Source organism: Ranitomeya variabilis, chromosome 4, assembly GCF_051348905.1.
Source record: "Ranitomeya variabilis isolate aRanVar5 chromosome 4, aRanVar5.hap1, whole genome shotgun sequence".
Classification (NCBI taxonomy): Eukaryota; Metazoa; Chordata; class Amphibia; order Anura; family Dendrobatidae; genus Ranitomeya; species Ranitomeya variabilis.
The window spans coordinates 169632155-169704243 of record NC_135235.1 but is presented as its reverse complement, the minus strand read 5'-3'; positions in this window follow the sequence as shown (position 1 = coordinate 169704243).

The window sequence follows — 72089 nt, the reverse complement described above, 5'->3', positions numbered from 1 at the left end:
TGATTATGGCTGGCAGCCAGTGAAAACCCAAAAGTCATTATCCCATTAAATTAGGATACTTTATAACACCAGCTTGAAAAAATGATTTTAAAATCTAAAATCCGAAATGTTGGCCTACTGAAATGTATGTTCAGTAAATGCACGCAGTTCTTGGTCGGGGCTCCTTTTGCATCAATTCCTGCATCAATGTGGCGTGGCATGGAGGCGATCAGCCTGTGGCACTGCTGAGGTGTTATGGAAGCCCAGGTTGCTTTGATAGCAGTCTTCAGCTCATCCACATTGTTGAGTCTGGTGTCTCTCATCTTCCTTTTGACAATAACCTAAAGGTTCTCAATGAAAATAATGCTACAATTATATATCCATTTCAATTATAGTCATACAGGTAAGTAAGTCTTTGGAAAGCATTTTACATTACATTTATGCTTAATGAACTTTATGGAGGAGAAGCTCAGAATTCAGATTTGCAATAAATAGGTTCTAATGGTTCTTTACTCATAAGAGCAATATTTTATAACTGGGTTATTTTATGGCCCATGTTTTGCACAAATACTATTACCAATGGCTACAGTTCATTTGGAAGCTGTTATAGATAATCATGTATAAGTAAATGCTGCTTCTAAAGAGCAAGCTGTAAGCACACATTTTATGTTTTCAGCCTCTAGTACCATAATTGAGGTTGCATCCTGAGCAAGATAATTATAATCACTCCAATATACAAGTTCCTTGGGTTTGTTTCAAATACTGTAGATAAAACTCTACCTCAGATATACAAGTATGTGAAAAGATTTATGCTTATCGGTCTGCAGTAAGGTGTATAAATTAAAGATTATAAGAGTAAACATCTTAATAACCTGGTAACAATGAATGTTTAAAGAGTTGTCCCACGCACAAAGTTCATTTTAATTAATATATCTTGGAATATTAATAAGTTCCACAGCTAGATGTGTTCAAAAAATGTTCCTGTGCTGAGTTAATCTTATTAATGTGCCTCTGCTGTAATGGCTGTGTCTGACCGTGCTAGGCTGTTCTAGTTCATGGTTGGCACATGTCACAGCTCCTTATGATAAATGAGTATACAGATGAACTACAGTGGCATGTAAACGTTTTGGCACATCTGGTCAAAATTACTGTTATTGTGAACAGTTAAAGAGGTGGTCCACTACAATGTACAATACGCACATCGATGTAAACCTTTTAAAGTATTTTTGGAAATACTTTATGTTGCCACATTTGCCTGTAAGTGGCGCTATCGCTGCTCACTCAGTCCTGATCATGTGACCCCAGTCTACAGCTGCCGCTGACATATGCTGATATCACGTTAACTTACGGACTCTCTTGCATCGGTGAGGCATGATCCAATCTCATGCACTCCCTCTGATTGACTGGGCCGTGGGAGGTTTCAATGCACACCACAGCCCAGTCTCCAGCGCATTGCATGCACCCAATGAAAGTAGAAGAGAGAAAGAAAGTGCTATGGTTGCTGAGCTATTTCTCTCACTGGTGTCAGCGCATGGGACTACAGCTCCCATCATCCGACACCTGCTGCTGCTAATAACAGCGAGAGCAGAAGCGGCTAATGGTTGAATTCATTAGCCAGCTGCTACGCTGTAAATAAATAATTTTAAAAATCTTGGCGTGGGTTTTCCTCTATTTTTGATAACCAGCCAGGCAAAATTCACAGCTGGGGGCTGCAACCCTCAGCTATCAGGTTCAACAAGGCTGGTTGTCAAGAATAGACAGGTCACCACAAAGTATTTTTAAATTATTTAAATTAAAAATAAAAAAAATGGCGTGGGGTTCCCCCCATTTTTGACAACCAGTCTTGCAAGAGCAGACAGCGGGGGGCTGGTATTTTCAGGCTGGTAAGGGGCCATGGATATTGCCCCCCTGCCTAATAATAGCAGCCCGCAGCTGCCCAGAAATTAGATGTGCCAATTCTGGCATTTTTCCCAGCTCTTCCCACTTGCCCTGTAGCAGTGCCAAGTGGGGTTCATATTTGTGGGGTTGATGTCACCTTAGTATTGTCAGGGGACATCAAACCCACAGCTTAGTAATGGAGAGACGTCTATAAGACACCTATCCATTACTAATCCTATAGTTATATGGTAAATAAGGACACAGCCAGAATAAAGTGTTTTATTAGAAACTAGCTGTTTCCAGCCAGCTAACGCTCGGCATGCTCATTGCTATCTAATTAACGCTGCTAGTGATTAAACTAAAGTAAATAATGACAACATTCAATAGCGCTTACGCAGCTGGTAAATTAACTTAAAATGAAGTTAATAACAATAATAATAATTAAAAATCTGAATAATACTAATACATTTTATTCACAGTGTAAAATCAAAAGCAAACTGGATTCGTGTGGTAATGTGTGGGGACTGAGCCTCGTGTGGTAATGTGAGGGGACGCAGCCTCATGTGGTAATGTGTGAGGACGGAGCCTCGTGTGGTAATGTGTTGGGACGGAGCCTCGTGTGGTAATGTGTGAGGACGGAGCCTCGTGTGGTAATGTGTGGGGATGGAGCCTCGTGGGGTAATGTGGAGGGACAGAGCCTCGTATGGCAATGTGTGGGGACTGAGCCTCGTGTTGTAATGTGTGAGGATGGAGCCTCGTGTGGTAATGTGTAGGTATGGAGCCTCGTGTGGTAATGTGAGGGGACAGAGCCTTGTGTGGCAATGTGGGGGGGGGGGGGCGGGATTATGTGTGGTAATATGGTGGGGGGTGGGATTATATGTGGTAATGTGGTGGGGGGCGGGATTGTGTGTGGTAATGTGGTGGGCGGGATTATGTGTGGTAATGTGATGGGGGCGGTATTATGTGTGGCAATGTGGCGGGGGTGGGATTCTGTGTGGTAATGTGGTGGGGGGGCGGTATTATGTGTGGTAATGTGGTAAAGGGGCGGGATTATGTGTGGTAATGTGGTGGGGGGCAGGATTATGTGTGGTAATGTGGTGGGGGGGTGGGATTATGTGTGGTAATGTGGTGGGGGGGTGTTATTATGTGTGGTTATGTGGTGGGGGCGGGATTATATGTGGTAATGTGGTGGGGGGGTGGAATTATGTGTGGTAATGTGGTGGGGGGTGGGATTATGTGTGGTAATGTGGTGGGGGGTGGGATTATGTGTGGTAATGTGGTGGGGGGCGGGATTGTGTGTGGTAATGTGGTGGGGGGGTGGGATTGTGTGTGGTGATGTGGTGTGGATTGTGTGTGATGATGTGGTGGGGGCGGGATTGTGTGTGGTAATGTGGTGGGGGCGGGATTGTGTTTAATAATGGGGTGGGGGGCAGGATTGTGTGGTGATGTGTGGGGGCGGAGCTACTGTGCAGGGGGCAGGATTAGCGAGTAATCACGATTAGGGTTCAGCGACCTTTACTTTTATAGGATCGGGTCGGGTTTCACGAAACCCGACTTTTTCAAAAGTCGGGTCGAGTGAAATCGGCCGATCCTATAAAAAAGTCGGGGTCGGGGTCAGCCGAAACTCGAAACCCAATGCAGTGCATTGGGTTTCCAATGGTTCCCAGGGTCTGAAGGAGCGGAAACTCTCCTTCAGGCCCTGAGATCCATATTTAAGTGTAAAATAAAGAATTAAAATAAAAAATATCACCATACTTACCATCTGACAGGCCCTGGTACTAACCGGGAACCTTCCTTCCTTAGAATCAGCCTTCCAGGACCTCGCGGTGACGTCGCGGTGACGTCGCGGCTTGTGATTGGTCGCGCGGCCGCCCATGTGACCGCTCGCGCGACCAATCAGAAGCCGCGACGTCACCGTGACGTCACCGAAGGTCCTGGAAGGGCTGATTCTTAGGAAGGAAGGCTGCCGGAAAGAAGCAGGGCGTGTCCGAGGGTGAGTATATACCTAATAGGAATATACTCACCCTCGGCTTCGTTCCGGCAGCCTTTCTTCCTAAGAATCAGCCCTTCCAGGACCTTCGGTGACGTCACGGTGACGTCGCGGCTTGTGATTGGTCGCGCGAGCGGTCACATGGGCGGCCGCGCGACCAATCACAAGCCGCGACGTCACCGCGACGTCACCGCGAGGTCCTGGAAGGCTGATTCTAAGGAAGGAAGGTTCCCGGTTAGTACCAGGGCCCGTCAGATGGTATGTATGGCGATATTTTTTATTTTAATTCTTTATTTTACACTTAAATCTGAATTCTGATACCAATTCCCGATATCTTAAACATATCGGGAATCGGTATCGGAATTCTGATTCCAGATTCAGAAGATCGCCGACTTCATGGCCGACCCCACACAGGGGTCGGGTCGGGTTTCATGAAACCCGACTTTGCCAAAAGTCGGCGACTTCTGAAAATTGCCGACCCGTTTCGCTCAACCCTAATCACGATGCCTCTTATATATATAGATAAAACAAAACACACGTTTTCATTTTTATTTAAAAATAACAAACACAGTTATACTCACCTAACGCCTATTCCACCGAAGCCCTTATTCTCCTGTAATAAACCAAAAATAAGAAACAACAATAGCCCTCAACTATTTATCACTCTGTCCCATGCCATAATCCATATCTGTGGGAAAAAACGTTTTCAACCTGGACGGTGCCAAGATGCGACCGTCCAGGCTGAGAACCACTGGTGAATGAGCTGCTGCGAGTGCAGACTCAGTGACCGGGGGTAAAAAAATCGAGGTTACCTCCGGTCACTGAGGCTGCGTTCCCAGCCGGGCTGAACTGCAGCGACCTCGATGAGATCCCCGCTAGCTCCATGAGAAAAACTCTCACTAGTGGGCGGTCCTACTAGTGACTGATATACAAACATCAGGGATGTCCATAAATAAAATGTTTTATTCAAATTTTATCCCACAAGAATGTATACGAGCCTCGTCAGCTCCACCTGCTCTATAACATCCTGCCTGCAGATCACATACCATTTTCAACATGAAAGGATGCTTGCCACAGCCTCTAATAATATGAAGTGAAAACCAATAATTAGTGTTGAGCATTCCGATACTGCAAATATCGGGTATCGGCCGATATTTGCTGTATCGGAATTCCGATACCGAGTTCCGATATTTTTGTGATATCTGAAATTGGAATCGGAAGTTCCCAGTGTATGGTTCCCAGGGTCTGGAGGAGAGGAAACTCTCCTTCAGGCCCTGGGATCCATATTCATGTAAAAAATAAAGAATAAAAATAAAAAATATGGATATACTCACCCCTCCGGCGGACCCTGGACCTTAGCGGTGTAACCGGCAGCCTCCGTTCCTAAGAATGCAGTGAGTGTACAGGACCTGCGATGACGTCGCGGTCTTGTGATTGGTCCCGTGACCGCTCATGTGACCGCTCACGTGACCGCGACGTCATCGCAGGTCCTACACTCACTGCTTTCTTAGGAACGGAGGCTGCCGGTTACATCGCTAAGGTCCAGGGTCCGCCAGAGGGGTGAGTATATCCATATTTTTTATTTTTATTCTTTATTTTTTACATGAATATGGATCCCAGGGCCTGAAGGAGAGTTTCCTCTCCTTCAGACCCTGGGAACCATCCAGGATAGCTTCCGATATTTGTGTCCCATTGACTTGTATTGGTATCGGGTATCGGTATCGGCGATATCCGATATTTTTTGGATATCGGCCGATCCAATCCGATACCGATACTTTTGAATATCGGAAGTTATCGCTCAACACTACCAATAATGCCTAAATAAAAGTACCTATTTTCTTAAAATGACCTGTCAGCTGCCCTAGCTCCCCAATAACCGCCATCATGTCTCTACTGCACACCATTTCCACTTTCTAAAAAACTCCTTTTCATACCTTAGTAATTGCATTATAATTATAAAATCAAGTTTTAATCCACACTGTTGCTGTGGATATCTGTGAGGAACGCTGATTCCCCAGTGGTAATTCTCCATACCATCTTGTATGCATTTGTGAATAATATGATTTGCAAGAGTGACATAACCACTGCCTCTTTGAAAATGTCTCACATCATGTGACACTCTGCCACCCTGGCAAATCATCTCTGGGAGTGTGCTTCCAAAATGGGAGGTAGGTTTACTCCGAGGGAATCCATGGCCCACCAGACTTGTGCTCACAGATTTCCATAACACAATTGTGCATTAAAACTTGATTTTACAATTATAGCGCAATCGCTCAGGGGTTGGGGCAGCTGATGGGTACAATTTACTACTCTCAGATCAGTAAATCCACCCACCTCTGCTATTTATTTAATTACCATTTTATATCAATACATTGCTACATGGGTCTAGGGCTTTAATTTTTTTTTAGGGTGTCTGATTAATGATCTGTAATATTTAGGGAGTCTCATCTTGGATCTGTAAACAAGCATGAATATTCTGGTATCACTACATACAGTATCAGAAGGTAAATACAAGGTGCTCTTTAGAGTATGTATACAGGGCGGTGGTCAGGTTTAGACTTTGTGTATATTTTGCTCTGGTATGGTGTCTTTTTACAGGGCTGCAGTGACCTGAGACCTGTTTTTGTGTGTGTCTGACTTAAAGTGAACCTGTCACCCCCCCAGGCGTTTTTAACTAATAGAGCCACCTTGTGCAGCAGTAATGCTGCATTCTGACAAGGTGGCTCTTTTAGTTCTGGGTGCTGTAACTGCCGAAATAATCAGTTTTATAATTTGTCCTAAATACTTTGTCTTCAGTCAAGGAGGCAGGCGTTTCCCCCCTGCTTCAGATGCCACACAGACGTCACTCAAATCTTCTTGATGGCGCCGGGCGCCGCCTCCTCCTCACCACTGTTTTGAAAATAGCCGTGAATCCTTGTGAATCCCTGCCCCGCAATGTGAATAAATCATAAGTCACTGCGGGGCGGGGATTCACAGGCAGGGCGGCCGCACAGGCGCAGTCACCGAGACTGCATATGAGGAAAGACGGGCAGCGCTCACTGCACCTGCCCAAGGCAGGAGAAAAGAGCGCAGGTGCCGGCTATTTTCAAAACAGCGCTGAGGAGGCGGCGCTCGGCGCAGCCAAGAACATGTGAGTGACGGCTGTGTGGCGTCTAAAGCAGGTGGGAAAGGCCTTCCTCCTTGACTGAAGACAACGTACTTAGGACAAATGATAATACTGATTATTTCGGCAGTTACAGCACCCAGAACTAAAAGAGCCACCTGGTCAGAATGCAGCATTACTGCTGCACAAGGTGGCTCTTTTAGTTAAAAATTCCTGGGGGGGTGACAGGCTCCCTTTAAATGATTTTGGTTAGTGAGATGTCCAATATAAATAGGGAAGACATTTGTAAAAAGTTTCTCACAGCATGCTGTGCTTGCTGTATCTTGATATCCACTTCTGAACACAGAGAATGACGCATTGCTGAAGCCATCAAAAAATTGACATCAACGGTGCCCATCAAACTCTATTTCAGGAATTCTTGCAAATTTGACTACAATTAAGGAATCCGAAAATAGTGAAATAATCACCACTGGTGATTTGCTGGTTCACATCTTTCTTGCATGTGATATCCTACCCATCAGTCGCCTCACTACTGTAACCAATTGCTGGCCTCAAAGGTAACACTCAAATGTTATCACTTAGGTTGGTGGCAGTGGTCAGGTGACAGCCATCATTACTTTTTGTAACTAGAAGGACCAAAGAAGCAGCAGTGCTGCATCTATGGAAAACTGAAGGGGTAAGTTTATTTAAGAACATTCTGTACTAATGTGGTTATTTTCAAGATCCTTTAGGAGTGTCTGTACTTTTGAATGAAAGAATAGGATTACATATTGTGTAATCTAATAAAGTAAATATTTATACATTTTTGTAACAGATCGCTCGCTTTTCAGCACTTGGTTGAAATGTCTTGTCCCTGTCAGTACTTAAAAAAGAATGTTAAACACTGATCTTTAGGACACTGTTAATGTTGATTCCCTTTTATTGCAGGTTTGTATCAGGTTGCTGATGTATAACATCACCCTGTAAAGGTATTTTTCCACAACTTTATGCCCTGAATAAATACAGTGGGAAAAAAAAGTATTTAGTCAGCCACCAATTGTGCAAGTTCTCCCACTTAAAAAGATGAGAGATGCCTGGAATTGACATCATAGGTAGAACACAACTATGAGAGGCAAAATTGAGAAAACAAATCCAGAAAATAACCCCTGTCTGATTTGGCAAGATTTATTTTGCATATTATGGTGGATAAATAAGTATTTGGTCACCTAAAAACATGCACGATTTCTGGCTCTCACATGCCTGTAACTTCTTCTTTAAGAGGCTCCCCTGTCCTCCACTCCTTACCTGTAGTAATGGCACCTGTTTGAACTTGTTATAAACATAAAAGACATCTGTCCACAATGTCAAAGAGTCACACTCCAAACTCCACTATGGTGAAGATCAAAGAGCTGTCAAAGGACACCAGAAACAAAATTGTAGCCCTGCACTAGGCTGGGAAAACTGAATCTGCAATAGGCAAGCATCTTCGTGTGATGAAATCAAAAGTGGGAGCAATAATAAGAAAATGGAAGACATACAAGACCACTGATAATATCCCTCGATCTGGGGCTCCACGTAAGATCTCACCCCGTGGGGTCAAAATGATCACAAGAACGGTGAGCAAAAATCCCAGAACCACACAGGGGGATGGGGGAGACCTAGTGAGAGACCTGCATAGAACTGGGTCCACCACAACAAAGGCTCCCATCACTAAAACACTATACCCTTAGGGACTCAGATCCTGCAGTGCAAGACATGTCCCTCTGCTTAAGCCAGTACATGTTTGCTAGAGAGCCAGTTTACTAGAGAGCATTTGGATTTTCCAGAAAAGTATTGTGAATGTCATATGGTCTGATGAAAAAAAATGTAGAACTTTTTGGTAGAAACAAAATTCATCATGTTTGGAGGAGACAGAATGCTGAGTTGCATCCAAAGAACACCATACCTACTGTGAAGCATGGGGGGTGACAACATTTTGTTTTGGGGCTGTTTCTCTGCAAAGGAAACAGGATGACTGATCCGTTTACATGAAAGAATGAATAGGGCCATGTAGTGTGAGATTTTGCGTGCAAACCTAGTTTCATCAACAAGGGCATTGAAGATGAAACGTGAATGGGTCTTTCAGCATGATAATAATACCAAGCAACAGAGGAGTGGCTTTGTAAGAAGCATATGAAGATCCTGGAGTGGCCTAGCCACAGAAAACCTTTGGACGGAGTTTAAAGTCCGTGTTGCCCAGCAACAGGCCCAAAACATCACTGCTCTAGAGTAGATCTGCATGGAAGAATGGGCCAACATACCACCAACAGTGTGTGCCAAACTTGTGAAGAGTTACAGAAAATGTCTGTCTTCTATCATTGCCAAAAAAGGATATATAGCAAAATATTGAGATAAACTTTTGTTAATGACCAAATACTTATTTTACACTATAATTTGCAAAACAAATCTTGCCAAATCATTTTTCTGGATTTGTATTCTCAATTTTGACTCTCATAGTTGTGGTCTACCTATGATGTCAATTACAGGCCTCTCTCATCTTTTTAAGTGGGAGAACTTGCACAACTGGTGCTGTGAATAACAAAAGTAGCAATAATAAACTATGGAAGAGACAGTGGAGCGCCCCCAGACGCAGGGCCGCGGGGTACTCGGTACCGGGCCTCTCTGTCTCAGTCCTGGGGTTGTCACGGTGGCTAGACCCGGTCCGTGACCCTGCTAAGGGGTGTCCAATGAAAGGTGATGGTGCATGGTGCAAGGCGCAATGAATAACGAGGACATAGGGTTGCAGTCTCTTTACCTCTTTACTGAAGGCTTCGGGATCCGCAATCCAGAGCACTGCTAGCAGGGCTGGCTGAGGCCGGCCGGTCCGAAGGCACATCCAGAGTTCCCTTTGCAGGTGGAAATCAGTGCCTACCTGCTAGCGCCTGTGTGTTGTAGTACTTCCCTGTTGAGCACCACAGGATAGTCCTCACAACTGTCGTGTCTGTTTATGATGTTCTTGCTCTCTCCGTCCCCCAGATGATATGGCTAGGACGCACCCGTATGACAGGGTATGCCTGGATTTATTTTATAGGGACCCTAGAGACGCCCCTCTCCCACAATTGCCTCCTTTGTCTTCGTTAGGTGTAAAAGGTGAGACAGCCAACCTAAAGTTAACTGTCCTGCCGTAGTTCAAAGTAATGCGTAGAGTCTGTTACTTCCTTGGTGCTCTGGCCACCGGCTACGCGCCTCAGAAGGATGTTGCCACGATCTTAGGGGCAAGACTCGTTCTGGTTCTATCTCCTTTGTGCTGTGATCTCGCTTCTCACTTCTCCACAATAAACTTCGCTTCGTGTCCTTTCTAAGGAGGCCTACAGGCATAGCTCCGTACCGATCTGTCCTTTTCGCTAGGCCGCTGTCAGGATCCCACCCCTGACAGGTCCTCTCCCGAACTCTCCCGGGCTGCTTTCTCCCTAACTTCCTGTCCAACCCCCAGTTTTACCAGAGCGTGAGGAATGGCCTACTAGATAGAACCACTCCCCCTGGTGGCCGGAGTGTGAAGTGTAGTGTGTGACTGTGATACCTGGTCAGGTGAACTCCTTTAGTGCAATCAGACGTAACATCACTCCCCGTAGTGGCAGAGCGACATTACTGCAACGAACAGAAATCTGGGGTGCTGCACTCCCCCCCCCCCGGTTAAATCCAGTACTCCCGGACTGGGAAAAGAAGAACAACAATACATGTTAGCAGAAGACACACAAAATTTTTGAAATGCTATGAACAATTAAACACTATGAACAAGTAAATATAACAGTGCTTACCTTTATGGGAGGTCAGGACACTTGAACGTTGTGAAAGTTTTGGTCATGCACAGTTCATGACTCCCAGTTCAGTGGGTGCAAACTTGAAACAGCAGGGATCCCGGGTAAACAAAGGGATCCCTTTTGAGGGTTTTGGAGCAATTCACCGTCCATTACTCCATTGTCCATTGTTTTAAACCTGTAACAAAGATATTTACGCAAACATTTTCAACCAAATAACAGCTATCGTTAATATTTCCAAGTTTTGTAGCGAAGTGGAGTTTGATTCTGGGTGCTACGTGTAGACCTCTGCAGTGCGGGAGTTGCTACCGGCCTAACAGGGCCCGCTGCGCTTGCTATCGCTGGTGTAGTCTTCTAGCTACACTTCTAGTAAGTCTAGGTAGCACTGGCATGCTGGGGCTCTCAGGGCTGCTGCTGCTAATGGTGGGCATGGCAGATTCACCGATAGCAGAGGGAGGACTTGCCGGTTCAACTGTTGGCATGGCATCTTCCGGTGGGGTCAGCTGTGCTTGCGGGCTCGAATGACCTGACACCACATTTAGTTCTGGCAGTTTCAGTTGACGAAACATTAAGACAGGTACCACACTGGCCTGATTTATTTGAGTCCAAGACTGGGGAAAATCACCAAGAACAGTGTGTATCATCTTCGGCTCCTCCACGGGCGGAGACGTCCCGGGGTCTGTTTCCCCATCTCTCAGCTTATCAGGGCATATTTTTAGGTGGTCTCTGGATGTAGCCGTTGAGGTTTCCCCTCCATCTTTGCTGATGAGACAGACCTTTGTATTGTCGAAATCGGAGGGCAGAATGGTTTATGGTTCCGCCTCCCATTGGTCATCAAGCTTGTGTAGTCTCCTCTTCGCGGGAGCATGCTGGTTGTAGTCCCTTTCTTGTTTTTGTCTGGCTTGGGCGAGACTTCTTTCCACACATTCCTGTACTTTGCGGTACCTTTGCTGCCTCTCTGTATCCCAATCTGCATCTGGCGAGATATCTTCGGGGGTCAGGACCCCCTTGTCCAGATCTACAGGTAACTTTCTAGACCTTCCTCGCATCAGGTACGCTGGAGTACAGTTGGTGGAATTCACCGGGATGTGGTCTACCAAGTCTGGTAACTTTGTGGGCCACAAGTTCCGTTCCTCCACAGGTAAGGTCTTCAGTAAGTCGATCACCACCTGGTTCATCTTCTCACACATCCCGTTGGTCTGTGGATGGTACGGTGTGGTTCTGATCTTCTTACACCCGTACAAATTGCAGAACTCCTGGAACACCTCCACTTCAAATGCTGGTCCCTGATCGGTCAGTACCTTCTCCGGGTACCCATGGGGTCTACAGAAGTACTGCTGGAAGGTTTTGGCGGCCGTCCTAGCCATTAGATCTTTGACTGGCACAACTACCAGGAATCTGGAGTAGTGGTCCACGATGGTGAGAGCGTAGATATAGCCTGACCGGCTAGGTGTTAGCTTCACGTGATCTAGCACGACCAGCTCGAGCGGCCGTTTGGTGATGATGGGCTGCAAGGGAGCCCGTTGGCTGTCACGATCCTTCCTGTGTAGGCTACATGGGCCACACTCTCGACTGCACTTCTCGATGGCTTTCTTCATGCCAATCCAGTAGAACCTCCCACGAAGTAGCCTCTCCAGCTTCCTCCATCCGAAGTGTCCTGCCCCAGGACCATTGGCACATCTTGTCTTGGGACCACAATCTGCCATACCAATTCATGAGTGCGTGGGTCGATGCTTCTCCGGCACAGCTTACCATCGTGAATAAACAGTTTGCCCCTCTCCTTCCACAACTGTAATGCCTCTGGTGGATCATCCGGGCCGGGATGCAAACCTGCCTGCGTCAGGAGCTCTTTCACCCGATGGACCGCAGGGTCACCATCCTGGTTCTCGGCCCACCCGTGATGGGGCAGGGGATTCAACGGGGTGCCCTGATTATTCTTGCGCCTGTTCTCCACCTGATGGGAACACTGGGTGGCCTTGGGGCAGTGGAAAGCAGGCAGCTCTACCTCTTCAAATGCTTCTGGATCTTCCCCCATTTTGGGCAAGTGGGGCATTCGGGACAATGCATTGGCATTCGTATTCTTGTGCCCTGCCCGGTACTTGATGGTGAAGTTGTAATTGGACAACCGGGCTATCCACCGCTGCTCCAAGGCACCGAGTTTTGCTGTGTCCAAGTGCATTAGTGGATTATTATCCGTGAAGACGGTGAATTTTGCTGAGGCCAGGTAGTGCTTGAACCTCTCCGTCACGGCCCAAACGACAGCGAGGAACTCCAGCTTAAAGGAACTGTAGTTGTCAGGGTTCCTTTCGGTGGGGCGCAGTTTCCTGCTGGCGTAAGCGATTACTCTTTCCTTGCCTTTCTGGACCTGGGACAGCACGGCCCCCAGTCCCACGTTGCTAGCATCCATATACAATACAAATGGTTGGTCGTACTCAGGGTAGGCCAGTACCTCTTCTCCCGTCAGCGCCAACTTTAAGCAGGTGAACGATCCTTACAGTCCATCGTTCCAATCAAATGGGGTATTCTTACCCTTGGGTTTCTTGGATTGGCCCACCAACAGGTCTTGCAATGGCGTGGCCTTCTTGGTGAAGTCCTTGATAAACCTCCGGTAGTAGCCCACCAATCCGAGGAACTGCCGGACTTCATGGAGGTTACCGGGCTTCAGCCAGTCCTTGATCACCGTGACCTTGTCGGGGTCTGGGGCCACTCCTTCAGCACTCACCACATGGCCCAGGTACTGCACTTTGGGTTTTAGCAGATGGCATTTGGATGGTTTCACCTTTAAGCCAAAGTTGGACAGAGCTTCAAACACCTTGGCCAGGTGCTTCAAATGGTCTTCATAGGTCTTAGAGAAGACAATTACATTGTCCAGATATAGCAGCACAGTTTCAAAGTCCTTGTGTCCAAGACAGCACTCCATCATCCTCTGGAACGTTCCCGGGGCGTTACACAATCCGAAGGGCATGTAGTTGAATTCGCAGAGACCCATCGGCGTCATGAAGGCCATCTTTTCCTTGTCCACCTCTGCCACAGGAACCTTCCAGTACCCACTGGTGAGATCCAAGGTAGAGAAGTAGTTAGCAGATTTTAAAGCAGCCAGGGACTCCTCTATCCTGGGCAGGGGGTATGCGTCCTTATGTGTAATGCGGTTTAGTTGCCTATAATCTACACACATCCTCATGGCGCCATCTTTCTTCCTAACGAGGACTAATGGAGCTGCCCAGGGGCTACAACTGTCTCTCACTACCCCAGCCTCCTTCTTCTCTCGCAACATGTCCTTGGCACACTGATAATGAGCTGGGGGTACAGGACGGTATCTCTCTTTTATCGGTGGGTGATCTGTCATGGTTCCCAATGGCAGGGACATAGGCAAAAACAGGACTAGCTCTAGGAAGATGGAATCTAAGCTGACCGCGATGCTGAACCTCACGCGCAACTACCAATAGCCGGGGAACGTGCCTGCGTTTTATCCCTAGTAGTGTTGAGCGATACCGTCCGATACTTGAAAGTATCGGTATCGGAAAGTATCGGCCGATACCGTCACAGTATCGGAATCCAATCCGATACCGATACCCGATACCAATACAAGTCAATGGGACTCATGTATCGGACGGTATCCCTGATGGTTCCCAGGGTCTGAAGGAGAGGAAACTCTCCTTCAGGCCCTGGGAACCATATAAATGTGTAAAAGAAAGAATTAAAATAAAAAATATCGCTATACTCACCTGTCCGACGCAGCCGGGACTTCAGCGAGGGAACCGGCAGCGTTGTTTGTTTAAAAATCGCGCTATTACTTGGTTACGTGAATTCCCGGCTTGTGATTGGTCAGGTCGGCCATGTTGCCGGGACGCGGACCAATCACAGCAAGCCGTGACGAAATTACGTCACGGCTTGCTGTGATTGGTCCGCGTCCCGGCAATATGGCCGCCCTGACCAATCACAAGCCGGGACGTCACGGGAGGCTGGACACGCGCTCATTTTAAAATGGGCGCGTGTCCAGCCTCCCGTGACGTCACGGCTTGTGATTGGTTGCGCCGCGATCAACCAATCACAAGCCGGGAGGCTGGACGCGCTCATTTTGAAATGGGCGCGTGTCCAGCCTCCCGTGACGTCACGGCTTGTGATTGGTTGCGCCGCGATCAACCAATCACAAGCCGGGAGGCTGGACGCGCTCATTTTGAAATGGGCGCGTGTCCAGCCTCCCGGCTTGTGATTGGTTGACCGCGACGCAACCAATCACAAGCCGTGACGTCACGGGAGGCTGGACACGCGCCCTTTTTAAAATGAGCGCGTTTCCAGCCTCCCGTGACGTCACGGCTTGTGATTGGTTAATGGCGGCCATGTTGCCGGGACGCGGACCAATCACAGCAAGCCGTGACGTATTTTCGTCACGGCTTGCTGTGATTGGTCCGCGGCCCGGCAACATGGCCGCCCTGACCAATCACAAGCCGGGACTTCGCGTAACCATGTAAAAGCGGGAATTTTAAACAAACAACGCTGCCGGTTCCTGCGCTGAGGTCCCGGCTGCGTCGGACAGGTGAGTATAGCGATATTTTTTATTTTAATTCTCTATTTTACACATTTTAACATTAATGTTGTTCCGATACCCGATACCCGATACCCGATACCACAAGAGTATCGGAATCCCGGTATCGGAATTCCGATACAGCAAGTATCGGCCGATACCCGATACTTGCAGCATCGGAATGCTCAACACTAATCCCTAGACGTCTCGCACCAGCCGGAGATCTAGCTACCCCTAATAGAGGAAACACAGACCTGGCTTGCCTCCAGAGAAAACCCCAAAGTGATAGTAGCCCCCAACATATAATGACGGTTAGTTAAGAAGAAAACACATACGTAGTATGAATACAGGTTCAGCAAAGAGAGGCCCACTAACTAGAAAGCAGAAAATACAAAAGTGGACTTCGCGGTCAACTCAAAACCCTACAAAATACCATCCTGAAATAACTTTAAACTCCGGTATCAACTCATGACACCGGAGTGGTCATTTCAGTTCACTAGAGCTTCCAGCAGCAAGATTCAAAATAAAAGCACGCTGGACAAAAATTCACAAAAGGTACAGATGATCCAACTTATCTGAATCAGCAGACTTTGGAGCAGGTAGCAAGTAACAGAGGAGCTCTGGTAACATTGATAGCCGGCAAGTAAATGACTGAGAAGCCAGACTATATAGAAAACTCCCATTTCCTGATGGGAACAGGTGCACTGGAAATAAAAGACAGAAGTCAGCCAGTACCACCAGTAGCCACCAGAGGGAGCCCACAAACAGAATTCACAACAGTACCCCCCCCTTGAGGAGGGGGCACCGAACCCTCATGAGAACCACCAGGGCGATCTGGATGAGCCCTATGAAAGGCGTGAACCAAATCAGAGGCATGAACATCAGAGGCAGTCACCCAAGAATTATCTTCCTGACCGTATCCCTTCCATTTAACCAAATATTGAAGTCTCCGTCTGGAAACGCGAAAGTCCAAAATCTTCTCCACAACATACTCCAATTCACCCTGCACCAGCACAGGAGCAGGATGCTCAACAGAAGGAACAACCGGCACCTCGTACCTCCGCAACAACGACCGATGGAAGACATTATGAATAGTGAAAGATGCTGGTAGGTCCAAATGAAACGATACAGGATTAAGAATCTCCAAAATCTTATAAGGACCTATGAACCGAGGTTTAAACTTAGGAGAAGAGACCTTCATAGGGACAAAACGAGAAGATAACCATACCAAGTCCCCAACACGAAGACGATGACCAACACGACGACGACGATTAGCAAACTGCTGAGTCTTCTCCTGGGACAACTTCAAGTTGTCCACCACATGACTCCAAATCCGGTGCAGTCTATCCACCATCGTGTCCACTCCAGGGCAATCTGAAGATTCCACCTGGCCAGATGAAAAACGAGGGTGAAACCCCGAATTGCAAAAGAAAGGAGAAACCAGAGTGGCAGAACTAGCCCGATTATTAAGGGCAAACTCTGCCAACGGCAAAAAGGCGACCCAGTCATCCTGATCAGCAGACACAAAACACCTCAAATAAGTCTCCAAGGTCTGATTAGTTTGCTCTGTCTGGCCATTCATCTGAGGGTGGAATGCAGACGAAAAAGACAAATCAATGCCCATCCTGGCACAGAACGCCCGCTAAAATCTAGACACAAATTGGGATCCCCTGTCAGAAACGATGTTTTCCAGAATACCATGTAAACGAACCACGTTCTGAAAAAATAGAGGGACCAACTCAGATGAAGAAGGCAACTTGGGCAAGGGTACCAAATGAACCATTTTAGAAAAACGGTCACACACCACCCAGATGACGGACATTTTCTGAGAAACCGGGAGATCCGAAATAAAGTCCATAGAGATGTGCGTCCAAGGCCTCTTCGGAATAGGCAAGGGCAACAACAATCCACTAGCCCGAGAACAGCAAGGCTTGGCCCGAGCACAAACATCACAAGACTGTACAAAAGTACGCACATCCCGAGACAGGGAAGGCCACCAAAAGGACCTGGCCACCAAATCTCTGGTACCAAAGATTCCAGGGTGGCCCGCCAACGCAGAAGAATGAACCTCCAAGATAACTCTACTGGTCCACTCATCTGGAACAAACAGTCTCCCAGGCGGACAACGATCAGGCCTATCCGCCTGAAACTCCTGCAAAGCACGTCGCAAGTCTGGAGAGACAGCAGACAATATCACCCCATCCTTAAGGATACCCGTAGGCTCAGAATCACCAGGGGAGTCAGGCTCAAAACTCCTAGAAAGGGCATCTGCCTTTACATTTTTTGAACCTGGTAGATATGAGACCACAAAATTAAACCGAGAGAAAAACAACGACCAGCGCGCCTGTCTAGGATTCAGACGCCTGGCAGACTCAAGGTAAATCAGATTCTTGTGATCAGTCAAGACCACCACCTGATGCCTAGCACCCTCAAGCCAATGACGCCACTCCTCAAAGGCCCACTTCATAGCCAAGAGCTCCCGATTACCAACATCATAATTTTGCTCGGCGGGCGAAAATTTTCGAGAAAAGAACGCACATGGTCTCATCACCGAGCAATCGGAACTTCTCTGCGACAAAACCGCCCCCGCTCCGATCTCGGAAGCATCAACTTCGACCTGAAAAGGAAGTGAAACATCAGGCTGGCGCAACACAGGGGCAGAAGAAAAGCGGCGCTTAAGCTCCCGAAAGGCCTCCACAGCAGCCGAGGACCAATTGGCAACATCAGCACCCTTCTTAGTCAAATCCGTTAGAGGTTTAACAACACTTGAAAAACCCGTTATAAATCGACGATAGAAATTAGCAAAGCCCAAGAACTTCTGAAGACTCTTAAGAGAAGTAGGTTGCGTCCAATCACAAATAGCCCAAACCTTGACAGGATCCATCTCAATAGAAGAAGGGGAAAAAATGTACCCCAAAAAAGAGATCTTCTGAACCCCAAAAATACACTTTGAACCCTTTACAAACAAAGAATTGGCCCGCAAAACCTGAAAAACCTTCCTGACCTGTTGAAGATGCGACTCCCAGTCATCAAAAAAAATCAAAACATCATCCAAATACACAATCATAAATTTATCCAGATATTCACGGAAAATATTGTGCATAAAGGACTGAAAGACTGAAGGGGCATTAGAAAGACCAAAAGGCATTACTAAATACTCAAAATGGCCCTCGGGCGTATTAAATGCAGTTTTCCACTCATCTCCCTGCTTTATCCGCACCAAATTATATGCACCCCGAAGATCAATCTTGGAGAACCACCTTGCCCCCTTAATACGAGCAAACAAATCAGTCAACAGTGGCAAAGGATACTGATATTTGACAGTAATCTTATTCAACAGCCGATAATCAATACAAGGCCTCAGGGAACCGTCTTTTTTACCCACGAAAAAAAAACCTGCTCCTAAAGGAGATGAGGATGGACGGATATGTCCCTTTTCCAAGGACTCCTTAATATACTCTCGCATAGCAGCATGCTCTGGCACAGACAGATTGAACAAACGACCCTTAGGAAATTTGCTGCCAGGAATCAAATCTATAGCACAATCGCAATCCCTGTGAGGAGGGAGCGAACTAAGTTTAGGCTCCTCAAAAACATCACAGTAGTAAGCCAAAAATGCCGGAACCTCAGAGGGAGTAGATGAAGCAATGGAAACCAAAGGTACTTCCCCATGAGCCCCCTGACATCCCCAGCTTAATACGGACATTGTTTTCCAGTCAAGAACTGGGTTATGAGTTTGTAACCATGGCAATCCAAGCACTAAAACATCATGCAAGTTATGCAACACAAGGAATTGAATCACCTCCTGATGGTCTGGAGTCATACACATAGTCACTTGTGTCCAGTATTGAGGCTTATTCCTAGCCAATGGTGTGGAATCAATACCCTTCAAAGGAATGGGGACTTCCAGAGACTCTAGACTAAACCCACAGCGCCTGGCAAAGGACCAATCCATAAGACTCAGGGCGGCGCCAGAGTCCACATAGGCATTCACGGTAATAGATGATAACGAACAAATCAAAGTCACAGACAAAATAAACTTAGACTGCAAAGTGCTAACTGCAAAAGACTTATCAACCTTTTTTGTGCGTTTAGAGCATGCTGATATAACATGAGCAGAATCGCCACAATAGAAGCACAACCCATTTCTACGCCTATAATTCTGCCGCTCACTTCTGGACAGAATTCTATCACATTGCATATTCTCCGGTGCCTGCTCAGAAGACACCGCCAAATGGTGCACAGGTTTGCGCTCCCGCAAACGCCGGTCAATCTGAATAGCCATTGCCATGGACTCATTCAGACCTGTGGGCGTAGGAAACCCCACCATGACATCTTTAACGGCGTCAGAGAGGCCCTCTCTGAAATTCGCAGCCAGGGCACACTCATTCCACTGAGTAAGCACAGACCACTTTCGAAATTTTTGACAATATATTTCAGCTTCATCATGCCCTTGAGAGAGGGCTATCAAGGCTTTTTCAGCCTGAATCTCCAAATTAGGTTCCTAATAGAGCAACCCCAGCGCCAGAAAAAATGCATCCACATTGAGCAGCGCAGGATCCCCTGGCGCCAATGCAAATGCCCAATTCTGGGGGTCACCCCGCAGCAAGGAAATAACAATCTTAACCTGCTGAGCGGGGTTTCCAGCGGAGTGAGATCTCAGAGAAAGATACAATTTACAATTGTGCTTAAAATTCAAAAAACGAGATCTATCTCCAGAAAAAAACTCTGGTATAGGAATTTTAGGTTCAGACATAGGAGCATGTATGACAAAATCTTGTATATTTTGAACCTTAGAAGCAAGATTATTCAGATTTGAAGCTAAACTCTGGATATCCATTTCTCAGCAGCTGAGATCTGAGCCATTCAGGGATTAAGAGGAGGGAAAAGCAGCAGACTGCAATTATGGCTAGACAGACTTCAGAGTAAAAAAAAAAAAAAGGTGTCAGAAACTTCTTTTCTCTCCTTCTTCAGCCAATACTTTTAACAAAGTGCGGCCGGCTATACTGTCATGGTTCCCAATGGCAGGGACATAGGCAAAAACAGGACTAGCTCTAGGAAGATGGAATCTAAGCTGACCGCGATGCTGAACCTCACGCGCAACTACCAATAGCCGGGGAACGTGCCTGCGTTTTATCCCTAGACGTCTCGCACCAGCCGGAGATCTAGCTACCCCTAATAGAGGAAACACAGACCTGGCTTGCCTCCAGAGAAAACCCCAAAGTGATAGTAGCCCCCAACATATAATGATGGTTAGTTAAGAAGAAAACACATACGTAGTATGAATACAGGTTCAGCAAAGAGAGGCCCACTAACTAGAAAGCAGAAAATACAAAAGTGGACTTCGCGGTCAAAACCCTACAAAATACCATCCTGAAATAACTTTAAACTCCGGTATCAACTCATGACACCGGAGTGGTCATTTCAGTTCACTAGAGCTTCCAGCAGCAAGATTCAAAATAAAAGCACGCTGGACAAAAATTCACAAAAGGTACAGATGATCCAACTTATCTGAATCAGCAGACTTTGGAGCAGGTAGCAAGTAACAGAGGAGCTCTGGTAACATTGATAGCCGGCAAGTAAATGACTGAGAAGCCAGACTATATAGAAAACTCCCATTTCCTGATGGGAACAGGTGCACTGGAAATAAAAGACAGAAGTCAGCCAGTACCACCAGTAGCCACCAGAGGGAGCCCACAAACAGAATTCACAACAGTGATCTCCTGTGGGGATATGATGTTGAATCCCTTTTACCTGCCCGAAATCTAGGGGGTGCTTGCTGAATACCCGCTCATACTCATGAACCACCCTGTAGGCTCCCTGTTTGTGGTGAGATGGGGTAGAGTCAGTGCCCACGTGTAATTCCCGACACCAATCTTTCGATTGCCCTGCAGAGCCATTGTCCTCCGCCGGATTGGACGGGACCAAGGGCCCGGGTGCCTGTATCACACTATTATTAACAGTAAACAGCTTGGCAAGTGTGACATATTTGGTTAGGTGGACTTCTTCCTCCCCACAGTTAAGAACACGTACTGGCCGGAGGGTGAAGTGTAGTGTGTGACTGTGATACCTGGTCAGGTGAACTCCTTTAGTGCAATCAGACTTAACATCACTCCCCGTAGTGGCAGAGAGACATTACTGCAACGACCAGGACTCTGGGGCACTGCAACAGCACTGTACATAACAGCAGAGGAAGCTATATAATAAGGGACGGCACCATATATAACTAGAGAGGATGGTCTGTAATAAGTTATACATAACAAAAGAGGAAACTATGTAACAAAGGATGTTGTTACACATAATAAGTGAGTACACTATATACTAAGGGACTGTGTTAGACATCATAATCGATAATAACATCTTCCTCCACCTCCCCCTGTTCCTAAATCCATTATAAATCCCCCTTCTTCCCATCCCAATCCCTCACACCCCTCATTGTCCTCCTCCCCCGTGTCCCATTATTGCCCTCTCCCCCACCCCCATGATTGCCCTCTTAACCACCTCCATCATTGCTTTCTCCCCACCATCCCATTATTGTCCTTTCCACTGCCACCATCATTGCCTTCTCCCCACCACCCCATTATTACTCATTACACCACCTCCATCATTACCTCCTCTCCCACCACCCCATTATTGTCCTTTCCACCGACATCATCGTTATCTCCCCCACCACATCCATAATTACCATTCCATGATCTCCATTATTTCCTCATCCCCACCATCCCCATCATTGCCCTTTCCATCACCATCATTGTCTTTTACCCACCACCCCATCATTGCCCATTAAGCCATCTTCATCATTTCCTCCTCCGCAGCACCCCCATTATTGCCCATTCACCACCTCTATCATTTCCTCCTCGCCCACCACCCCATCATTGCCCTCTCCGTCAACCCAATCATTGCCTTCTGCCCCATCACCCCCATCATTGCCCTCTCCATCAACCCAATCTTTGCTTTCTGCCCCATCACCCCATCATTGCCCTCTCCTCCATATACACACAGAGATACACCGCACCATTCACCTCTCTGCATGCAGACACACCTCACCTTACCTCTGCGCATGGTATCCTGAAGCCGCACCATCGCCGGCAGCTTCCTGTCTCACACAGCCATGGCGCTGAATGATGATGTCATTCAGCCACTGTTGTGTGAGACAGGAAGTATGGACAGGAAGTAGGACCAATTCATTCCCTGCAGCTCAAATACGCTGCCATTTTCTCTTGCAGGCAGTGGAGCTGCAGGGTTTGCTCCCTGCCCGCCGCACATGAGGGCAATCTGGCCAGGGCCCCACAGAGCCTTGGGCTGGATAAACTGGCCAGATTGCCCTCATTATTAGCTGCCCTGCAGGGGCCCCCTGAAGCCTCCATGCCCCAGTGCAGCAGCACTAGTTGAACATGTGGTATGTCTTCCCATGCTTACACTGTATCCAAAGTGCAGCTATGGTCTAGCTGTATGCCAAAAAAGTGCCAATTTGTCATACATTGGGTATATTTATGTCCATAACTTTTATGTAAATTCTTCAAAGAATTTTCTTTCTTGCACAAAGCATATATGTTTAAGGATATGCAGTATTTTTATTATGGAAGTTAGATGCAGACATATGTGACTAGAAAAGTATACAATGTCTAAATCATTTATCACATTATTTCATGCAAATTCTATTTACCGTCATAGGTAAAAAACTATTTTGAACTTATGCAGGTATGCTAATATCTAAAGGAACCTAACAGATTGCTACACCATCAGAAGCAAATATATCAAAATAGTTCAAAAAATGCATTCTTAGCATAGGTGAAGGACAAATCTTAAGATCTCATGTCTGATGGTCCCCCAATGTCTTGTCACTGAGGAAAATGATGGATCAGATAGATTACATTACAACCTGTCAAATTCCTGTTCTCTTTGGAGACAAATGGAAACATATCTGTCTGGTTGCATCTTAGAAACAAACATGCATGCTCCACCAACCCAAGCATGCATACTTCTGGATTAGGCAGGTTAGCCTAAGTTTCATGATGTATTTAACAACAATGAAAACTATAGTATGTCATGGGTTTGAGCATTTCTGATCCAAAAAGCAAAGATATGAACATTATCACACTGCATTATTTTCATGGTAAAACATGTTTCCTCCAATTTTGTGAAAATAAGAATCCTAAGAGCTTTTTTGTGTTGGCTATGATAACATTTGCTGCCTGGCAACTGCACTTGGATGACAGCTAGATATCCATCACTTACTACAATGTGAGAATGAGTAACATTTCGCTTGAAATTGCTAAGATAAGATTGTGTTCTGCAAAATGTATTGTAACTGAATGTGTGATCAGAAAAAAGGTGAATGTAGAATACATGAAAATATGTGAAGCCTGAAACACACACTGCACATGTAACCTTTGTGCTTACAGTATGTACAGTACCTACAAGAGGTCTCCATAGGGTGTACTGCAGGTGGTTTACACATTTATAATATGTACGTATTTTGACAATTGGTATGGAATGATAGTCTTTTACCAGCAACTTAAAGAACAAGAACATCACATGCTATAAGAAATGATTATCAGTGCCCTACCTTGAACAGGTTTTTGTTGTCAGATCTCGGTTCCGCACAACAAAGACAGATTCAGAGAATACAGACTTGTTCTAATATGATGATCCGTTACTTGCTAAGCACTCGCTCTCTTTATTCTGCTCCAGAAGCTGGTGTTGAATGGAGAGTCTGATTCGTTTTTTTACTGTAAGGGGAGCATGAGCATGTATGAGACAAATGTAGAAAAGGAGAGATCTAGTCAACTGGAGGTGAGCTGTAAGAAAGAAAAAAATCACAACAATAGGAAGCAAAACAACAATTTACAAAGGGATGACTGTAAATACTGAGGAAGATAGTCAAAGAGGAATGTTAGACTCTGATCACACTTGTGTTTATAGAATTTATCATATTTATCAATAATTGTGACTGCTAAAGTTGCGCAATATGCGGATACATTGTTACTGTTAAAAATACTGGAACTTGGACCGAATTCCAACAAACCCTTGACTTAAGAACCTCTATTTAAGTTAGTGGGATTTATTATGTCAACTATGAAAAGAGCTAAAGTACATTAAAATGTTGGATATGATAGAAGTATTTCATATTGTAGCACACCCTATAATATACATATTTATGGATGATTGTTCTTAAACAGGTTTTACACATATTTTTCATACGCAACTTTTACTGATGGAAGCCTGGGAAACTATCTTGTAGCATGTCTGACACACCGTCAAAGTTTTTTCCATAGATCATGCCATCTTTTAGCAAGGAACACCCCCTCTGCTGTCCCCTTTTCCATTCCCTGAATGCGCCATTAGACTCCGATAGTGGAGGATCATGATGTCACACACAAGAAACCTTCTGGAGGCTATGGTTTCCAGGATGGGCTTCGGTAGCCTTTATTATGCAGATTTGCCAACTTTTCTGGAGGTCCTTCTTTTTTTTCTGTGAGTTTCCAAATGGTTCACCTAGAGTTGGTTAGTATGATGTTCCAAAAGGAATAACAGTACAACATTCATATAGAGTTTAAGATCTTAATATGGAGACCCAAGGTAACATGCTAAATTCTTATTAGCTATAAACAATAGGGAAGTGTTGTCACTACAAGGATTATTTTAGATCTGAAATTATCAAAGTTCTAAAGATCCATTAGCTTGGAGGCTATACAATGGCACATACAGCTCCATACTAAAAAGCTGCAGGAACACTGTCACTGAATAATGTTTTGTAAAAAGAGGTCCATTATGGAGCATTATTCAGACCCAGATTCACTCGACAGGTGCACAATTCCTACCAATTGCTCAGGTGTTACAGCAGGTATCAGTAGATGTGATGTCACCGTCACTGCTCACCTACTGCTAACCCAGGGCAACCCTATAAAGATGTCCATAAAAATTATTATTAAAGTTAAGTTTTGTCAAGTTTTTTTTCTAATAAACACATTGTTCATACATAGGACAGGTAGACAATACTTACTGATCATGCAATTATCTAGCAGGAATCTGCAGACAAGATGTTACCGGACCCACTTACCATCAGATATGAAAGTGAGTGAAGCCAAGATCACTCTTTAGGTTTTATGGGGACTCTGGCAAAAATTAAGAGACCACTGCAAAATGTTCATTTTGTCTGATTTTTCTATTTATAGGTATATTTTTGAGTAAAATGTAAATTATTCATTTATTCAATAAACTTCTGACAACATGTCTCTGAATTTCCAAGCAGTAGATTTTGCATTTTTTTTTCTGAAAAGGAGAAATGGTCAAAATTAAAAAAAAATAACCCAGTGCTTTCAGACTTCAAATAATGCAAGGAAAACAAGTTCATAATCATTTAGAAACAACAATATTAATGCTAAGATGTGACCCGACCCAATGGGTGGTTGGTCAACGGACGGCGCAACTCACAAACAATGGGGATGGTATAGGTGAGAGGAAGGCCTTACCCGTAGGGAATGGGGAATGGTCACCACCTGAGCTCAAACCTGAGCCTGTCCCTGCACTCCCCTAATGCCCTATGCGGGTCCTTCCCCTGCCACCATCAGGATACCTCATCCCTAACTGTCACCTAACTCTGCCCTGGCTAGTGCACTGTCCGGTGATGGGCACCAGCCGCACCACTGCAGATAATAAAAACAAGGGGAAGTGACAGACACCAAAGGGACAATGTAACAAAAATTTCACACTTCGGTTTCTCTGCTGCAAAGCGCTGCACAGCAGAAGGCACCAGATCAGCAAACTCAGCAGAAGCACCACTGCACCCAGAGAGCCCCTTACTCCAGCTTGGTCACTGCAGGTTGATCTAACACTGATAGTCAGCTGATGCATCAGGTGACCTTTTAAAGGATGGTGGAAGTAGTCACCACCCACATCAGATGACCCAGCCGCAATGCAATTATAACAGCTTGTCAGCAGGAAAAAACTGACATTAATCCCTGATAGTCAAAAAGGAAAAAAGGCTTAACTCCATGGAACCAGATCTGCCACAAATCCAAAATTGGATTGTGACAACTAATGTTTTAACTCAGGAAGAGATCAGAAATCAATATTTTGTGGAATAACCATGATTTTTAATAACAGCTTTCATGCGTCTTGGCATGCTTTCTACTAGTCTTTCACAATGCTTCTGGCACAAAAATCTAAGCAGTTCTTCTTTCTTTGATGGCTTGTGACTATCCATCATCCTCTTGATTACATTCCAGAGGTTTTCAATATGGTTCAGGTCTGGAGTTTGAGATGCCCATGATAGGGTTTTGATGTGGTGGTCTCTTAATTTTTGCCAGAGCTGTATATGGACAAACATATGAACAAAGTTACACAATATAAAGGAATCTATTATTCAACGGCTTATAAGTAGACAGTACTTGCATATCTTTGACACTTATTTCTCTGTTAACTTTTCTATGTCCAAAATTGTGTGAGGATCAACTTTAATATGGGGAGAGGAAAACAGCATGCACAGGTTCCATCTATTTCTGGTGATGAATGAAAAGCTTCCTCATCTGTGATTAGTTGCTAGGTAACATTAGGCCTGAAAAAATCTTCAGGATTATGAATGAATATGCTAAAATTTAGATTTTAATTCTAATGTATCTTAAAGGTGACTACAAATTTCTTATTAGGTATAGTTCTAAACATTTTAAAAAGTTTAAGACTCACTAAAAGGCTCCAAAAATAGAAACTGTGAATAAATTCTGAGACGCACTAGGATTTAACAATTGTGCGGAATTAGTTCATAGCAAGTGGAGCCCAACAAATCCTATTAAATTTCAATAGCACATCAAGGGCTCTAATGGTTTCCATCTGGGTTCCAGTGTTGTTACAGTGGGGAAAATAAGTATTTGATATACTGTCGAGGAGAGACAGGCCATACAATCTTTAAAAATCAGCAAAGAAATCATCATTAAACCTGCTGCCACGGAGGTGCAATAGTCATGATGAACACATCAGACTATATGAAAGAAGCAGTAAAGGCACAGATGATTGGCCTCGGGGAGACCAAAACATCCAACACCGCGGAGACACCATCACGTGTTTCTCAACGCAGTGATTCCAGAACACTGCCCCCATCCCTTATGGGAAATATGCAAATGCATGTAGAGTAGCTGCGGAGACACCATCACGTGTTTCTCAATGCAAGAAGTGAATAGCCAGGCCTTTCCCCGGGAAGGAACAACCATGGGAAGGGCAGCATCCAATAAAGGAAACAGGGTGTCTCCGCGGTGTTGGATGTTTTGGTCTCCCCGAGGCCAATCATCTGTGCCTTTACAGCCTTTTTACTAGGCACTGCTCCTAGTAGCCAGATTCCTACTCCACACTGATGAGGGGCAAAAACCCCAAAACAGCTGTCTGCGGATGGATACCATGCTTGGCATAGGTGGTTTTCCTGTATTGGATGTTTTCCTTTATTGGATGCTGCCTTTCCCGTGGTTGTTCCTTCCCGGGGAAAGGCCTGGCTATTCACTGCTTGCGTTGAGAAACACGTGATGGTGTCTCCGCAGCTACTCTACATGCATTTGCATATTTCCCATAAGGGATGGGGGCAGTGTTCTGGAATCACTGCGTTGAGAAACACGTGATGGTGTCTCCGCGGTGTTGGATGTTTTGGTCTCCCCGAGGCCAATCATCTGTGCCTTTACAGCCTTTTTACTAGGCACTGCTTCTAGTAGCCAGATTCCTACTCCACACTGATGAGGGGCAAAAACCCCGAAACATCTGTCTGTGGATGGATACCATGCTTGGCATAGGTGGTTTTCCTGTATTGGATGTTTTCCTTTATTGGATGCTGCCCTTCCCATGGTTGTTCCTTCCCGGGAAAAGGCCTGGCTATTCACTGCTTGCGTTGAGAAACATGTGATGGTGTCTCCGCAGCTACTCTACATGCATTTATATATGAAAGAAGCAAACAGACAACTTATGGACACACACTAGGGTTGAGCGACCTTTACTTTTATAAGATCGGGTCGGGTTTCACGAAACCCGACTTTTTCAAAAGTCGGGTCGAGTGAAATCGGCCGATCCTATAAAAAAGTCGGGGTCGGGGTCGGCCGAAACTCGAAACCCAATGCAGTGCATTGGGTTTCCAATGGTTCCCAGGGTCTGAAGGAGCGGAAACTCTCCTTCAGGCCCTGGGATCCATATTTAAGTGTAAAATAAAGAATTAAAATAAAAAATATCGCTATACTTACCCTCTGACGGGCCCTGGTACTAACCGGGAACCTTCCTTCCTTAGAATCAGCCTTCCAGGACCTTGCGGTGACGTCGCGGTGACGTCGCGGCTTGTGATTGGTCGCGCGGCCGCCCATGTGACCGCTCGCGCGACCAATCACAAGCCGCGACGTCACCGTGACGTCACCGAAGGTGCTGGAAGGGCTGATTCTTAGGAAGGAAGGCTGCCGGAAAGAAGCAGGGCGTGTCCGAGGGTGAGTATATACCTAATAGGAATATACTCACCCTCGGCTTCGTTCCGGCAGCCTTCCTTCCTAAGAATCAGCCCTTCCAGGACCTTCGGTGACGTCACAGTGACGTCGCGGCTTGTGATTGGTCGCGCGAGCGGTCACATGGGCGGCCGTGCGACCAATCACAAGCCGCGACGTCACCGCGACGTCACCACAAGGTCCTGGAAGGCTGATTCTAAGGAAGGAAGGTTCCCGGTTAGTACCAGGGCCCGTCAGAGGGTAAGTATAGCGATATTTTTTATTTTAATTCTTTATTTTACACTTAAATCTGAATTCCGATACCAATTCCCGATATCTTAAACATATCGGGAATCGGTATCGGAATTCCGATTCCAGATTCAGAAGATCGCCGACTTCATGGCCGACCCCACACAGGGGTCGGGTCGGGTTTCATGAAACCCGACTTTGCCAAAAGTCGGCGACTTCTGAAAATTGCCGACCCGTTTCGCTCAACCCTAACACACACTACTACAAAAAATTGGAGTCGGATCCTACACAGGACTATTACAAGGAATTAAATAAGTTGGTATCTTGTCTGCCTGACGAATCCACAAGAGCCGATGACCTGATACCAGAAAGTCCAAGAATAGGGACATTCTACATGCTTCCCAAAATCCACAAATCTGGAAATCCAGGGAGGCCAATTATCTCATGTGTGGGCGCCCTACTGAGCAGGTATCTGGATGGGTAGAGGGTATTCTTAAACCCTTGGTAAAGGATACACCCAGCTACATTCAGGACACAACTGACCTATTGCATAAACTAGCAGCAATAGGTCCTCTACCAGAAGGAACCATCCTGGCCACCATGGATGTGGAATCTTTGTACTCTCACATCCCACACCAGGATGGATTGGAGGACATGAAGCAAGGAACCATACAAGGGGATTACACTCAGCCCAGCCTCATGTCTTCTCAACGTGGATTTGTAGGCAATGAGGAGGAGGAGGAAGAACAGGAGCTACTTTCATGCGCTATAGATGGTACTACAAACACAGCTGTTTGTACATACTGGATGGGCCCCTAAAAATCCACTTCACAATATGCATTTTGTACTCCCATACTCCTTTGTTTACACAGTGACAGCAAGGCCTGCCCTGTTGCATAGTCATATGCACCCCATTACGCCTTTGAACCCACATACTCGATGGGCCCCTGAAAATCCATTTCACAATATGCATTTTGTACTCCCGTACTCTTTTTGTTTATATATATATATATATATATATATATATATATATATATATATATATATATATATATATATAATACAGAGCTAGATAGCTTAAAAGCAGGTAATTCATTGCCGGCTTTTGCTATCTCCTTATCAAACCCGACAGGATATGAAGGAGAAAGCAAAAGCCGGCAACTGAATTATATATATAGACTGTGTATATGTTTTTGTGAACATTTGAGCCCATGGATTCATTCTATGTCCATTTTGCAACCCGGCGAGAAAATCTTGCTGTACGGATGCCATACGGATTACATACGGAGGATTGCATGTGCAAAATACGCTGACACACCCTGCCTACGGATGATATACAGATCACTATTCAGGGAACACTTCTGCGCATTAAGCCTGTAAAAACGGACCGTATTTACCTACGCTAAGTGTGACGCTGGCCGTAGAATAAAGAAAGACCATATAAAACAAAAGCCAATTAACATAATTGAAAAACAGACTGCTGTGAAAATGAAGGCTGAACTAATCACCACACATGAACATACCATTTAAAAAAAATAACAAGTAAGAGAAACCACTGAATATTGCATAATATGGCAGAATACCATGATAAACAAAGTATGACAAAAAAATAGTATACATGCAAAAATAAATAAATTCAATAAATGTCAAACAAATCATTTCTAAAGTTCATGCTCTGGAGAAATTTTGTAAATCCAATAAGTAGTGCACATTGTTTTTTCCAAATTCCTCCCCTGATCGTACAGTTCACTCTTTCAATAACAAGAATGAGATCTAAGAAAAGTCACCTCTATGCGCAGGACAAAAATGTTTGACCACACCTCAATAACCAGGATTATTCTTATTAATAGTAGAGATATGCTCATGTTCCAGTGAAGCGTCAATTGCATTCTGTTGAATTGAGATAAGATAAGAAAGAACGATGTGTGGATGCCTCTCCCAGAAACACCCTGCCGTCTTGCCTTCTTATCTTATCTCAATTCAAAAGAATGTAATTTATGCTTCTCTGGTAGTGATCTGTCTGTTGACATTCCTTTTCTTGACATTCATTTTCAGGGTAATACAGTTAAGGTACCTTCACACGAAGCGACGCTGCAGCGATAGCGACAACGATGCCGATCGCTGCAGCGTCACTGTTTGGTCGCTGGAGAGCTGTCACACAGACCGCTCTCCAGCGACCAACGATGCCGAGGTCCCCGGGTAACCAGGGTAAACATCGAGTTGCTAAGCGCAGGGCCGCGCTTAGTAACCCGATGTTTACCCTGGTTACCAGCGTAAAAGTAAAAATAACAAACAGTACATGCTCACTTGCGCGTCCCCCGGCGTCCGCTTCCTGTACTGTGTGAGCGCCGGCCCTAACAGCAGAGCGGTGACGTCACTGCTGTGCTTTTACTTTCACTTTAGGTCCGGCGCTCAGTCAGAGCAGGAAGCGGACGGCAGGGGACGCGCAGGTGAGTATGTACTGTTTGGTTTTTTTACTTTTACGCTGGTAACCAGGGTAAACATCGGGTTACTAAGCGCAGCCCTGCGCTTAGTAACCCGATATTTACCCTTGTTACCAGCGTAAAACATCGCTGGTATCGTTGCTTTTGGTGTCAAACCTGACGATACACGCCGGTCTGACGACCAAATAAAGTTCTGAACTTTATTCAACGACCAGCGATATCACAGCAGGATTCAGATCGCTGCTGCGTGTCAAACACAACGATATCGCTAGCCAGGACGCTGCAACGTCACGGATCATTGTCGTTCTCGTTGTAAAGTCGTTTCGTGTGAAGGTACCTTTACTAACAGAGGAGCATTGCATGGCGAATAAGCCTCCTTACCTTGACAAGCTAGAGCTAGTATGCCACTCTCCACAAGGAAAAACCTTACCCCTTAGACCCCAGTCTAGAACCTCTCACCTAGCCAAATTAGTTCTCATGCTTCGCACTGATGAGGGCCAACAGCCCGAAACACCGTGTCTGCGAATTGAGATACTGATTTGGCTTTTATCCTATCATATTGCACGACTCGTTAAAGGGTTGATTGTGACTTGTAGGATCGCTACTTCCAACAGGTGGCACTATAGAGTTCAAGTCCTCTTTTTCTCTGAAAAGGCAATTTGCATATTAAATTTCCCAGAGGAGCATTGCACGGTGAATAAGCCTCCTTACCTTGACAAGCCAGAGCTGGTATGTCACTCTCCACAAGGAAAAACCTTACCCCTTAGACCCCAATCCAGAGCCTCTCACCTAGCCAAATTAGTTCTCATGCTTCGCACTGAACACCGTGTCTGCGAATTGAGATTTTGATTTGGATTTTATCGTAAGTCATATTGCACGACTCGTTAAAGGGTTGATTGTGACTTGAAGGATTGCTACTTCCAACAGGTGGCACTATAGAGTTTAAGTCCTCTTTTTCTTTGAAGAGGCAATTTGCATAACAGAGGTGAATCTTCCCTTTACCATAAAAGCACTGCTGGGAACACTATTTTACTGTCCTCCAGCTTCCACCCCAAAAATACAATCCATACCATTCCCAAAGGGGAGTTTGTTCAAGCTAAAATAACATGTCCCAGCAGTGACAGTTTTTTGAAGGAAAGTTCTGTGATCAATCACAGGCTTCTCAGAAGGGGTTATAGTAAATCTAATATTAAACGTGCTTTTGAACAGGTGCAGCATATCACGCGCGGTGATTTGTTATACAAACCTCATGTTGTCAAAGACTCCTTTTCTCCGTCTTCTGTGGTGTTCACTACTGCCTTTAGTTCTCAGTTTCACAACATCAGAAACATTGTATTATGATATTTACCTATCTTGAACCAAGATGACACTCTTTGTACTATTACTGAGGCTGGTGTCAAATATGATACTAGAAAGGGACGTTCTCTGGGTGATTTACTACCACCCAGTCTCCCTCACAGCCCTAAAACATCTACATCATGGCTATCAAATACTGTTTTTTTTTGGGTGCTCTGCAAACCATTGCCCTGCATGTCCTTTGGCAGAGCATAAAAAACGCATATTTCAGTCGTCTAACGGCACAGCATGCCACATCAACCCCTTAATCCCATATGATGTACTATCCCATCGAGGTGACCTGGGACTTACTTCCCAGTGACGGGATAGTACGTCATAGTCGATATGCTGCGCTCTCGGGGGGAGCGCGGCCAATCGCCGCCAGGTGTCAGCTGATTATTACAGCTGACATCCGACACTATGTGCCGGGAGCAGTCATGGACCGCTCCCACCACATTAACCCCCGGAAAACTGAGATCAAACATGATCTCAGCGTTCCGGCAGCAAAGGGAAGCATCGCACAGGGAGGGGGCTCCCTGTGTGCTTCCCTGAGACCCTCGGAACAACACCATGTGATCATGTTGTTCAGAGGGTCTCCTACCTCCTCCTCCCTGCAGGCCCCGAATCCAAAATGGTCACGGGCTCCTTCCCAGTCCAGCAGGGAGGTGGCTTGCAAGCGCCTGCTCAGAGCAACAAGCCTCCCTGCAGTGTCTGTCAGATTGCTAATCTGACACAGTGCACTGCAAAGTGTCAGATCAGTGATCTGATAATATATAGTGATGTAACAATGTAAAAAAGTAAAACAAAAATATTTACATGTGTAAAAAAAAAATAATTCCTGAATAAAGAAAAAAAAATATTGTTCTAATAAATATATTTATCTAAATAAAAACAAAAAACAATAAAAGTACACAAATTTAGTATCGCCGCTTCCGTAACGACCAGACCTATAAAACTATTCCACTAGTTAACCCCTTCAGTGAACACCATAAAAAAAAATAAAAAAAAACCCGAGGCAAAAAACAACGCTTTATAATCATACCGCCAAACAAAAAGTGGAATAACAAGCGATCCGAAAGACAGATATAAATAACCATGGTACTGCTGAAAACATCATCTTGTCCCGCAAAACATGAGCTGCCATACAGCATCATCAGTGAAAAAATAAAAAGTTATAGTCCTCAGAATAAAGCAATGCAAAAATAATTATTTTTTATATAAAATAGTTTTTATCGAATAAAATCCCCCAAACATAAAAAAAGATATAAATGAAGTATCGCTGTAATCGTACTGACCCGAAGAATAAAACTGCTTTATCAATTTTACCAAACGTGGAACTTTATAAACGCCCCCCCCCCAAAAAAATTAATGAATAGCTGGTTCAAATAATGTCACATGCCCAAAAATGGTATCAATAAAAACGTCAACTTGTCCCGCAAAAAACAAGACCTCACATGACTCTGTGGACCAAAATATGGAAAAATTATAGCTCTCAAAATGTGGAGATGCAAAAACTATTTTTTGCAATAAAAAGCATCTTTTAGTGTGTGACAGCTGCCAATCATAAAAATCCACAAAAAAAACTGCTATAAAAGTAAATCAAACCCCCCTTCATCACCACCTTAGTTAGGGAAAATAATAAAGTTAAAAAATGTATTTATTTCTATTTTTCCATTAGGGTTAGGGTTAGGGTTGGAGCTAAAGTTTGGGTTAGGGCTAAAGTTATGGTTAGGGTTGGGGCTAAAGTTAGGGTTACAGTTAAGGTTGGACTACAGCTAAGGTTGGGGCTACAGTTAGGGTTTGGTTTGGGGCCAAAGTTATTGTTAGGGATGGGGCTAAAGTTAGCGTTGGTGCTACAGTTAGGGTCAGGGCTACAGTTAGGGTTGGGACTAAAGTTAGGGTTGGAGCTAAAGTTATTGTTAGGGTCGAGGCTAAAGTTAGGGTTGGGGCTACAGTTAGGGTTGGGGCTACAGTTAGGGATGGAGCTAAAGTTAGGGTTAGGTATGGGGCTAAAGTTAGGGTTAGGGCTACAGCTAGGGTTGGGGCTACAGTTAGGGTTGGGGCCAAAGTTATTGTTTGGGTTGGGGCTAAAGTTAGAGTTGAGGCTACAGTTAGGATTGGGGCTACAGTTAGGGTTGAGACTAAAGTTAGGGTTGGGGCTACAGTTAGGGTTAGGGCCAAAGTTATTGTTAGGGTTGGGGCTAAAGTTATTGTTTGGGCTGCAGTTAGGGTTGGGGCTACAGTTAGGGTTGGGACTAAACTTAGGGTTAGGTTTGGAGCTAAAGTTAGGGTTAGGGTTGGGGCTAAAGTTACAGTAAGGGTTGGGGCTAAAGTTAGGGTTAGGGTTGGGGCTAAAGTTAGGGTTAGGGTTGGGGCTAAAGTTAGGGTTAGGGCTACAGTTAAGGTTGGGCTACAGCTAGGGTTGGGGCTACAGTTAGGGTTAGGGTTGGGGCCAAAGTTATTGTTAGGGTTGGGGCTAAAGTTAGGCTTGGGGCTAAAGTTAGGGTTGTGGCTATAGTTAGGGTTGGGACTAAACTGAGGGTTAGGGTTGGAGCTAAAGTTAGGGTTGGGGCTAAAGTTACGGTTAGGGTTGGGGCTAAAGTTATTGTTAGGGTTGGGGCTAAAGTTAGGGTTGGGGCTACAGTTAGGGTTGGGGCTACAGTTAGGGTGGGGCTACAGTTAGGGTTGGGGCTACAGTTAGGGTTAGGGTTGGAGCTAAAGTTTGGGTTAGGGTTGGGGCTAAAGTTACGGTTAGGGTTGGAGCAAAAGTTAGGGTTAGGGTTGGGGCTAAAGTTAGGGTTAGGGTTGGGGCTAAAGTTAGGGTTAGGGTTGGGGCTAAAGTTAGGGTTTGGATTACATTTACGGTTGGGAATAGAGTTGGGATTAGGGTTAGGGGTTTGTTGGAGTTAGGGGTGTGGTTTCGGTTGGTATTAGGGTTGGGGGTGTGTTTGGGTTAGGGGTATGTTGGGGTTAGGGGTGTGGTTGGGATTACGGTTAAGGCATGTTCGGGTTCGGGGTGTGGTTAGGGTTATGGTTAGGGTTAGGGATGTGTTTGGGTTAGGGTTACAGTTAAGGTTGGGCTACAGCTAGGGTTGGGGCTTCAGTTAGGGTTAGGGTTGGGGCCAAAGTTATTGTTAGGGTTGGGGCTAAAGTTAGGGTTGGGGCTGCAGTTAGGGTTGTGGCTACAGTTAGGGTTGGGACTAAACTGAGGGTTAGGGTTGGAGCTAAAGTTAGGGTTGGGGCTAAAGTTACTGTTAGGGTTGGGGCTAAAGTTAGGGTTAGGGTTGGGGCTAAAGTTAGGGTTAGGGCTACAGTTAAGGTTGGGCTACAGCTAGGGTTGGGGCTACAGTTAGGGTTAGGGTTGGGGCCAAAGTTATTATTAGGGTTGGGGCTAAAGTTAGGGTTGGGGCTACAGTTAGGGTTGGGGCTACAGTTAGGGTTGGGGCTACAGTTAGGGTTGGAGCTAAAGTTAGGGTTAGGGTTGGAGCAAAAGTTAGGGTTAGGGTTGGGGCCAAAGTTATTGTTAGGGTTGGGGCTAAAGTTAGCTTTGGTGCTACAGTTAGGGTCGGGGCTACAGTTAGGGTTGGGACTAAAGTTAGGGTTGGAGCTAAATTTATTGTTAGGGTCGAGGATAAAGTTAGGGTTGGGGCTACAGTTAGGGTTGGGGCTACAGTTAGGGATGGAGCTAAAGTTAGGGTTCGGTTTGGGGCTAAAGTTAGGGTTACAGCTAGGGTTGGGGCTACAGTTAGGGTTGGGGCCAAAGTTATTGTTAGGGTTGGGGCTACAGTTAGGGTTGGGGCTACAGTTAGGGTTGAGACTAAAGTTAGGGTTGGGGCTACAGTTAGGGTTAGGGTTAGGGCCAAAGATATTGTTAGGGTTGGGGCTAAAGTTATTGTTTGGGCTGCAGTTAGGGTTGGGGCTACAGTTAGGGTTGGGACTAAACTTAGGGTTAGGTTTGGAGCTAAAGTTAGGGTTAGGGTTGGAGCTAAAGTTACAGTAAGGGCTGGGGCTAAAGTTAGGGTTGGGGCTAAAGTTAGGGTTAGGGTTGGGGCTAAAGTTAGGGTTAGGGTTGGGGCTAAAGTTAGGGTTAGGGCTACAGTTAAGGTTGGGCTACAGCTAGGGTTGAGGCTACAGTTAGGGTTAGGGTTGGGGCCAAAGTTATTGTTAGAGTTGGGGCTAAAGTTAGGGTTGGGGCTACAGTTAGGGTTGGGGCTACAGTTAGGGTTGGGGCCAAAGTTATTGTTAGGGTTGGGGCTAAAGTTAGGTTTGGGGCTGCAGTTAGGGTTGTGGCTACAGTTAGGGTTGGGACTAAACTGAGGGTTAGGGTTGGAGCTAAAGTTAGGGTTGGGGCTAAAGTTACGGTTAGGGTTGGGGCTAAAATTAGAGTTAGGGTTGGGGCTAAAGTTAGGGTTAGGGCTACAGTTAAGGTTGGGCTACAGCTAGGGTTGGGGCTACAGTTAGGGTTAGGGTTGGGGCCAAAGTTATTATTAGGGTTGGGGCTAAAGTTAGGGTTGGGGCTTCAGTTAGGGTTGGGGCTACAGTTAGGGTTGGGGCTACAGTTAGGGTTGGGGCTACAGTTAGTGTTGGGGTTGGGGCTAAAGTTAGGGTTAGTGTTGTTTCTTAAGTTAGGGTTAGGGTTGGGGCTAAAGTTAGGGTTTGGATTACATTTACGGTTGGGAATAGAGTTGGGATTAGGGGTTTGTTGGAGTTAGGGGTGTGGTTATGTTTTTTTATTAGGGTTGGGGGTGTGTTTGGGTTAGGGGTATGTTGGGGTTAGGGGTGTGGTTGGGATTAGGGTTAGGGCATGTTCGGGTTCGGGGTGTGGTTAGGGTTATGGTTAGGGTTAGGGATGTGTTTGGGTTAGGGCTACAGTTAAGGTTGGGCTACAGCTAGGGTTGGGGCTACAATTAGGGTTAGGGTTGGGGCCAAAGTTATTGTTAGGGTTGGGGCTAAAGTTAGGGTTGGGGCTGCAGTTAGGGTTGTGGCTACAGTTAGGGTTGGGACTAAACGGAGGGTTAGGGTTGGAGCTAAAGTTAGGGTTGGGGATAAAGTTACGGTTAGGGTTGGGGCTAAAGGTAGGGTTTGGGTTGGGGCTAAAGTTAGGGTTAGGGCTACAGTTAAGGTTGGGCTACAGCTAGGGTTGGGGCTACAGATAGGGTTAGGGTTGGGGCCAAAGTTATTGTTAGGGTTGGGGCTAAAGTTAGGGTTGGGGCTACAGTTAGGGTTGGGGCTACAGTTAGGGTTGGGGCTACAGTTAGGGTTAGGGTTGGAGCTAAAGTTAGGGTTAGGGTTGGGGCTAAAGTTACGGTTAGGGTTGGAGCAAAAGTTAGGGTTAGGGTTGGGGCTAAAGTTAGGGTTAGGGTTGGGGCTAAAGTTAGGGTTTGGATTACATTTACGGTTGGAAATAGAGTTGGGATTAGGGTTAGGGGTTTGTTGGAGTTAGGGGTGTGGTTACGGTTGGTATTAGGGTTGGGGGTGTGTTTGGGTTAGGGGTATGTTGGGGTTAGGGGTGTGGTTGGGATTAGGGTTAGGGCATGTTCGGGTTCGGGGTGTGGTTAGGGTTATGGTTAGGGTTAGGGATGTGTTTGGGTTAGGGTTTCCATTAGAATTGAGGGGTTGCCACTGTTTAGGCACATCAGGGGCTCTCCAAATGCGACATGGCATCTAATCTCAATTCCAGCCAATTCTGCGTTGAAAAAATAAAACAGGGCTCGTTCCCTTCCGAGATCTCTCATGCACCCAAACAGAGGTTTACCCCAACATATGGGGTATCAGCGTACTCATGACAAATTGGACAACAACCCTTGGGGTCCAATTTCTCCTGTTACCCTTGGAAAAATACAAAACCGGGGGCTAAAAAATAATTTTTGAGGAAAAAAAAAGGATTTTTTTATTTTCACGGCTCTGCATTATAAACTTTAGTGAAACACTTGGGGGTTCAAAGTTCTCACAACACATCTAGATAAGTTCCTTTGGGGGTCTAGTTTCCAATATGGGGTCACTTGTGGGGGTTTCTACTGTTTAGGTACATCAGTTGCTCTGAAAATGCAACGTGATGCCTGCAGACCAGTCCATCTAAGTCTGCATTCCAAGCGACGCTCCTTCCCTTCCGAGCTCTGACATGCACCCAAACAGTGGTTCCCCCCCACATGTCGGGTATCAGCAAACTCAGGACAAATTGGACAACTTTTGAGTTCCAATTTCTCCTTTTACCCTTGGGAAAATACAAAACTGGGGGCTAAAAATAATAATAACAGCTCTGCATTATTAACTGTAGTGAAACACTTGGAGGTTCAAAGTTTTCACAACACATCTAGATAAGTTCCTTAGGGGGTCTTTTTTCCAAAATGGTGTCGCTTGTTGGGGGTTTCAATGTTTAGGCACATCAGGGGGTCTCCAAACGCGACATGGTGTCCTCTCTCAATTCCAGTCAATTTTTCATTGAAAAGTCAAACGGCGCTCCTTCCCTTCCGAGCTCTGCCTTGCGCCCAAACAGTGGTTTACCCCGAATATGGAGAATCAGCGTACTTAGGACAAATTTTGCAACAACATTTGGGGCCCAATTTCTTCTGTTACCCTTGGGAAAATAAAAAATTGGGGGTGAAAAGATAATTTTTGTGAAAAAATATGATTTTCTATTTTTACAGCTCTACATTATAAACTTCTGTGAAGCACTTGGTGGGTCATAGTGTTCACCACACATCTATATAAGTGGTTTACTTTCCAAAATGATGTCACTTGTGGGGGGCTTCAATGTTTAGGCACATCAGGGGCTCTCCAAACGCGACATGTCGTCCCATCTCAATTCCAGTCAGTTTTGCATTGAAAAGTCAAATGGCGCTCCTTCCCTTCTGAGCTCTGACATGCATCCAAACAGTGGTTTACTCCCACATATGGGGTATCAGCGTACTCAGAAGAAATTGCACAACAACTTTTGTGTCCAGTTTCTTCTGGTACCCTTGGGAAAATAAAAAATTGTGGGCAAAAAGGTCATTTTTGTGAAAAAATATCATTTTTTTATTTTTACGGCTCTACATTATAAACTTCTTTGAAGCACTTGGTGGGTCAAAGTGCTCACCACACATCTAGATAAGTTTCTTAGGGGGTTTACTTTCCAAAATGGTGTCACTTGTGGGGGGTTTCAATGTTTAGGCACATCAGGGGCTCTCCAAATGCAACATGGAGTCCCATCTCAATTCCAGTCAATTTTGCATTGAAAAGTCACATGGCGCTTCTTCCCTTCCAAGCTCTGCCATGCGCCCAAACAGTGGTTTACCCCCACATAAGGGGTATCAGCGTACTCAGGACAAATTGTACAACAACTTTTGGGGTCCAATTTCTTCTGTTACCCTTGTTAAAATAAAACAAATTGGAGCTGAATTAAATTTTTTGTGAAAAAAAGTTAAATGTTCATTTTTTTTTAAACATTCCAAAAATTCCTATGAAACACCTGAAGGGTTAATAAACTTCTTGAATATGGGTTTGAGCACATTGAGGGGTGCAGTTTTTAGAATGGTGTCACACTTGAGTATTTTCTATCATATGGACCCCTCAAAGTGACTTCAAATGTGATGTGGTCCCTAAAAAAAATGGTGTTGTAAAAATGAGAAATTGCCGGTAAACTTTTAACCCTTATAACTCCCTAACAAAAAGGTTTGGTTCCATACCGATACCCGATACCACAAAAGTATCGGATCTCGGTATCGGAATTCCGATACAGCAAATATCGGCAATATTTTTTATTTTAATTCTTTATTTTACACATTAATATGGTTCCCAGGGCCTGAAGGAGAGTTTCCTCTCCTTCAGACCCTGGGAGCCATCAGGAATACCGTCCGATACTTGAGTCCCATTGACTTGTATTGGTATCGGGTATCGGTATCGGATTAGATCCGATACTTTGCCGGTATCGGCCGATACTTTCCGATACCGATACTTTCAAGTATCGGATGGTATCGCTCAACACTAGTCACGAGAAAACAGTGTCAGAATCATCAGGATCTGTTGAAGCGTTCCAGAGTTATAACATCATAAACGGACACTGGTCAGAATTGCAAAAATTGGCCCGGTCATTAACGTGCAACCCACCCTTGGGGGTTAAGGGGTTAAACTATTTTTGAATTGCAACTCTAATCATGTCATTTATTGTGTCAGTTTCATTAGCTGCAATCTCCAATATATTGGACATACCACATGGAAATTGAAAAGAAGTATAGCTGAGCATTAGTGATGAGCGAACGTGCTCGCCACTATTCGGTACTCGTCTGAGTATCACTATGCTCAGTGTACTCGGCGAGCAGCGAGCATTTCAGTGAATATTCGGCGGTAACTGGTGTCTCCACCCAGCATTTTTGGCAGACTTTAGAGACCCAATCACGGTGCAGGGATTGTCAGTCAGGCTATGAAACACCGCAGCCATCTTTGTTGTAGTCGTGCAGTGATTGGCTTAGCAGCACAGCATCATCCCGAGTATAAAAGACCTGGCGCCGCCCTGCTTGCCGCATTCAACTCTGGATTCAGTAAGACTAGGGTGAGCTGCTGCCGAGATAGGGTCAGAATCGTAGTTTTTATAGGTAGTGTAGGTCTGCAACTCTTACATCCACAACTCCTCAGAAACCAACAGTCCTTTTTAGGGCTAATTCGTGGGTCCCGATATTACAGAGCTAGGCAGGCAGGGCATATCATATCCACACCAGTGCAAGGGCTGCAGGCACTGTATGTGTGTCCATTGCTCCCAGTGCATCCTTCCCAAAGCTCCATAACTGCCTGCTGCTGCTGCAGCTTATTTACTATATACAATTTAAAAAAAAAAAAAATTCACCCCCCCCCAAAGAAAAATATACAGCCTGTTCTGTAAGAATGAGGCCTGTTGAAAAATCATATTTTGTCAGGCATACGTAGCATAGTTGTGTGTTCTACCCTTGTGCCACTTTTTTTTTTTTTGGTGTTTTAAATTCACCGAAAACGGCCTCATATATCTGCGTGCTCCAACTTTGGGCATTGTAGGCTGGTGTATTTTTTATTGGCTGTCTTATACTCAAATTCTGTACAGCACTATTTAGCATAAAAAAATTGAAAGGCCACAGATTTGCCAGTGTGGTATTTCTGTGAGAGCCCTCATATATCTCTGCTCCAAGTTTGGGCATTGTAGGCAGGTGTGCTTATTTTTTAGTATTTAGTATATATATTTGGTATATTTAGTATTTAGTATATTATATTAGAAGGAGGGACTCTTAAAGTCACAGAGCTTATTTTTACTGGTGCATCAGGTGGCATTAATCTTCTTAAAGGGCCATTATGAAACAGTGGTTCTCCTAAGCTGTTGTAGCCTATGCTGTGAGTGGATGGGCTGCAAAGAATTGCGACGCACCACAGTACCCCTGTCATAAGATGTCCAGTTGGGACTCCTGAAAAAGTGTTGCATTGAATTCAAGGCCAGCCCTACTACCAATTCATATGCACCCCAATAAGCCTTGGAACCCACATACTGGAATGGCCCATGAAAATCCACTTCACAATATGCATTTTGTACTCCGCACTCCTTTGTTTTACACATTGGCAGCAAGGCCAGCCCTGCTGCATAGTCATGTAGCCTGTCACATCTGTAAATGTTTTACAAGAAATGCAGCTATGTGATTGTCTGAATGCATTCGGTATACAGTATTTCAATCTTGTTTACAAATCGCCATTTGTATATTCGCCATTTGTACATTTGAGGCAGCCAAAGTTATGGCTCTCAAGGAAAGAAACTAACATAGTGGACAAAGCTATATTTTTAATGAACTACTGAGCCAAACTAACAGCATTGCTTTATCATATTTATATCAAGTGTATTGTGTCCAAGTTGAGCAACCAGGCAACACAAAAAGGAGCTTTTCAAGTGAGCGCTTTAAGGTACACAAATGTGAAGTGTTTGCCATCAAGGATGTGGTTTCGCCAATGTGTGGTACTTTTTAAAAATATACTATTGCCATCACAGCCCCCCTTGCCCAAACATCACCAGCCTATAACAGTACTGAGCACGTTCACCCTGGTGATCTAGTGGCAGCTAAACAAGGGACATTGCAGGAGACAGAGTTAAGAATTAGGGCCAATGTAGTGGTGTGTGTCTATGAGACTTGTAATGCAGTGCATGATGTGCCAAACAATTCCCCAATGGGGGTACCTTTTTTAAAAATAGACTAGTGCCATCGCAGGCCCCTAGCCCAAACTTCAACAGCCTATACAGTACAGAGCACGTTCACCCTGTTGATCTAGTGGCAGGTACATTTTAGATTGCATGAGACCGAGATAAGAAGTCAGGCCAATGGAATGTCATGCCCAATTCCCCAATGTGGGGTCATTTTAAAAAAAATAAGAGTGCCATCACAGCCCCCTTTCCCAAAATTCACCGTACAGAGCACGTTAACCCAGGTGATCTAGTGGTAGTTAAAGGACACATTGCAGGAGACAGAATGAAAAAGTAGGCCCAATGTAATGTCATGCCCAATTCCCCAATGTGGGTCCTTTTTAAAAAAAATAAAAGAGTGCCATCACAGCCCCCTTGCCCAAAATGCACCGTACAGAGCACGTTATCCCTGGTCATCTAGTGGCAGGTAAAGGACACATTGCAGGAGACAGTTAAGAAGAAGGCCCAATGTAAGGGTGTGGGTCTCTAAGACTTGTAATGGAGTGCCTGGCCTGACAAGCATTTGCTCATAGGTGGTTAATTTGTAAAAAATTATTCATGTGGATCCTAGACACCCTTTCCCAAAAATTTACTTTCTTTAGAAGCAGGGAACACATGAACCCTGGTGTTCTTGTGGTGGAATATGAGGAGACATTGCTGAAGGCCTCATTAAAACCTAGGCCCAATGTAAAGGATTGTGTCTCCTACACTTGTAATGCCCATACACTAAGTGCATGGGCTGACAAACATTTCCCCATGGGGGTGCCAATTTAAAAAAAAAATTTGTTTGCAGGCATCATAAACACCTTGCAAATCTGTAAAGTGGTTTCCTACACAGTTGCTGCTGGGAAGGTGCAGGTTTGTAGTAAAAATATGGAGGACGAATCGTTGGATGAAGTGATCAGGAAAAGGGGCATGGTGATGACAGGAATGGGAACGTACATGATTAATAACAGCGGTGGCTATGGGAGGTATGAGATCCAGGATACAGCCTACAATGATTAGTCATTTAACCACCACCAATTACCAGAATGTGTTTCATGCTCGTCAGAAGATCGTTGTAACAGATGCACGTGTTTGACTCGGCATAAAAAATTCCGGTCAAAAATATGTTGCCACACCAAAGACGCATGTGTCTGTCTAATGGGCAAAGTGTAACATGTTTGTGAGATGCTGAATTATAGAAAGCAGATCAGTGTTGGAGGAAAACCAAACAAACTGATGGATGCTTGTGAAAGACTAAGTTTAAAGAGGAGTGCACGAGGAGGGGGACAAGGCGGGTCATCTTCTTTCTAGAATACTGGCGGCACAGAGAGATTCCACACATATAGTTGCTTTGAAGGAAAAAGATGGGTTGGAGCATACTGGCTGCGGGGCAATTTTGGAGGTAATGACGGAGTATTATTCAGATCTTTCTAAATCGCGGGTACAACCAACAATGGAGGAGGTGGACGGTTTGCTGGCAGAGGTTCAGTTTACTAGACTTTGTATGGGTGAACAGGGACTTCTTGAAGAGCCGTTTAATTTGGAGGAGCTTCATGCCGCACTGGCCTCTATGCCGAATGATAAAGCCCCAGGGTTGGATGGTATCCCAGGGGAGGTGAAAATAAAATGTAAAGACTAGGTATTGCTTCCCGCTTTGTTGGAGGTGTATGCTGCTGGTGTGGTGGAGGGTGAGTTGTTGCGGTCCATGCCTGAGGCAATAATTGAAGTGTTGCCAAAACAGGGTAAGGATCCGACGGATCTGGCATCTTATCTACCAATCTCATTATTACCCATGGATATCAAAATCTTGGCCAAAATGTTGGCTAATTGTCTTAACAAGGTGATAACGACACTAATAAACCGGGAACAGTCCGGTTTTATGTCCAATATTTCTACAGCATGTAATCTTAGATGATTGTTTCTCAATATGCAGATAAAGTCAGACACTATGGGTCAGAGGGTTGTGGTGTCTTTAGACGCCGCTAAGGCTTTTGATAGTGTGGAATGGCGTTATTTGTGGGCGGTTATGAAGGCTATGGGTTTAGGCGAGAGATTTAAAATTTGGGTGCAATTGTTATATGCCTCTCCAAGAGCCAGGATACGGGTAAATGGGCTCTTGTCGGGGGATTTCCCTTTGTATAGGGGAATGCGGCAGGGGTGCCCCTTGTCTCCTCTCTTGTTTGCAATTGCTGTTGAGCCCTTGGCGGCGGCGATACGGAGGTATAGGGACATAAAGGGATTTAGATACGAAAACTATGAAGAAAAGATTGCCCAGTACGCGGACGACGTGTTACTGTTCTTGGAAGATGAGCAGAAGTCTTTGGGGGCTGTCATTAACAGCATTAAAAAATTTGGGTCTCTTTCCGGATTATCTATTAATTGGGATAAGTCTGTTGTTGCCCATGGACGCGGTGGCTCCTCTGACACTAGACCCTGGGGTTCCCTTAAGGGTGGTACATGCGTTTAAATATCTGGGCATCGAGGATTCGGGCAAAATAGAGGAATATGTGCGGCTCAACCTGACTCCTATGCTTGTGAAGTTCCAGCAGAAGATTGGGGCCTGGAAAAAGCTATTTCAGTGGGTTGCAGGAAGAGTAAATGTGATCAAAATGATACTTATACCTCAGCTCCTATACATATTGCATAATGCTCCATTGTGGCTGCCCCAGAGTAAATTTTATAGGATCAATACTATTTAGGGACTTAATTTGGAAGGGTGGCCTGGCGCGCATCAAATTGGAACATCTGCTAAGGAGGAGGAAGAGGGTGGTCTGGTGGTCCCCAATCTATGGATTTACTATACAACATCTCAATGCCAGCATATGGTAGGTTGGGGAGAACCAGAACAGAGCGCTTAAGCGGGGATAATCATTGGACACGCGGTAGGGAAAGGCCCATTGTTAGCCAGTCTGAAAGCAGGCAGATTCAGAATTAACCCCAAACAATTCCCAACAATAGCCATAATGGGGAAAGTCTGGCAGAAAATTAAGTATTGGAGAGGAGTAACGGAATTTACGAGATATAAACCGATTTGGTTTGATCCTAGGTTGGCAGAGCTCATGAGATTGCGGGGTTTGGTCAGTGGAGGTGCATTGTCATTTGGTTCTTCTCTCAGTTGTTTGATGGGGATGTTATCAAAACATTCGAGACACTTAGGACTGAGTTTCCTTTGTCCCAGTAGATGTTCTTTCAATATGTGCAGTTGAGACACGCCCTAAATTGTCAAAAGGAGGGGTCTCTCGTGATTCTGCAGTCTTATAGCTTGTTGAATCTTATCTGGCCTCAGAGGAGTACGAGGGGATTCATTACCATGATGTACAGGGTAGATCCAACAGACAAATGATGATCAAGAGGCAATAATATCAATATAAGAACCATAATTTTATTAATATAAATTCATTTAAAACCATACTGCCAATCTTTAGGGGAATAGAACAACCTACATATATCACACCATCACCAGTGTTGACGCACAGCGCCATGTGACAGACAGCATCCTACTATCTTGGGTGTTATTACAGGGCAATATTAGAACAAGATACCACGATATATTATAGTTATAAATATGTACTTTTGCCCTATATGCCACCACTCTTACTAATTATATTGCATCATCGCATAACCCACATCAAGCCCACATGAGGCCTATATACAATGGGATATCATAATTACCCTCAGTGAGTAGTGTCTAAGTCTCTGTCTCCACCGGGCCGCGTGCGTCAGCCCCGACGCACGTTTCGGACTCCTTTTTCAAGGGGCCTACTGTGTGCAGTGATCTCTGTCATTTTATAGTTCCGGGATGCCGCGTGATATGCCGCAGACCGGAAGTGAGATGTCCTCCCCGGAAGTGACGAGCGCTGTTGCCCAGCTACCAGCGACGCCAGCCGGCCGAAAGCCAGCGGGAGTGGCCAGGAGTGGGCAGCATGTGCGTACAGGGGGAGGTACAATAGGACAAAGAACACCTATCACACTGCACATCCACATATAACATTGCGATCGCCATAACAATATTCATTACTAACTAACATCAAGATATATGGACAAATACAATATCATTAGGAGATAAAGATCCCAACTAACCCGCTCCATCATTATTATAAAAATAATCAGCAAATTGACATATAAATATACGGCAGGCAATTAGGTAATATTCCAATCTCCAATTAAAGTCCATATCTTGTTTTTCCATCATTATTGCATCGTTTGTTAGCGTTCTTTTTTCTGCCACGGCAATTTTCATCAAATTAGCAATCAACGTGAAGTACGACATATAACATAATGACAATATTCTAAAAAGATATAAGAACAACAATAGTTAAAAACATAGGGATGGTGAGAGATAAATCTCTAACAGTCGACACGTGACGGGATAGGACTACAAAAATGAGGCGTAACTAATATTTTCATTGAGTCCAGATGGATATATGGTACCCAAGGTCCATATCCACCTGGACTCCAGTTGGGCCAATCTTCTAGTCATATTCACTCCCCGAATACCAGTATCAAGCATATCAATGCCACGGACTCTAAATAGAGCCCCATCACAGTTATGATACTGTCTAAAATGACAGGGAATCGTTTTTAATGACTGTACATCATTTACAGTTGCCGCAGCCGTTATGCCCAACACGTGCTCTCTGACACGTACTTTTAGTTGCCTGCTGGTCATACCGATATAAATCTTGCGGCATGGGCACACCCCATAATAGATCACATGTCTACTTGTGCAAGTAATCCATTTTTTTATCTTAACGGTCCTAGAGCCATCTTGACTCTCAAAATTGTTGCTCCTCTCAATATTTGCACAAGCGACACAGCGGCCGCATGAGGAACATCCTTGTCGTGTTGTCATATAATCCAAAAAAGTATTATGGGGCTCCCCAGAATAATGGCTATATACCAAGTGATCGCGTAGATTTTTTGATCTCCTGGCTGTTATTGCAGCCTTTGCCGGTAAAAATTTAGCAATCACTGGATCCGCCCTCAAAATATGCCACGACTTATCCATGATGTTCCTCATGCTGGTAAACTGTGAGTGGTAACCCGTCACAAATCTAACCATATTGTGATCCTTTTTAAACTGTTTGGGGCCATATAGTAAGGTATCCCTTGACGCATGTTTAGCCCTATTAAAGGCTTTTTTGATCATGCTGTTACTATATCCCCGTTCCCGCAAACGTAGTTTCAGGTCTTCTGCCTGAATAACAAAATCCTCATCCACTGAGCACAATCTACGAAGACGCAGAAACTGCCCAGTGGGGACCGATTGGATCATATGTCCTGGGTGTGATGAGGTCGTATGCAGCAGCATGTTGGTGGAGGTTGGTTTGCGGAAGATATTTGTTTGTACCTCTCCTTTTCGTCCTTGCGTAATAATACATCCAAGAACTCAATGGTCTCCGGATTATATTTATACGTAATGTATATATTTAAATCGTTGTTATTCAAGGATGCCATAAAAGCCTCTAGGTCATCCTGCGACCCCTGCCAGATCAGTAAGATGTCGTCGATGTCCCGCGTCCATGAAAGAACACTGCACATCGGCGACGACTGATCTGGCAGGGAGAGGTCGCTTGTGCAAATATTGAGAGGAGCAACAATTTTGAGAGTCAAGATGGCTCTCGGACCTTTAAGATAAAAAAATGGATTACTTGCACAAGTAGACATGTGATCTATTATGGGGTGTGCCCATGCCGCAAGATTTATATCGGTATGACCAGCAGGCAACTAAAAGTACGTGTCAGAGAGCACGTGTTGGGCATAATGGCTGCGGCAACTGTAAATGATGTACACAGGGCCGGCTCCAGGTTTTTTTTGGGCCCCGGGCGAAAGAGTCTCAGTGGGCCCCCCTCCCCCCTTTAACACATACCATGACTCATGATGCCCAGATACAGCAGAGAAATATAGGTATAGTACAATGCCAGATTTCACTTCTTACATGAGTGATAGCTATTGTAAATTCTGCAGTGTATATATACAGGACAGGAGGGGTGGTACTGTGCAGTGTATATATACAGGGCAGGAGGAGCGGTACTGTGCAGTGTATATATACAGGAGGAGTGGTATTGTGCGGTGTATATATACAGGGCAGGAGGAGCGGTACTGTGCAGTGTATATATACAGGAGGAGTGGTACTGTGCGGTGTATATATACAGGACAGGAGGAGCGGTACTGTGCAGTGTATATATACAGGAGGAGTGGTACTGTGCGGTGTATATATACAGGACAGGAGGGGTGGTACTGTGCAGTGTATATATACAGGGCAGGAGGAGTGGTACTGTGCGGTGTATATATACAGGAGGAGTGGTACTGTGCGGTGTATATATACAGGAGGAGTGGTACTGTGCGGTGTATATATACAGGACAGGAGGAGCGGTACTGTGCAGTGTATATATACAGGACAGGAGGAGTGGTACTGTGCAGTGTATATATACAGGACAGGAGGAGCGGTACTGTGCAGTGTATATATACAAGACAGGAGGAGTGGTACTGTGCAGTGTATATATACAGGACAGGAGGAGCGGTACTGTGCAGTGTATATACAGTATACAGGACAGGAGGAGCGGTACTGTGCAGTGTATATATACAGGACAGGAGGAGCGGTACTGTGCAGTGTATATATACAGGACAGGAGGAGTGGTACTGTGCAGTGTATATATACAGGACAGGAGGAGCGGTACTGTGCAGTGTATATATACAGGACAGGAGGAGTGGTACTGTGCAGTGTATATATACAGGGCAGGAGGAGAGGTACTGTGCAGTGTATATATACAGGAGGAGTGGTACTGTGCAGTGTATATATACAGGGCAGGAGGAGCGGTACTGTGCAGTGTATGTATACAGGAGGAGTAGTACTGTGCGGTGTATATATACAGGAGGAGTGGTACTGTGCGGTGTATATATACAGGAGGAGTGGTACTGTGCGGTGTATATATACAGGACAGGAGGAGCGGTACTGTGCAGTGTATATATACAGGACAGGAGGAGTGGTAATGTGCAGTGTATATATACAGGACAGGAGGAGTGGTACTGTGCAGTGTATATATACAGGACAGGAGGAGTGGTACTGTGCAGTGTATATATACAGGACAGGAGGAGTGGTACTGTGCAGTGTATATATACAGGACAGGAGGAGTGGTACTGTGCAGTGTATATATACAGGACAGGAGGAGTGGTACTGTGCAGTGTATATATAAGGGACAGGAGGAGCGGTACTGTGCAGTGTATATATACAGGACAGGAGGAGTGGTACTGTGCAGTGTATATATACAGGACAGGAGGAGCAGTACTGTGCAGTGTATATATACAGGACAGGAGGAGCGGTACTGTGCAGTGTATATATACAGGACAGAGGGAGTGGTACTGTGCAGTGTATATATACAGGGGAGAGGTACTGTGCAGTGTATATATACAGGAGGAGAGGTACTGTGCAGTGTATATACTTCAACAGCCGCCCAGCCCAGGCCCCCAGCATGTGTCCTGTATATATATTATATACACTGTATCTATACAGGCTGTGCTGGGGGCCTGAGCTGGGCGGCTGCTGTAGTATATATATATATCAGCTGCAGCCGCCCAGCCCATGGCCGCCCCAGATCACCCACACTGTCAGAACATACAGCGATATAGCATTGCATTGCATTGCACTCACTCAGGTGCTGGTAGGAACTCCGTCTCCTCCGGAATCTGCCTGTGCCTGATAAGTTCAGCACTGAGCAGAGAAGTGCTCTCTCCACCCACAATGTCACGCTGGCTGTGTCCTTAACCCCTACGTGCCTGGCCCTGCACTGACAGTGAGAAGATGCTTGTGCCAGCTCAAATTAAAAGGGTAGAAAGGGTTAAAGCGGCCAGATGGATCTATGACTGTGTGAGTGGGCCCCCCTGTCTCGTCAGGGCCCCAGCACTTGCCCGGGTAAGCCGGGTGCTGACGCCGGCCCTGGATGTACAGTCATTAAAAACGATTCCCCGTCATTTTAGACAGTATCATAACTGTGATGGGGCTCTATTTAGAGTCCGTGACATTGATATGCTTGATACTGGTATTCGGAGAGGGAATATGACTAGAAGATTGGCCCAACTGGAGTCCAGGTGGATATGGACCTTGGGTACCATATATCCATCTGGACTCAATGAAAATATTAGTTACGCCTCATTTTTGTAGTCCTATCCCGTCACGTGTCGACTGTTAGAGATTTATCTCTCACCATCCCTATGTTTTTAACTATTGTTGTTCTTATATCTTTTTAGAATATTGTCATTATGTTATATGTCGTACTTCACGTTGATTGCCAATTTGATGAAAATTGCCGTGGCAGAAAAAAGAACGCTAACAAATGATGCAATAATGATGGAAAAGCAAGATATGGATTTTATTTGGAGATTGGAATATTACCTAATTGCCTGCCGTATATTTATATGTTAATTTGCTGTTTATTTTTATAATAATGATGGAGCGGGTTAGTTGGGATCTTTATCTCCTAATGATATTGTATTTGTACATATATCTTGATGTTAGTGGGCCCGGTAATAGATAAGTAATGAATATTGTTATGGCGATCGCAATATTATATGTGGATGTGCAGTGTGATAGGTGTTCTTTGTCCTATTGTTCCTCCCCCTGTACACGCATGCTGCCCGCACCTGGCCACTCCCGCTGGCTTTTGGCCGGCTGGTGTCGCTGGTAGCTGGGCAACAGCTCGCGTCACTTCCGTGGAGGACATCTCACTTCCGGTCTGCGGCATATCACGTGGCATCCCGGAACTATAAAATGACAGAGATCGCTGCACACAGTAGGCCCCTTGAAAAAGGAGTCCGAAACGTGCGTCGGGGCTGACGCACGCGGCCCGGTGGAGACAAAAACTTAGATGCTACTCACTGAGGGTAATTATGATATCCCATTGTATATAGGCCTCATGTGGGCTTGATGTGGGTTATGCGATGATGCAATATAATTAGTAAGAGTGGTGGCTTATAGGGCAAAAGTACATATTTATAACTATAATATATCATGGTATCTTGTTTTAATATTGCCCTGTAATAACACCCAAGATGGTAGGATGCTGTCTGTCACATGGCGCTGTGTGTTATGATCCTTAGTGGCTGAGGATCACGAATAGACCAGCAAGTGAATAAACTAAGGACAAGCTCTAGGGAGATGGTAACTGGACTGATCGCAAATCTGAACCTATCAAACACAACTAGAGGTAGCCGGTGAACGTGCCTAAATTATTCCTAGACGTCTCGAGCCAGCCTGAGGAACTAGCTACCCCTAAAGAGAAAGAAAGACCTCGCTTGCCTCCAGAGAAATAATCCCCAAAGATATAGAAGCCCCCAACAAATATTAACGGTGAAGTAAGAAGAAGGCACATACGTAGGGATGAAATCAGATTCAGCAAAAGAGGCCCACTAGTACTAGAAAGCAGAAAATAGAGCAGGGGTCTATGCGATCAATAAAAAACCCTTACAAAATATCCATCCTGAGATTTCAAGAACCCACGCACCAACTAATGGTGTGTGGGGAGAAACTCAGTCCACTAGAGCATCCAGCAAGCGAGGGAATAACATTTTAGCAAGCTGGACAAGAAAACATGATAAACACTGCTGATCAAAAAATGAGCAAACAAAACTTAGCTTGTCCTGGATGGACTGGGAGCAAGGTAGTCAGAAGGAATCTGAGTAGCACTGATTACATCGACAGCCGGCAACAAGTGAAAGCAAAACAGAGCTATATAGGAACCTCCCAGAGGATAACGAACCAGCTGATAGCCAGAGACCAGCAGGATAACAAACAAAGCCACCAGGGGGAGCCCAAAGCAAAAGTCACACCATTCCACCAGTGACCACAAGAGGGAGCCTGAAAACAGAGTTCACAACAGTACCCCCCCCTTAAGGAGGGGTCACCGAACCCTCATGAAAAACCCCAGGGCGATCAGGATGAGCCACATGGAAGGCACGAACCAAATCGGCCGCATGAACATCAGAGGCGACAACCCAAGAATTATCCTCCTGACCATAGCCCTTCCACTTGACCAAATACTGGAGCCTCCGTCTAGAAACACGAGAATCCAAGATATTCTCCACCACGTATTCCAATTCTCCCTCAACCAGCACCGGGGCAGGAGGCTCAACCGGAGGAATCACAGGTACCACATACCTCCGCAACAACGAGCGATGGAACACATTATGAATAGCAAATGATGCCGGGAGGTCCAGACGGAATGACACAGGGCCAAGGACTTCCAGAATCTTATAAGGACCGATAAACCGAGGCTTGAACTTAGGAGAGGAGACCTTCATAGGAACGAAGCGAGAAGACAACCACACCAAGTCCCCAACGCGAAGTCGGGGACCCACACAGCGACGGCGGTTGGCAAAGAGCTGAGCCTTCTCTTGTGACAACTTCAAATTGTCCACCACATGATTCCAAATCTGATGCAACCTATCCACCACAACATCCACTCCAGGACAGTCAGAAGGCTCCACCTGACCCGAGGAAAAACGAGGATGAAACCCCGAATTGCAAAAAAAAGGAGAAACCAAAGTAGCAGAACTAGCCCGATTATTAAGGGCAAACTCGGCCAACGGCAAAAAAGTAACCCAGTCGTCCTGGTCAGCAGAAACAAAACATCTTAAATAAGTCTCCAAGGTCTGATTAGTTCGCTCGGTTTGGCCATTCGTCTGAGGATGGAAGGCCGACGAAAAAGACAATTCAATGCCCAACTTAGCACAAAAGGTCCGCCAAAATCTAGACACAAACTGGGATCCTCTGTCAGAAACAATGTTCTCAGGAATCCCGTGCAAACGAACCACATTTTGAAAAAACAGTGGAACCAACTCGGAGGAGGAAGGCAACTTAGGCAAGGGCACCAAATGGACCATCTTAGAAAAACGATCACACACCACCCAGATGACAGACATTCTCTGAGAGACAGGGAGATCTGAAATAAAATCCATGGAAATGTGCGTCCAAGGCCTCTTCGGGACAGGCAAAGGCAACAGCAAACCACTGGCACGAGAACAGCAAGGCTTCACCCGAGCACAAATTCCACAAGACTGCACAAAGGAACGCACATCCCGCGACAAGGAAGGCCACCAAAAAGACCTGGCCACCAAGTCTCTGGTACCAAATATTCCAGGATGGCCTGCCAACACCGAAGAATGAACCTCGGAGATGACTCTGTTGGTCCATCTATCCGGGACAAACAGTCTCTCCGGTGGACATCGGTCAGGTCTATCCGCCTGAAACTCTTGCAGCACACGACGCAAATCTGGGGAGATGGCAGACAAAATCACCCCTTCTCTAAGGATACTAGCCGGCTCAGAATCTCCAGGAGAGTCAGGCACAAAACTCCTAGAAATAGCATCAGCCTTCACATTCTTCGAACCCGGCAGGTACGAGACGATGAAATCAAAACGAGAGAAAAACAACGACCAACGAGCCTGTCTGGGATTCAGCCGCTTGGCCGACTCGAGATAAATTAAATTCTTGTGATCAGTCAAGACCACCACACGATGTTTAGCTCTTTCGAGCCAATGTCGCCACTCCTCAAATGCCCACTTCATAGCCAACAGCTCCCGATTACCGACATCATAATTCCGCTCGGCAGGCGAAAACTTTCTTGAAAAGAAAGCACATGGCTTCATCACAGAGCCATCGGGGCTTCTCTGCGACAAAACAGCCCCCGCTCCAATCTCGGAAGCATCAACCTCCACCTGGAAGGGAAGTGAGACATCTGGCTGACACAAGACCGGAGCCGAAGAAAACCGACGCTTCAGCTCCCGAAAGGCCTCCACAGCCGCAGAAGACCAATTAGTCACATCAGAACCCTTCTTGGTCAAATCCGTCAAAGGCTTAACAACGCCAGAAAAATTTGCTATGAAGCGACGGTAAAAATTAGCAAAACCCAAGAACTTCTGAAGACTCTTAACAGATGTAGGCTGCGTCCAGTCATGAATAGCCTGAACCTTGACTGGGTCCATCTCAATAGTAGAAGGAGAAAAAATGAAACCCAAAAAAGAAATCTTCTGGACTCCAAAAAGACATTTTGAGCCCTTCACAAATAAAGCATTGTCACGCAGGACCTGAAAGACCATCCTGACCTGCTTAACATGAGACTCCCAATCATCCTAAAAAACCAGAATATCATCCAGATACACAATCATAAGCTTATCCAGATATTCACGGAAGATGTCATGCATAAAGGACTGAAAGACTGAAGGAGCATTAGAAAGTCCAAAAGGCATCACCAAGTACTCAAAATGGCCTTCAGGCGTATTAAATGCAGTTTTCCATTCATCACCCTGTTTTATACGCACAAGGTTATACGCACCACGAAGATCTATCTTGGTGAACCAACTAGACCCCCTAATGCGAGCAAACAAATCAGTTAACAATGGCAAAGGATACTGAAATTTGACCGTGATTTTATTCAAAAGGCGATAATCAATACAGGGTCTCAGGGAACCATCCTTTTTAGCCACAAAAAAGAATCCTGCACCAAGAGGGGATGAGGACGGGTGAATATGTCCCTTCTCTAAAGACTCCTTTATATAACTCCGCATGGCAGCATGCTCCAGCACAGATATATTGAAAAGTCATCCCTTAGGAAACTTACTACCAGGAATCAAATTTATAGCACAATCACAGTCCCTATGAGGAGGTAGAGAATTGAGTTTGGGCTCCTCAAATACATCCTGGTAGTCTGACAAAAACGTAGGGACATCAGAAGGAGTGGACAAAGCAATTGACACCACAGGAGCGTCACCATGAATTCCCTGACAACCCCAACTTGACACCGACATAGCTTTCCAATCCAGGACTGGATTATGAGTCTGCAACCATGGTAGACCCAACACGACGACATTATGCAAATTATGCAGTACAAGAAAGCGAATCACCTCCTGATCAACAGGAGTCATGCACATGGTCACTTGTGTCCAGTACTGAGGTCTATTCGTAGCAAATGGTGTAGAATCAATTCCCCTTAGTGGAATAGGGAATTTTAAAGGCTCCAAATCAAAACCACAGCGCCTGGCAAATGACCAATCCATCAGACTCAGGGCGGCACCTGAATCTACAAAAGCATTAACCGGGTAAGATGACAGGGAACAAATCAGGGTAACAGACAAAATGAACTTAGGCTGTAAAGTACCAATGGTGACAGATTTATCAACCTTTTTTTTTGCGCTTAGAGCATGCTGAGATAACATGAGCTGAGTCACCACAGTAAAAGCACAACCCATTCTGCCGTCTATAATTTTGCCGTTCACTTCTGGTCAGAATTCTGTCACATTGCATATAGTCCATGAGCCAAGAACCAAATTTGACGATATCGGTACCAAGCGGAGTGACTAATTCTCTTTGGTATTTTTAGGTAGATGCATGTCTGTAGTTTATTTTTTGATATGATAGCCCTTACATATACGTAGCTTATTAACCCCTTCAGCCCTAGGCCTATTTGTACCCAAGTGCCTAAGCCAATCTGACCTGTGCCACTTCATGGGCTAATAACTTTGGAACGCTTTCACCTATCCAAGCCATTCTGAGATTGTTTTCTCGTGACATATTGTACTTCACGTCAGTGCTAAATGGGAGTCAATATATTTTACCTTTCTATATAAAAAAATGCTAAATATTCGGAAATTTTGGAAAAATCGGCAATTTTTTAACTTTGAAATTCTCTGCTTTTTACAAAAATACTGATACCCCCCATAATAGTTATTAATTTACACTCCCCACATGTTTACTTCATATTGGCATCATTTTGAAAATGAAACCTTATTGTTTTACGACGTAATAGGGCTTATAGTTTTATGCGCAATTTTTCACATTTACAGCAAAACCCACTTTTCAAAGGACCAAGTCACTTCTGAAGTCACTTTAAGGGGCTTACATAACAGAAACCACCCATAAATTACCCCATTTTGCAAACTACACCCCTCAAGCTGTTCAAAACTCATTTTTAAAAACTGTTAACCCTTTAGGTGTTCCACAGGAATTTTAGCATGAGCCAAGAACCAAATATGACGATATCGGTACCACCCGGAGTGACTAGATGTAGTATTTGTAACAAAATTTAATCCAAGTTATGTAAATACACACTGAACATGTCATGTGCATATATATATATATATATATATATATATATATATATATATATATATATATATATGTTACTCCATAATATCTTCAACATCGGACTCTGAATCTGACTGTTGTTCTACTGGCTCGTCTTCAGTACCCTTGTTCTGGCATGTCTGTAATCTGCACATGTCTGTGCACTTCAGGCCATTGCTGAGGCAAGTACACTGAGGAAGTTCACATGACCGCACACACTTGCAGGACAGTAGCTGTATAATAGCTTCTGGTGCTGGTGCCCCTTGCATCCACTTGACAACAAGCTTTCCGTCGTTATCTATCATCCAACCGCAGTCTGTTGGGTTTGCAACCCATGGCTGGCTCTGCAGACTTCTCCTCCAGATCGCAGCCTGGTAGTTTGCACGCAGTGCATGCATGAAAAGGCAGTCCTGGCAAGGAGGGAGTTGACTTGACTCTACCACTCCACGTCTGGCACAGAACAGCTGATAACGGAGCCTGTTTACCTCAGTTGTTTGGGTAGTTGGCAGGTACATGTGGCAGGTGATTTCCTGTAACTTCTCAAAAAGTTCGGTAGACACTTCCCATGAACGACCAACTTCCTGAAAGGCATCCTGGTATGTCTTGTTCATCTTCAACTGCTTGAGTGTCGTCATCTTCCCACGGCCAGCGAATGCACTGACGGTGTCACAGCCTGTAAATGCATGCATACCAATCAATGAATCACATACGCTGCCTCCCAATGTTCGGCTCAGAGTGGTGATATCCAGGAATCTTGTCCGGTTCTGTGTACCGCATTTCTGGAACAGGTGGGATGGGATTTTGTGGCACATGCCCAGACACAGGACCATGACATCAGTATCCTCCGAAGTGATGATGACCGACTTGTAACCAGATTCTGCTGCATGAAGAGCATGGAGAAGGAGGCGTGTGTCTGCTTCTTCTTGATTTGACTTAAGGTCAGCAGCCTCTTCCCACTGTTCTTTGGTGATCTTAAAGCAGAGCTGCTCACATGTGACATACAGCTCCTTCTCCTCAAGCTTCTCCCTGTGGTGTTTCGCCTTCCATTCTTCTACCAGAAACTTTATGAGACTTGCCTTGTTGGAGGAACTACTTAGAAGCTTTTTCCACTGCTGGATGTTGTGCCCATGTTGAATGTTCTTGAAATGGATCCCTGTGCCTTCATATCTGTTGACTCTTTCTGTATCTTTGATGGATGTCTCCTTGTAGACGTCAAAGACAATATCAATGCGCTTGCTCTTAGCACCCTCATGGATAGCGCGACTCATTGCTGTGCCTGCTAGCTGGCCAAATGTTGCATTGTTTCCCTTCAGTTTCTGAACCAGGCTCATCCCATCAATGATGGTTGCAGAGGGCTCGGGGATCACTTCTGCAGGACGAGCATTCCTCTCCAACTCCCTTGCGAGGGCAGCCTTGTTGGTCTTGCGGATAGACCCATCACCATTGGCAAGTGCCCATGGCAATGGACCCAGGGGATGAGTCAAGACATCACTCATTTGTAGCTTTCTGTTCTCAGCTACAAGTATCATCTGGCCAAATAGGTTTCTGTCAGCCTTCAAAATTACCTCCTTGCCAAGACCTTGTCTGCGTGTCTTCATTTGGATGTTAGAGAACGTTTTAAGTTTGTTCTTCGTCATCTTGTCATGAAACAATGTAGTTGGCTTATCGGTACCCAAACGCTCATCCTTGAATGTTTGATATGCATCCTCTCCTATACTGTATGCCCCTTGAAGGTCTTTGGCTACATCTGGTGGTGCTACAGTCGCTGTTGACAAACTGATAAGTTCACCATTATGCTCTTTGTTGAAGGGGTTCACCCAACCTGTCTCCAGCAGTTGAACGAAAGATTGGACATCGGCTTCATCTCTTCTAATCCTAGACACCTGTAGGTCTGAATGGCTGAAGTCAGTATATTGTTGGCCTACCAGGGCCCTCAGCTGCCTCAAGTACATACTGCGGTACTCTGATGTCAGGTAGAACCTGGAAACAGCTCCAACTTTGAGGCTGAAGCCTTTTGTGCCCCCTGGTGTCTGGGTGTCTTTGTTGATTGTCTCTTCAATGGTCTGGTCCACAGGAATTCGTCCAAAAGGATTCTTGCTACCGATCTGGACCGAAAAGCCACCTTGCATGAAGTATTCATGGACCTCTGGGTGTTCTATGGGCAGCCGAGACATTGTGGCATAGTAATAGGTTAGGTATCGGGCATAGTTGACCTTGTCATAGGCAAAACACCATGGTATCATCTGTCGGATTGCTCCTAGGTGAAGCATCCAGTTGCCTTCTCTTGAAGCTCGAACCAGGGCCAGCATGGTCTCGACCATGTCCAAGTATGACATCCAGAATGCTGAGAGTTGTTCATTTCTGAGGGTCTCAAGATAAACTTGAAAGAGCTTCAGGGTAAGTGTGCAAGATTCATTATCCAAGAGCTTTTCGAAGGATCCCTGCGACACACTGATGCGAAAGTTTGTGATGTTCTTCAGTGTTTCATCCAGATGGTGAAGGTCCCTTGCATGGTTTTCTTCTAGCCATGGAAGGAAGTTTTTCCATGCAAGCAGAGGGAGATAGGAGCTCTGCAGAGAAGACCGGAGAGTCCTGTTCAGCACAGAACGTGTATGTGTCAGTGTGTGTGCGTGTGTTGGGGCACCTCAGGGTGTCTTCAAATGTGACATAGCCCCCTAGATTTCTTCCAGTAAAATTTGCACTCCAAAAGTCATTTGGCGCTCCTTCCCTTCCGAGGCCTGCCGTTCCCCAATACTGCAGTGTACGACAACATATCGGGTGTTGTTGTGTTCGGGAGAGATTGGTGAACAAATAGTGGGGTGCATTTTTTGCTGGTACACCTCTTAAAAATAAAAAAATGAGCCTAAAATGACACCTTCATGTAAAAAATGCACTTTTTCCATTTTCTCAACCAAGTGTTTCCAACTACTGTGAAACACTGGTTGGGTCAAAGTGGTCACTATACCCCATAAAAGATTCCTTGGGGGTGTAGTTTCCAAAATAGGGTCACTTTTTGGGGTTTCCACTGTGGGTGTACCTCAGGCAGCCTTCAAATGTGACATGGCCCCCTAGATTTCTTCCAGTGAATCCGCCACCCAAAAACCACATAGCGCTCCTTCCGTGTTGAGCTGTGCTGTGTGCCCATACTTTAGTTTACGAGTACATGTGGGGTGTTTCTATAAACTGCAGAATTAGGGTAACCAAGTTTGGGTTTGCCGTTAACCCTTGCTAGGTTGCAGGTAAAATTGGATTACAATGTAATATCTGGAAAAAAAATGAAATTTTGAAATTTCGCCTTCATTCTGCTAAAATTCCTGTGGAACACCTAAAGGGTTAACAGTTTTTAAAAATGAGTTTTGAACAGCTTGAGGGGTGTAGTTTGCAAAATGGGGTAATTTATGGGTGGTTTCTGTTATGTAAGCCCCTTAAAGTGACTTCAGAAGTGACTTGGTCCTTTGAAAAGTGGGTTTTGCTGTAAATGTGAAAAATTGCGCATAAAACTATAAGCCCTATTACGTCGTAAAACAATAAGGTTTCATTTTCAAAATGATGCCAATATGAAGTAAACATGTGGGGAGTGTAAATTAATAACTATTATGGGGGGTATCAGTATTTTTGTAAAAAGCAGAGAATTTCAAAGTTAAAAAATTGCCGATTTTTCCAAAATTTCCGAATATTTAGCATTTTTTTATATAGAAAGGTAAAATATATTGACTCCCATTTAGCACTGACGTGAAGTACAATATGTCACGAGAAAACAATCTCAGAATGGCTTGGATAGGTGAAAGCGTTCCAAAGTTATTAGCCCATGAAGTGGCACAGGTCAGATTGGCTTAGGCACTTGGGTACAAATAGGCCTAGGGCTGAAGGGGTTAATAAGCTACGTATATGTAAGGGCTATCATATCAAAAAATAAACTACAGACATGCATCTACCTAAAAATACCAAAGAAAATTAGTCACTCCGGGTGGTACCGATATCTGGCCCGGCTCATGGACTAATAGATTCAGGTGTCTGTTCAGAAGACACCGCCAAATGGTGCACAGGTTTGCGCTCCCGCAAACGCCGATCAATCTGAATGGCCAGAGTCATTGACTCATTCAGACCTGCAGGCGTAGGGAACCCCACCATGACATTCTTAATGGCTTCAGAAAGACCTTCTCTGAAATTTGCAGCCAGGGCACACTCATTCCACTGAGTAAGCAGCGACCATTTCCGAAATTTCTGGCAGTACACCTCTGCTTCATCTTGCCCCTGCGAGAGGGCCAATAATGTTTTTTCAGCCTGGTTCTCAAGATTAGGTTCCTCATAGAGCAATCCAAGGGCTAGAAAAAACGCATCTACACTAAGCAATGCAGGATCCCCTGGCGCCAATGCGAAGGCCCAATCTTGAGGGTCACCGCGCAAAAAGGAAATGATAATCTTAACTTGCTGAACGGCATCACCAGAGGAACAAGGTTTCAAAGAAAGAAACAACTTACAGTTGTTCCTAAAATTCAGGAACCTAGATCTATCTCCAGAAAACAACTCCGGAATAGGTATTCTAGGCTCTGACATAGGACTGTGAACAACAAAATCCTGAATACTTTGAACCCTAGCAGCAAGATGATCCAGACTGGAAGCCAAGCTCTGGACATCCATGTCAGCAGCTGAACTCAGAGCCACACCAAGATTAAGAGGAGGAGAGAAGCTAGCCACAGCAGCTAGACACACGGCAACAAAAAAAAAAAAAAAAAAAATTCTCAAGGCTTCTTTTCTCCTGCTTCTGCCATGCAATTAACACTTTATGGACCGGCTGTACTGTTATGATCCTTAGTGGCTGAGGATCACGAATAGACCAGCAAGTGAATAAACTAAGGACAAGCTCTAGGGAGATGGTAACTGGACTGATCGCAAATCTGAACCTATCAAACACAACTAGAGGTAGCCGGTGAACGTGCCTAAATTATTCCTAGACGTCTCGAGCCAGCCTGAGGAACTAGCTACCCCTAAAGAGAAAGAAAGACCTCGCTTGCATCCAGAGAAATAATCCCCAAAGATATAGAAGCCCCCAACAAATATTAACGGTGAAGTAAGAAGAAGGCACATACGTAGGGATGAAATCAGATTCAGCAAAAGAGGCCCACTAGTACTAGAAAGCAGAAAATAGAGCAGGGGTCTATGCGATCAATAAAAAACCCTTACAGAATATCCATCCTGAGATTTCAAGAACCCACGCACCAACTAATGGTGTGTGGGGAGAAACTCAGTCCACTAGAGCATCCAGCAAGCGAGGGAATAACACTTTAGCAAGCTGGACAAGAAAACATGATAAACACTGCTGATCAAAAAATGAGCAAACAAAACTTAGCTTGTCCTGGATGGACTGGGAGCAAGGTAGTCAGAAGGAATCTGAGTAGCACTGATTACATCGACAGCCGGCAACAAGTGAAAGCAAAACAGAGCTATATAGGAACCTCCCAGAGGATAACGAACCAGCTGATAGCCAGAGACCAGCAGGATAACAAACAAAGCCACCAGGGGGAGCCCAAAGCAAAAGTCACACCATACCACCAGTGACCACAAGAGGGAGCCTGAAAACAGAGTTCACAACAGCTGTGCGTCAACACTGGTGATGGTGTGATATATGTCGGTTGTTCCATTCCCCTAAAGATTGGCAGTATGGTTTTAAATGAATTTATATTAATAAAATTATGGTTCTTATATTGATATTATTGCCTCTTGATCATCATTTGTCTGTTGGATCTATGTAGTAGTTGATAATAGGCCACATTAATCCTATTTAATACATGGTTACAAATTTGTGAGTTATTAATATCTTTACCATGGTTTTTTGTCATATATATTATATTCATGATGTACAGGGGTCTGATGGATACCTTTTTATTGAAACATCCGTTAAGGCTAAATGAAAAATGGTTGGCGGACGTGGGTCCTTTGTCGGAGTCCCAGTGGGAGTCTATACTTCAATACATCCCCAGGGCATCCTTGAGTGAGGCTAAGAGGATTTCAGAGTTATACCTGGTGTATAAGGTGTACAGGACCACGGCATGGATGAGGAAGGCAGGACTGAGAGGTGACTCAAAATGCCCAAGGTGCGTTGAGGATGATGCAGATTTGATACATATAATGTAGTCATGCGCTTGTCTCCAACCCTTTTGGGTGAAGGTGCTTAACTTGATTTAAGAGGTGACAGGGGTAAATGTGGTGCTTAATCCATTGACTTGCCTTCTGGGGTGTATGGATGATATTGCTACCGATGATGTGTAAGGTTGATTATTGCAAGATTGTTGTATGCTGAGAGAAAGCTATTTGCGATTTACTGGTTGGCTGAAAAACCGCCATGGAAAAAGGAATTTATTAATAACATTAATTTTATTTTCCTTATGGAAAGGAATATCTACAACAAGAGCGGTCAGAATACAAAATTTGAAAATGTGTGGGGCGGATGGATGGATTACACAGGCGTGGTGTTATGACCCCAATGGCAGAGGGTCTCAGAAATATTTACTAAGTCTGCAAACACAAAAACCAGCTCATAGGGCAGTGGTAACTGGGCTGACCATATATCTAATCCTAGCACCACAAATAACAGCAGCCGGGGAACGTGCCTACGTTGATTCTAGACGTCTCACGCCAGCCGGAGAACTAACTAACCCTAGAAGGGAAAAGAAAGACCTTTCTTGCCTCCAGAGAAAAGACCCCAAAAGTTGGATACAAGCCCCCAACAAATAATAACGGTGAGGTAAGAGGAAAAGACAAACGTAAGAATGAGCTAGGTATTTAGCAAAGAGAGGCCCACTGACTAATAGCAGAATATAGTAAGATAACTTATATGGTCAGCAAAAACCCTATCAAAAGTATCCACGCTGGAAATTCAAGAACCCCCGAACCATCTAACGGCCCGGGGGGAGAACACCAGCCCCCTAGAGCTTCCAGCAAGGTCAGGAATCACATTTAGTACAAGCTGGACAAAAATGAGAGCAAGCAAATAACCCAAAAAACAAAGAAGCAGGACTTAGCTTAATTTAGCACGAACCGGGACCAGCAGATAGGAGCAAACAGAAAGGATCTGATTACAACGATGTCAGGCACTGGACTAAGGATCCAGGAAGTTTATATAGCAACACCCCTGGACTAACGGCCCAGGTGGGTGCAAACTGAGGGAAGAAACTCCCAGAGTAATATCACTAGTAACCACAAGAGGGAGCCAAAAAGTCTAATTCACAACAGTACCCCCCCCTTAAGGAGGGGTCACCGAACCCTCACCAAGACCACCAGGGCGATCAGGATGAGCAGCGTGAAAGGCACGAACTAAATTGGCCGCATGCACGTCAGAGGCAACCACCCAGGAATTATCCTCCTGACCATAGCCCTTCCACTTGACCAGATACTGAAGTCTCCGTCTGGAGAGACGAGAGTCCAAGATCTTCTCCACCACGTACTCCAACTCACCCTCAACCAACACCGGAGCAGGAGGCTCAACAGAAGGAACCACAGGCACAACGTAGCGTCGCAACAAGGACCTATGGAACACGTTGTGAATGGCAAACGACACCGGAAGATCCAAGCGAAAGGACACTGGATTAAGGATTTCCAATATCTTGTAAGGACCGATGAAGCGAGGCTTAAATTTAGGAGAGGAGACCTTCATAGGAACAAATCGAGAAGACAGCCACACCAAATCCCCAACACGAAGTCGGGGACCCACACCGCGGCGGCGGTTGGCAAAACGCTGAGCCTTCTCCTGTGACAATTTTAAGTTGTCCACCACATGATTCCAGATCTGCTGCAACCTATCCACCACAGAATCTACCCCAGGACAGTTAGAAGGCTCCACATGTCCCGAGCAAAAACGAGGATGGAAACCAGAGTTGCAGAAAAATGGCGAAACCAAAGTAGCGGAACTAGCCCGATTATTAAGGGCAAACTCAGCCAACGGCAAGAAGGTCACCCAATCATCCTGATCTGCCAAAACAAAACACCTCAAATAAGCCTCCAGAGTCTGATTAGTTCGCTCCGTTTGTCCATTAGTCTGAGGATGAAAGGCAGACGAGAACGACAAATCAATGCCCATCCTAGCACAAAAGGATCGCCAGAACCTGGAAACAAACTGGGATCCTCTGTCAGACACAATATTCTCAGGAATGCCGTGTAAGCGAACCACATTCTGAAAGAACACAGGAACCAGATCGGAAGAGGAAGGCAGCTTAGGCAAAGGCACCAAATGGACCATTTTCGAAAAGCGATCACATACCACCCAGATGACAGACATACCCTGAGACACCGGGAGATCAGAAATGAAATCCATGGAAATGTGTGTCCAAGGCCTCTTCGGGACAGGCAAGGGCAAGAGCAACCCGCTGGCACGAGAACAGCAAGGCTTAGCTCGAGCACAAGTCCCACAGGACTGCACAAATGACCGCACATCCCGTGACAAGGAAGGCCACCAAAAGGACCTAGCCACCAGATCTCTGGTGCCAAAAATTCCCGGATGACCTGCCAACACCGAGGAATGAACCTCGGAAATGTATCTGCTGGTCCACTTATCAGGAACAAACAGTCTGTCAGGTGGACAAGAGTCAGGTCTACCAGCCTGAAATCTCTGCAACACGCGTCGCAAATCAGGAGAAATGGCTGACAAAATAACTCCCTCTTTAAGAATACCAACTGGTTCTGCGACTCCAGGAGAGTCAGGCACAAAGCTCATTGAAAGAGCATCAGCCTTCACATTCTTTGAACCTGGTAAATACGAGACCACAAAGTCAAAACGGGAGAAAAACAATGACCAGCGGGCCTGTCTAGGATTCAGGCGTTTAGCAGACTCGAGATACATCAAATTTTTGTGATCAGTCAAGACCACCACACGATGCTTAGCACCCTCGAGCCAATGACGCCACTCCTCAAATGCCCACTTCATGGCCAGCAACTCCCGATTGCCAACATCATAATTCCGCTCAGCAGGCGAAAACTTCCTAGAGAAGAAAGCACATGGTCTCATTACCAAGCAACCAGGGCCTCTCTGTGACAAAATGGCCCCTGCCCCAATCTCAGAAGCATCCACTTCGACCTGAAAGGGAAGTGAGACATCAAGCTGGCACAAAACAGGCGCCGAAGTAAACCGGCGTTTCAACTCCTGGAACGCCTCCACGGCTGCAGGAGCCCAGTTAGCAACATCAGAACCTTTCTTGGTCATATCCGTCAAAGGTTTAACAACGCTAGAAAAATTAGCGATAAAACGACGGTAGAAGTTAGCAAAACCCAAGAACTTCTGAAGACTCTTAACTGACGTGGGTTGAGTCCACTCATGAATAGCTCGGACCTTGACTGGGTCCATCTCCACAGCAGAAGGGGAAAAAATAAACCCCAAAAAGGGAACCTTCTGTACTCCAAAGAGACACTTTGAGCCCTTAACAAACAAAGCATTCTCAAATTTCTCACGCAAAACCTGAAACACCATCCTGACCTGCTCCACATGTGAGTCCCAATCTTCAGAGAAAACCAGAATATCATCCAGATAAACAATCATAAATTTATCCAGATACTTCCGGAAAATATCATGCATAAAGGACTGAAACACTGAGGGAGCATTAGAGAGCCCAAAAGGCATCACCAAGTACTCAAAATGACCTTCGGGCGTATTAAATGCAGTCTTCCATTCATCTCCTTGCTTAATGCGCACAAGGTTGTACGCACCACGAAAATCTATCTTGGTGAACCACTTGGCACCTTTAATCCGGGCAAACAAGCCCGACAACAGAGGCAAAGGATACTGAAATTTAACAGTGATTTTATTCAGAAGCCGATAGTCAATACAAGGTCTCAAAGATCCGTCCTTCTTGGCCACAAAAAAGAATCCCGCACCAAGAGGGGAAGAGGATGGACGGATATGCCCCTTATCCAGAGACTCCTTGATATATGAACGCATTGCGGCATGCTCAGGTACAGACAGATTAAATAATCTTCCCTTAGGAAATTTACTACCTGGAATCAAATCTATGGCACAGTCACAGTCCCTATGAGGAGGCAGAGCACCGGATCTGGACTCGCTTAACACATCCTGATAATCAGACAAATACTCAGGAACTTCCGAAGGAGTAGAGGAAGCAATAGACACCGGCGGGGAATCAGCATGAATTCCCTGACAGCCCCAACTTGACACAGACATTGCCTTCCAATCCAAGACTGGATTGTGGGTCTGTAACCATGGCAGCCCCAAAACGACCAAATCATGCATTTTATGCAGAACAAGAAAACGAATCACCTCCCGATGTTCAGGAGTCATGCACATGGTTACCTGCGTCCAAAACTGCGGTTTATTTTCCGCCAATGGCGTAGCATCAATACCTCTAAGAGGAATAGGATTTATCAACGGTTCAAGAACAAGACCACAGCACTTGGCAAATGACAGATCCATAAGACTCAGGGCAGCACCTGAATCCACAAACGCCATAACAGGGTAAGAAGACAATGAGCAAATTAAAGTCACAGACAAAATAAATTTAGGTTGCAAATTACCAATGGCGACAGGACTAACAACCCTTGTTAGGCGTTTAGAGCATGCTGATATAACATGTGTAGAATCACCACAGTAAAAACACAACCCATTCTGACGTCTATGATTTTTCCGCTCATTTCTAGTCTGAATTCTATCACATTGCATTAAATCAGGTGTTTGTTCAGACAACACCACCAGAGGATTAGCGGTTTTGCACTCATAAAGCAATCCGAGCGCCAGAAAAACGCATCAATATTTGCCAATGCCGGATCTCCTGGCGCTAGCGAGAAAGCCCAATCCTGAGGGTCGCCCCGTAAAACACAAATAATAATTTTAACTTGCTGAGCTGAATCTCCAGATGAACGGGGTCTCAGAGAAAGAAACAATTTACAATTATTCTTGAAATTCCTAAACCTAAATCGGTCTCCAGAAAACAGTTCAGGAATAGGTATTTTAGGTTCAGACATAGGACTACTGGTAACAAAATCTTGTATGCCCTGCACACGAGCAGCAAGCTGGTCTACACTTGTAATCAAGGTCTGGACATTCATGTCTGCAGCAAGCACAAGCCACTCAAAGGTAAAGGGGAGAAAGAGAGGAAAAAAAAAAACAAACTCAGAATTTCCTTTCTTATTATCCCACTTCGGCAATGCATAAACATTCAATGTTGGCCTGGCATACTGTTATGACCCCAATGGCAGAGGGTCTCAGAAATATTTACTAAGTCTGCAAACACAAAAACCAGCTCATAGGGCAGTGGTAACTGGGCTGACCATATATCTAATCCTAGCACCACAAATAACAGCAGCCGGGGAACGTGCCTACATTGATTCTAGACGTCTCGCGCCAGCCGGAGAACTAACTAACCCTAGAAGGGAAAAGAAAGACCTTTCTTGCCTCCAGAGAAAAGACCCCAAAAGTTGGATACAAGCCCCCAACAAATAATAACGGTGAGGTAAGAGGAAAAGACAAACGTAAGAATGAGCTAGGCATTTAGCAAAGAGAGGCCCTCTGACTAATAGCAGAATATAGTAAGATAACTTATATGGTCAGCAAAAACCCTATCAAAAATATCCACGCTGGAAATTCAAGAACCCCCGAACCGTCTAACGGCCCGGGGGGAGAACACCAGCCCCCTAGAGCTTCCAGCAAGGTCAGGAATCACATTTAGTACAAGCTGGACAAAAATGAGAGCAAGCAAATAACCCAAAAAACAAAGAAGCAGGACTTAGCTTAATTTAGCACGAACCGGGACCAGCAGATAGGAGCAAACAGAAAGGATCTGATTACAACGATGCCAGGCACTGGACTAAGGATCCAGGAAGTTTATATAGCAACACCCCTGGACTAACGGCCCAGGTGGGTGCAAACTGAGGGAAGAAACTCCCAGAGTAATATCACTAGTAACCACAAGAGGGAGCCAAAAAGTCTAATTCACAACAGTGTGGCATCTGATGAGTTATTGCAGAGTAGAATGGGGGTCGCTTAGTTGCTTCTGGAGGGACTTTTACATGTACTGTTGTACAATTTTCAAGAGGTGATGTTGTCAGTTGGTTGTATTGGATAATGGGTAAGGGATTGGGGTGAGGGAGGGTTGGTGTCATGTCTGAAGCTATTCACACTAGGGCGTCCGACAGACAGCGGTAATTCCACATTTGTCCACTATATGCTCAGTGGCGCCGGCTAGACTTTATCCAGGTTGTTCGGGGTTAATCTAGCTGGTAATCGGGTTGGAGGCTCGGTCACGCCCGTGGCCTTTATATAGTCATTCTGGACTTTGGGCGTCACCGATTATAGCTTGTGTCTTGTGCCTGGTGATCTCGGTCTGGAGTGGTGGTCTAGGAGAAGAAATATCGTATCTGGTGGTGTATTATCCTTTGTCATATTTTTCCTTCCTATATTTGTATTTGTTTTGCCCTGTGCACATTATAGTGTTTTCCTGTGTGTCTGCGGTGTGGTGCATTTTTAGTTTTCCCTGTTCTGTGCTTTCTGTAGGGGTTGGTGTGTAGACAAATCACTGGGTGGCGGGTGGAGGTTTCAGCATAGGACTGAAACAGGAGTCAGGGTCAGGCCTGGTGGCCCAGACAAGCACACCATTAGTGTAAATTCTTGGAGAGGGACAGACAGCGTTTTCCTTAGTCTCAGGGATATCACAGGGGCCCGGGTAATCAGCTGTAGTCTACCCAGTACCCGCATGACAGTTGGTTATGAGGTAAGGGTCCTGTTTTCGTAAAATGAAAATGTATTAATTGGTTTTGTATTAGTGGTACCTGTCTGGAAAATGTGTCAGACGATGTTACTGCGTGTCATATGCTTTAATACAAAATTATTCGATTTAAAAAAAGAGGAGTGCACCGTCAGTAACTATAAACACACACGTGGCACAAGCTTCTTCATCTTCACCCACACATATTACCAATAGTGTTGAGCATTCCGATACCGCAGTATCGGTTATCGGCCGATACTTGCGGTATCGGAATTCCGATACCGAGATCCGATACTTTTGTGGTATCAGGAATCGGAATCGGAAGTTCCCAGTGTATGGTTCCCAGGGTCTGAAGGAGAGGAAACTCTCCTTCAGGCCCTGGGATCCATATTACTGTGTAAAATAAAGAATTAAAATAAAAAATATTGATATACTCACCTCTCCGGAGGCCCCTGGACATCACCGCTGGTAACCGGCAGCCTTCTTTGCTTAAAATGAGCGCGTTCAGCACCTTCCATGACGTCACGGCTTCTGATTGGTCACGTGCCGCTCATGTGACCGCCACGCGACCAATCACAAGCCGCGATGTCATCCCTCAGGTCCTAAATTCCCTTCTAGGAATTTAGGACCTGAGGGATGACATCACGGCTTCTGATTGGTCGCGTGGCGGTCACATGAGCGGCACGTGACCAATCAGAAGCCGTGACGTCATGGAAGGTACTGAACACGCTCATTTTAAGCAAAGAAGGCTGCCGGTTCACAGCGTTAAGGTCCAGGCTGCGTCGGAGAGGTGAGTATATCAATATTTTTTATTTTAATTCTTTATTTTACACAGTAATATGGATCCCAGGGCCTGAAGGAGAGTTTCCTCTCCTTCAGACCCTGGGAACCATCAGGGATACCTTCCAATACTTGAGTCCCATTGACTTGTATTGGTATCGGGTATCGGTATCAGCGAGATCCGATACTTTGCCGGTATCGGCCGATACTTTCCGATACCGATACTTTCAAGTATCGGACGGTATCGCTCAACACTAATTACCAATAATATCCAAATGTCACAGTCGAAAATTATTTGTTCTAGTGTAACTAACACTGTTAAAGGAATGGCACTAAGCGTAGATAACCACGACCCTGGGAAACACCGGATTTCCTCTTTACAAGATATGGACGATGATGGTATTGATGACGACTTTGAAATTAATTTACCACATACACACCAAGAAGATGAAGATCACAGCTGCAAAAAAATGTGCAAAAAAAGGCCGTGAATGTCTGGAAAATCATTTTCTCTTGGGCAAACTTTCCCTCTTACTAAAGTGGTACCGAATGATGCATACACAGCTCTCATGTCTATTTAGCCTGATATGGTTGAAAGATGATGTATTCTGTTTTGTCCATGTCCACTTTTTGAAAGCAAGCATAAAAGAAGGATAATATAGCGTCAAGACTGTGATTTGGGTCTGTAAGGAGGTGATGTCAGGTACAGAAGATAGGTAGATCTGCATGTCATTGGCGTACTGATGATATTGCAAACCGTGCCATTACATCAGCTGTCCTAGGCCGAAGGTGTAGATGGAGAAGAGTAGGGGTCCTAGAACTGAGCCTTGGGGAACACTGAAAGACCGTGGTCAAGGTGAGAAGGTGATGTGGGAGAGGGAGTCACTGGAATGTCCTCGTAACACCCAAGAAATCAATTTAAAAAAAAAAAAGATTTTTAAAATCTAAAAAGGGGACACATAAAAGATGGTGGGTGAGACAATCGGGGTATTTACAACAAATATATGAAATCTGTTATTAATTAATTTGTTCAGGTGAAGAGTATATCATATATTGACTCACATATGTAAATATACATATAAATATAATTCTTAAATGCATAAATAAATAAATTCATAAATGTGCCAGAACTTTGAGTGTTCTCACTATCATGATATACAAAGGTTTAGAAAAAATATTATTTATTGCTGTGATTGTGTTTAAAACGAGTACAAACTGGCATCATATGCAGCGCCCCAGAGGCCTGGTCGTTGCAGTAATGTCGCTCCGCCACTAAGGGGAGTGATGGTAGGTCTGATGGCACTAAAGGAGTTCACCTGACCAGGTATCACAGTCACACATTACACTTCACACTCTGGCCACCAGGGGGAGCAAAGGGTTCTATGTATTAGGCCACTCCTCTCAATCTGGTAAAACTGGGGGCTGGATAGGAAGTTAGAGAGAAGCTGACTAGGTTTGATCCAGGCCATATCCTGTGGCAGAGGGTGTTGCGGGAGTAGATTCAGGGGGGTCTCTGTCAGGGGTGGGATCCTGGCAGTGACCTAGCGAAAAGGACAGATCGTTACGGAGCCGCGCCTGCACTTCATTGCGGCGGCATCCTAAGAAAGGACAC